The sequence below is a fragment of the Eptesicus fuscus genome, chromosome 5, assembly GCF_027574615.1.
Source record: "Eptesicus fuscus isolate TK198812 chromosome 5, DD_ASM_mEF_20220401, whole genome shotgun sequence".
Classification (NCBI taxonomy): Eukaryota; Metazoa; Chordata; class Mammalia; order Chiroptera; family Vespertilionidae; genus Eptesicus; species Eptesicus fuscus.
In genome coordinates this window covers 979651-1047239 of record NC_072477.1, presented here as the reverse complement: position 1 = coordinate 1047239, position 67589 = coordinate 979651, and the positions used below count along the sequence as shown (strand labels likewise).

The following is a 67589-nucleotide window of genomic DNA, read 5'->3' as shown; positions in this document are numbered from 1 at the left end:
GGAACTATGAACCAGGAGGTCACAGTTTGATTCCCGGTCAGGGCACATGTCTGGGTTGCAGTCTCGATCCCAGTGTGGGGCATGCAGGAGGCAGCGGATCCATGATTCTCTCTCATCACTGATGTTTCTCTCTCTCTCCCTCTCCCTTCCTCTCTGAAATAAAAAAAAAAACTCCACTATGATCTTTTTAATATCTGTAGGCTCTGTGGCCATGATCCATCTCATTCTTTTTTAAAAAATTGATTGGTTTTAGAGAGAGCGCAAGAGAGAGAGAGAGAGAGAGAGAGAGAGAGAGAGAGAGACATCGAAGTAAGAGGGACGCATGGGCGGGTGGCTCCCCGCAGGAGCCCCACACGGGTGTTTTGCAGGGAAGACCGGCCAGAGTCCGTTTCAGTGGGTGAGCGGCGACCTCTGAACCAGGTCGGAGGGAAGTGGCGAGGCCGAGGCCGTGCCTGGGGTAGTGACAAGGCTGCGATGCAGCTGCCTTGGGGGCTTTTCCAGAGCTTTCCGGACCACAGCCTCAGGCAAGGGGCCGGGAACTCCGTGGGACCCCGGCCCCCATGTGTCCCTCCGCCCCGCTCGGTGCCTGTTCTCAAGCTGGAGGCCGAGCCTAGGACTTGGGTGGGGTCTTTGGGCACCTCTCTCCCTCTCAGGGGTGGAAGGCAAGCCCTGCCCCTCTCAGGGCCTCAGTTTCCCCGCCTGCATAAGAGGGAACCGGGACCAGGTGATGGCTTACAGGCTTTCCTTCGACCAGAGACTGTGGCCCAGGTGCGCCACCTGCTGGCTGCGCTTGGAAGTGCCCCCAGTCCCCATGTGGCTGTGCAAGCACAGATGGGACCCAGGGGTCCTGGCTCCCCCTGTCTGACCCCAGGGGGTCGGGAGGAGGGGTCTGCTCCTGCTATCTGCCCGCCTTCCTGCCTGCTTTCCTTAAACGATCACTGACACCGGGAGTCTGGGCGCCCGCAGGTGAGTCTAACCCAGCTGTGGACGGGGGACGCGTCCTGCCTGGGGCTGGGGGCCTCGCTGGAAGAGGTGGCACCCGACTCTGACCTGAAGTTGGAGTTGGCCAGCGGGAGGGAGAAGCCCAGGCCTAGTGGGCAGGTATCTGTAAGGACTTGGGGGTTGGGCATGGAGGGGGTGGGGGCGACGGCCCAGAGAGCTGGAGATGCCACCGGGGCGCCCTGGCGGGCAGGCTGGGGCCAGAGCAGACTGTGCCACCTTCCTAAGTGCTCCCCCGGCTGCAGTGTTGAGACCAGACGCAAGGAGGCGGCAGTGGGCGCAGAGCCCCCGGGCGGGCGGGGGGGGGCTTCTCAGGAAAGAGGTGGGTGGCCGGCTGGGGCCTGAGCAGCGCGGGCTGAGAGGAGGTCCCACTGCGGACACACCCGCAAGGGGCAGGGGGTCCTGCAGATAGAAAGCGGGGCGACGAGAGCAGTGGGAGCCGAGGCGGACTCGGGGGGATCCACGGAGCGAATGAAGGAGCAAATGGAGGAGGGACCACCCCCCACCCCTTCCCGAAGCCCCGCCCACCCCGGGAGGAGGCCCGGCCGGGGCGCTGGCCGAGGTGCTGAAACCGCGGCGCCCGCGGCGCTGAGTCTGGGCCCGGGCCTCCGGATGTGAGGAGCTGGTCCGGGTGGGCAGAGGGCGGGAGGGCAGTGGGCTGGCCGAGTGACCCATCCGCAGAGGCCGGCCTGCCCCTGCGGGCCTCTCTCTCCACCGGACCAGCCCTCACCCTCAGCGGCGGTGTGGCGGACCATGCTCTGCACCCGCTCCTGCCCCGCCCCCTTCGGAGAGCTCCCAGGTCACACCCTTCAGGCGCTGGCGCCCAGGAGGGAGGACGCAGCAGAACACAAGGGTGGCAGCCTCGGGGCAGTGCCTGGGACGAGTCCCGACAAGTTACTTCCCCACTCTGTGCCTCAGTTTCCTCATCTGCAAAATGGGGGTCAGGATAGTACCCCTGACGGATGGGACTCCCCCAGCAGCAGGTGCCCTTGAAGGAGGATTGGTGCAGTGACAGCACCCCTCCCCCCTGACACCTGCCCTCAGAGCTGCGAGGGGGCGCATAGCTGAGCAGGGTGGCTTCCCTCCGAGGCTCGCTGGGCTGTGGTCGAAGGCTGCTCCCCTAGGCATCCTCCCCCCACCCTGGGCGGAGCCCAGCCTCCAGGAGTGGTGTGACCGGGGCCTGGTGAGCTGACCAGCCCTGGGGAAGCACCTTGCGATGAGGGAGAGGTCTCACCCTCCCACCCTCGAGGGGACGAGGATGGGTCCAGCCCAATGTGTCCTGGCACGGGACCTCGGGCCCGGTCTGGCAGCCTGGGCACTCCAAGCCCTCCTGGCTCCGCATCAAACCCCGGGGGCCTCTTCTGGCTAAACACCCACAGCACAATGTGAGCCCGGCCTCTCCGCTCCCGGGGGGAGGACTCGCGCGGGCTCCGCGTGGCTGCCAGGGAGGGTCCCCGTCATGTGCACATTGTGTTTGGGGCGACTTTGCACGAGCCCTCGTGTTTTTTAAAATTCCTCACCCGAGGATATTTTCCCATTGATTTTTAGAGAGAGTGGGAGAGAGAGGGAAAGACAGAGAAATATCGATGTGAGAGAAACACATCAATTGGTCGCCTCCTGCATGCGCCCAACCAGGGCCCGGGCCGGGGAGGAGCCTGCACCGAGGTCCGTGCCCTTGACCCGAAAAGGACCCGGGACCCTTCAGTCCGCCGGCCGAAGACGAGCCCTGGCTTGGGTCCTGTGTCCACTTTGTCCGTTTCCCTCCCGGCCCAGGTTTCCACGTCGCAGTGTGACCGCTGCCAGGTCTCCTCCCCCGGCGCTGTGGGAGCGTGGGGCCTTCCCAGCTCTCCAATGCACGCTGGAAGGCCCGGGCCCTTCTTGGAAGCTGGCTGGGTGGGCCCAGGAGGGACTGTCTGCGTGTGGAGTGCATGTGCATGTGTGTGTGTGTGTGTGGGGGGGGTGGTCCCCATGTCCCCAGCAGGTGGGGGGAGGGGGTGTGAGGACTCGTCTCCCCAGGCCTGTGCAGGAACCTGACCCTCCAGCCCCGTGTCCCCCTGCCTTCCCGAGGTGTCGCCACCGGGCTGGTTGGGAGGCGAGTCCAGCCATTAATGGGTCTGAGCTGCGCTGGGGTGAGGCTGGCCTCAGTGCTCCAGGGCCTAGATTTCCCCGGGGGCAGCTCTGGCCGCTGGGCGCCTGGTAAATTAAATGTTCAAAACAACCCTGTGATGGCTTTAATCTACCCGCTGAGACGGTGGCGGCTCCTCCCAGGGCGCCGGGTCCGGAGGGAGGCCCCTCCCGGGGCTCAGGGGCCTGGAGGAGAGGAGGGGTCAGGACAGGCTCCTGGGTGCCAGCGGCGAGGGGACAGGGCGGGGGGGGGGGGGGGGGAGGAAGGTGGGAGCCCAGGTCGGCCTCCAGGAGCCTAGCTCCTCCCAATCCAGAACAGAGGGGCCGGCAGGGGGCGACGGAAAAGGGACAGGGAGGAGGGGGCATGAGGGGACCCCCCACCCCCCTTGGCTTGTCCTGATCTCTGCCCCAGGCCAGGGGTGGCCCTCGCTCCTGACCCGAGGCCTGGGGGGAACTCTGTGGCCCACGGATGTGTTTATGATGAGCTGGTGTGTGTGAGGGGGCAGGCAGGAGGTGGGGAGTGGGGAGGGGTAAGGGAGTGGAGACACACACTCCAGCTGCCACTTGGGGGAGTCAGGGGAGGAACCCAGTGAGTAGGGGGCGGGGCAGGGAGGTTCCATGGGAAAGGGCGCAGCCACAGCACCCCAGCCAAGCTGTCCTGTCCTGCCCTCCGGGGCCCCTTTCTCAGTCTTCTCCGCGCCTGGCCGTTTACGCACTGGCCCCATCAAGGCCCATCTCCCCGGGAGTGTTCCCGGACCCCTTCGCTCCCCAAACCTTTCCCGCGGGCCTAGCTTATTTAGGCGACCCGGCCTCTACGCTCCGCTCTCCCCGAGCAGGCGGCTGGCGCGCTCTGCCTGCGCCCGCAGGGGGCGCCTGCGAGCACGCGAGACCGGCCGGGCGCAGCGCGCGCAGCAGGAGCGCGGGATCCGGGCCTGAGTTTGCAGCCGGGCAGGCAGCGCCCCGCCCGTCATTCCGACCTGATGTGGCCGCGCCAGGAGCCTAGACCGAACCCTCGAGCCGCAGGGAGTTACTGGAGCGGCCCGGGGGGTCCGGGTCCAGGGCAGAGAAGGCTGCGGGTGGCGGTGGAATCGGGGTTTTGGAGTGGAGCACAGCGGGGCAGAGGTCCCACTGCGCTGCTCTGGGGTCCTGGGGGGTGGGCCTTGGGGTCCATAGACCGAGGCTGCGGCGTGGTGTGGGGGCTCACAGGGGCAGAGTGGGGAGCTCAAGGTCACTGTGCTCCGGACACGTCTCCAGGGACTGGGACCCCAGGCGCGGAGACTCCGGGACTGATTGGAGAGGAGGGGGCGGGGGGAGGGGGAAGGGCCTGCGATACGCCCCCTGTCGGCTGAGGTTTCTCGGAGCCCAGCTCAGCAGCGCGGCCACCTCCCTCCGTGAGCCGCGGGGCCGTGGCACCAGGCAGGGGCGTGCGAGGCAGGGGGATGAGGACGCACAGCGAGTGGGGCCCTCGTCCCCTCCCCACTCTCGTCCTCGGGGGCGCGTGTCGGGGTATCTGGCTCGCCGCCGGGGCGGAGGGGGCGCTGTCGGCGCTGGCGGGCGGGGCCGAAGCGCGGGGGCGCGCGGCGCGAAGCGAGCGCAGGTGCAGCGGGCGCGGGCCGCCGAGGATCGCGGGCCTGGCAGGCGGCTCTGCGCCGTGCGGGGCGCGGCGGCGGCGGCGGCGGCGGCGGCGGGCGCGCGGCCAGTGAGCGCGCGGGCGGGGAGGTGGCGGCGGCGGCGGGAGGAGCTGGGAGCCGCTCCTCGCGCTCCGCTCCTCCATGGCGCTGCCTGGGCCGCCCGAGCAGCCCCGCGGCGCGCCCCGCAAGGCGCCCGGCCTGCTGGAGATGGGGGCGCTCTGCCTGGACTCGGAGATCATCCTGGGCTTCACCAACCACCTCCTGCGGCGGCGAGCCAAGGTGAGGGAGGGCGGCGGGGCCGCCGGCGGCAGAGGCGCTGTCCCGCGACTTTGCGGCGCGGCTCCCGCGGCTCAGGGTGCGGCGCGGGGGAGGAGGCACCGGTCCTGAGCGGCGGGACTCGCGGGCCCACTACCCCCCCCCCCCATCGGTGCCGCCCCATCTCCCTCTCCTCTCCGGGCTGCATCCTGAGCCGGAGGCGGTCGGCCGGGGCGGAGAGCGCAGCGCTGGGACTCGGGGTCCCACCGCGCGCCTGGCTGGGTGGGCGAGGCATGGAGTCGGAGGCTGGTGGCTGGGGACTCCACGTCCCGCGTGCACTTCCGGAATCTGCGGGGCTGTGTCCCGTCTCCTCGGGGGACCCGGGTGTGGGGTGGGAGCGTGTGCTTCCCCAAGCGCCGCCGTGGTGCGTGTGGACACCCGAAGTTGCGGGTGTGGCCGGCCCTGGTCTTAGGACCGGGGCTCCGGGTCGGTGTTCCCGGGAGCGCATGTGGGCAGTGAGTGAGTGTGTGTGAGTGAGTGAGTGTGTGTGTGTGTGTGTATGAGTGTGTGTGTGTATGAGTGTGTGTGTTTGTGTGTGTGTGTGTGCGTGTGCGTGTGCGTGTGTGTGTGTGTATGAGTGTGTGTGTGTATGAGTGTGTGTGTGAGTGTGTGTGTGTGTGTGAGTGTGTGTGGGGGGGCGGGGGGCCCAGAGCAGCTGAGGGGCGGGGGCGGTGCTGTCTGCAGGCAATGGGGGGGGGGGGGGGAGCATTGGTGGTGTCCCAGGCACCCGGATCCGGATGCGGGCTGACGCCTGCTGTCCTCAGCGAGGCTGTGCTGACACCGAGCTTCTGGCCCTCGGGCTGGGTGTTAGGGGACGGGCGGCTGTGGGACCTCACTCGGTGTGAGAGTGGGGAGCCCCTCCCACATTACCCCCCGCCCCACTCCCGCCACGTACAGGTCGGAAACAACTCGGAACGCCAGGGGGAGACGATCGGCCTCTCTTTGGGGAGAGTGCGTGCGCGGGTGGGGAGCACTTTCCAGGGAAAGGGGTGGTGGGTGAGACGCAATGAAGAAGGCAGCTTTGAGGGGCGCAGGAGAGGCGGGGGCGCCGCTAACGTGTGCGTGGGTCTCTCTGTGCGCGCGGGGAGCCGCGGGCCGCGGTCTCAGCCTGGACCACAGCCCCTGGGCCCCGGGGAGCGCCTCCGCGCCCCGGAGCAGCGGCGCCAGGTCCCTCTCCAGGCTCCGGCGGCCAGCAGGGGTCGCTCGCGTCACGGGAAGGCGGGCATCCCCGCCCGCCCAGCCTGACCCTGGTTTCGGGCTGACCCGGAACGGGGACCAGGACCTCCCGCCGCCTCGGATAGCGGCCACTCCGAGGGCTGAGCTGGAGCGCGAGCAACTGGTCGCCGGAGACGGGGGAGGGGGAGGGAGACCTCCCAGCCGGAGACAAACAGGCAATTAATTCCGGAGCTCAGCTCCCATCTGCCGGGCCGGCTGACAACAGGTCCCGCGCACAGCCCGGGGCCAGCCGCGCCGCCGCCTCCCGCTTCCCGGGCGCACAGCTCGCACACCGACCTTCTGGCACACGCGCGGCTGCAAAGACACGCGTGCCGCTCGCAGACCCGCCGAGACACGGGACCTTGCCAGGGGCATTGCACGTGCCGAGGCGCACACCGCGGAGTCACTCACCCGCGCGTGGCCGGCGACACGCGACGTGCACCGGCTTTGCAGGAGGAAGCGACTGGGACTCTGGGGCCCGGATTCGGCCCCTTCCTCGTCCCACCTCCTGGGTGACTCTGGGCACGACCTTCCGGGCCGGGGCCGCAGTTTCGCGCGGGCAAAGTGAGGGGTGCGTTGTGCCTCCGCGGAGACTCGCAGACCCCCGTGTCCCGGCGAAAGAGCAGGAAGGCGCATGTGCGGGCGCGTCCCGCGAGTCTGAGAGCGGCCCCGGCGCCCCTCCCCGGGCCCGGGACTCGCCCAACTAGTTGGGGTCCTTGGAGTGGGAGGGGCGCGCGGCGGGGCAGGGTCCCCTCCGCTCCCCACCGCCCAGCGGAGGGCAGGGGGGGCGGGGCAGCCCTCCCCGCGCCCCGCCCCCGGCCCGGGCCCCGCCCCCGGCCCGCCTCCCGCCTCCCGCCTCCCGCCCGCGCTCCCGCCGCCTGCGCGCGCTCCCCGCCACTCTACCGCCCGCGCCGCCAACTTCGGAGCGGCGGGCGGGACCATGGGGGCGCCCCCGGGCCGGGTCACGTAGCCGCGCGGCCCTTCCTGCGTCGGGGCCATGGGCAGCCGCGGCGCCCCCCTGTGCGCGGCGCACCCCGCGGTACGCGCGGCCGGGCCCGAGCGGGAGACCGGCGACGGGGCCGGAGGGCACCCCGGCACAGAGTTCTAGACGCTGGAGATGGTCGCGGGGTGCGGGGCGCCCGGTAGGGGCTGGGCCTGGAGGGGGCGCAGGGGCCGCGGGGCCTCCTGCCGGGAGCACCCCTCCGGACCTCCTGTGTGGGCGGCTGGTCCGCGCCCAGCGCTCCTAACTCTGTCGAGGGTGTCACTGGCGGGGCTGGTGGGGGCCCGGCTGCTGGGCGGCGGGGTCCTGCCGCAGCGGCCTGGGCTCACGGTCCCCTTCCGCACTCCCTTCCCGCAGGTGGTCGAGGCTGGCCCGGCCCGGGAGCCGCTGCAGCCCGTGGACCTGCCCCCCTGCAAGAGGCGGCCCGCCGGGCCCGAGCAGGACCCGTGCGGCAGCCGCCCTGCGCCCGAGGGCGCCGGGGCAGGCGCCGAGCAGGGCCACTCGGCCGGCGGAGCTGCCTGGTGCCGCCACTGCCACGCGAAGCTCGCCGAGCTCAAGCGACAGGCCTGGAGGCTGGTCGGCGGGCCCGGGACGCCCCTCCGGGTAGGTGACCTTGCCCGTGGTTTTGGCCAGTCCCTTCTCTGGGGCCTCAGTTTCCCCGTCTGCAACCAGGTGTAGGAGTTGGGGGTGGGGTTGGAGGGGGCGGGTGGGCGTTGCTGCAGCTGGAGCCGGGGTCAGTTGGGGAGGGGGAGGGGAGGGAGGGCGAGGGCAGGGACTCCACCCAGGCCGGGCAGCTCCTGCCCTGCCAGCGGCGCGGGGTTACCGGTGTGATGGTGCCCTGGGCGCCCCGGGGCCTCCGTCCGGTGTCTGGAAGTTGTACACCTGGGGCAGGAGGGCTTGGAAGGAGAGGGCCCCCCCCCCCCGCCTGCCCCCTCCTAGCCCCATGGATGAGAATTGTGTGTGGGACGCTCTGCCCCCTAGGCAGCGGCCACCCGTCTGGGAATTGAGTGGCTGGGCCCCTGGCTTCCCCAGGCTTCGGTCCCAGCTGCCAAGGTGTTTGGGTGGGGGGTGGGGGGCACCCTGCAGCCGATGGGCTGGCCCGGGCCTTGGAAGGAGCGGGGACCATTGTTCGAGGAACAATGCCCCTGGAAGTTGGCGGCGGGGAAGGTGGGGGTCTACAGAGGAAGCCCTTCCGGGACCTTCAGCCTGGGAAGGCGGCAGAGGCCCCACTGAACCTAAATATAGTTCCCGGAGGCCCCGGCGGGAGTGGGGCGGGACCCCGGCTCCTGGAGTCCCTCGCGTTCTCTCGTGTGTCCCCTGGGTGTCCCCGTCTAGGGCAGGGGGGGGGGGCGTGAGTCTGGTTCCTGCCCTGGGCGCTCTCTGTGGGGGGGGGTGGGAGGGGACCCGCGGCCCGTCCTGGGGTGGGGCTGGACTCCCCCTCCGCTGTGACGAGGGTGACGCCGTGCCAAGCGCTGCGCCCAGATGGCTGAGCCGGGTTGAAAGGAACTGGCGGACCCCAGGCCCTCGGAGGGCGCGTTCAAGACAGACTCCTGGGGCCTGTCTGCTCCGGAGCTCCGGGAGAGAGGCCGGAGGAGGGGCTTTCTGCCGGAGCCGGCTTTGCCTGGTGGCCCTGGGCATGGGGCCAGCTGGTCCAAGGCGGGTGGGGGTCTGTGGAGAGAGCTGCAGGTCACACCAGTCACTGGTCAATCCCAGGGTCCCTGGGGGGAGGGGGGCTGGTGGTCCCTTTCTGCAGACAGCTCATCAGCGAGGCCCCAGCCCTCCCCCCTCCACCTCCCCGGCCTCTCCTGAGTTAGGCCTCCGACACTGGTTCGCCCCAGCGCCAGGTGGGTTCACCCTGCCCCCTGTCTCCTCTGGCGCCCAGTGGCCCGCTCACCCGCTCACTGGGCAGACCAGGGCCCCAGGCTTTGTTCCTGCTCTGCAGCCCCTCCCCTGTGTCCTGTGTCCGCTGGGCAGCCCCAGGGCTGGGCTGGGAGTGCTGTCCGCCCTGTCGGGCGCTGTGCCGGGGAGGGAAGGCCCCTTGTCCGCCGTTCGTCTAGAGAGGATGGGACAGGGCCATGGGGGGCGGAGGCGCCTGGACCACGGGGCGTGGGGGCTGGGCCTGCAACCCCGGGCCTTGGCGAGTGTCCCTGTCCTGTGGACCCTGACTCCCCTGTCCCGGCTGACCTGCAGCCTGCAGCCCGGCCAGCCTGCCCGGGGCTTCCCTCAGGGAAGGCGGGAGGCGTGTCCGGATGGACCGGCGCACAGGCAGCTGCTGCTGCTGGTTGGGGCGGGCGGGCCGGCGGCGGGCAGGGTGAGCCAGCGCACAGGCCTGCTTCTAGGCGTTTCCCTCGGGGCTTGCGCGCGTCTCCTCAGGAGGTGACTTCATGAGGCCGCGCTCAGCCCACAGGGGCCTGTTAGCTCGCTGGGTCCGGGCTCCCGCCACTGGGCGGCCTGTGAGGCCCAGACTGGTCTGGGGTAGACCCCATGGCCCCCGCCCACCCTCCTGCCAGCTCACAGGTCCCTGCTGTGGGCGCTGGGCAGGTGTGCCGAGACCCTGGGCCTCCGCTTCCCTCTCTGTACCCAGGACACAGGGCGTCCACCGGGCGGGGCCCAGTGCAGGCGGCTGCACACCCAGCCCTGCTGATGCGGCTGGAGGGTCTGTGACGGGTCTTTGGGGGCGGGGTGGGCGGGTGGGCCTGGGGGTGTAAAGCCTTCGTCTCCTGTGCTGGCCTGTGCCCTCCGCCCTGTGCCTGCCTTGTCCCGTGGCAGCTGACCGTGGCAGCTGACCCCTCCGTCCCGTGGCAGCTGACCGCGGCAGGGGACTCAGGCCCTGCTGACCGCCTCTCTTTGACTTCACAGCACAGAGGTCTGGGCCCCCCACATGCATCCAGGCTCCCCGCTCCAGCCCAACCCAGCCTCCTCAGGAGGCCGCCCCCCGCCTCGGCCTTCCTCAGCCCCGCCCCCCTCTTCGGCCACGGCGTGGACTGTGCCCGAGTGCAGGGCAGCGCGGGGCCGGTCACCCGCCACGTTTGCGGGACGGTGAGTGGCCAGGCCCTTCCCCCTGCGCCTGCTGAGTTCACCCCAGGGCAGCGGGGCCAGCCAGCCCTCTCCCCAGCCCACCGAGGCCGCAGCCTGCTCCTGGCAGCCGTGGGGGCGGGGTCCTGGCGGGGATCTGGTCCGGCTGCCACCGAGATGGGCCGTGAGGGAAGCGGCAGAGGTGCCCCTCCGCTGGAGCCCCGTGAAGCGACATCTGACGCGCGAGGTGTCAATACAGGTGCTGCATTGATTAGCGCCCCCCTGGGCAAAGCGATCAATTCTCATTTAGCGCTTGCAGACCTCCCTCCCCCTCCCCCAGCAGGGTCTGGCCCCGAGGTGCTCGCTGACCTGCCCCGGCCCTGGGGCTGGAAGCCAGAGCCCCTCCTCCCGGCTCTGGGCCTGGCCTGGGGACGGCGGTCCAGCAGCTGTCCGTTCCCCGGGAGGCTTCCCGCCCGTGTCCACGCGCCCACTGCAGATTTCACGGGGGTGTGGCGGGTGGGGGTGGGGGGTCCTGGGTCTGTCCTCTGATGGCGGTGGCCCTGGGTGGGCAGGGGCGGCGGAGCCCAGCTGGCGTTGGCCGTGTGCTGCCGGGCAGGGTCAGCGTCCCCGCCCCACCCCCGGCTGTTTGGCCTGAGCTGCACCAGCTCCTGGGACCACCCGGAGCCGGGGCTGCAGGGCCTGCCTTCGGGCTCCAGGGCGGGCACCCGCGGAGCCAGGTGCTGGCGGCTCCGGAGCAGCCGGAGGTGTGAAGGGGCGGCACCCCTGGGGCTGCCGGCAGGCTCCCAGCTGGCAGGGGACGGGGTGACTCAGCCGAGAAGGGAGCCGTCTGCGGGACTCCGGGCTCCCAGGCCACTCGGGGACGGACCTGGCAGGGGAGAGGGCGGCTGGCCAGGCCTGGCTTCCTCGCTGTGTGACCTCAGCCGGCCCCTCTCCAGCTGGGCCTCCATGTCCCTGGGGACCCACCTTGTCCAGGGATGGAGCGACGGGCTCCTGTGCTCCCCTCGTCTTGTGGCTGCTTCCGGGTCTCGGGGTGAGGGCCGTGGGGGTGCCCTCTGGGCCTCAGCCAGGGCGGAGGTGGGGCCTCGGGAGCGCCAGGCGGGCGCTGCCAGGAGCTGCGGTTCTTGGCCGAGGAGCCAGCTGCCGTCGGAGGTGGGGCTGAGCAGGGACCTGGGCTGTGACTGGCCTGGCTGTCCCTCTGCTGAGGGGAGGGGGTTCAGGGAGGGAGGTCACCCCTGAACCTCAGGCTGCTCAGAGCCTGGCCTGGGGGTTTGGGGATTTTATTTCCATTGATTTTTTGGGGAGAGTGCAGGGGAGGGAGGAGGGGACAGAGAGAGGGAGAGAGAAACAGAGAGAGAGAGAGAGACACAGATTGATTGTCTCCCACACGCATCCCATCCCGACGGGCCAGGGATTGAGCCTGCAACCGGGGTACGTGCCCTGGGCCAGGAATGGACCCTGAGACCCGCCGACGCTCTAACCACTGAGCAACCAGCCAGGGCGAGCTGGGTCTTTTCTTAAATAGCAAGGAGAGTCTAGTTTCCATTTTCCTTTGCCTGCCAGGAGGCTCACAGCTCTCCAGCTCCCACCAGCCACCGGCCCTGTCTCACTGTCCGGGAGAGCCGGTCCCTCCTGTTGGTGCTGATGTGGCTGTGGCCGCGGGTCCTGTCTTCGGTCCGTGCTGCGTCTCCTGGGAGCCGCCGCAGGTTCTGTGCGGAGGGTGTGGGCACCGTGAGTGTCGCCTCCATGGGGGGGAGGGGAGTGGGAGCCGGTGCTGGGTCGTCCCTGGTCAGGGTCCCAGTGGCAGCGGCCGGGTGCCCAGGCCGGCCCTCCTTGTCCCCCCCAAGCTCTGCGCTCCGGGCCTCCCTCCCTCCCTCCCTCCCTCCCTCCCTCCCTCCCTGCCGGTGAACTCCCAGCTGCGAGACTCTCCTGGACGGAGTGGGGCTGGGCCATCTCCCCCCGCGCACTACCCCCCCCCCCCCCCCCCCCCCCCCCCCCCCGCCACCGGCACTGCCGCTGCCTCCGGGGTCTCAGCCTCCTCCTGTGAGCAGGTCCGTGGACTGACTGCCCCCGTTAGGGGCACTCTCACTTCTGGGTCACGTGTTGTGGCTGGGGGACCCCGCATTCGAGGTGCCTGGTGCTCTGTGGGAGGCCCCCTGGCAGCACCCCAGGCTGTGTGTGGGGGGGAGCGGCTGAGCCAGGCGCCGGGGCTGGCGGATTCGTGGTGTTGCTCGCCCAGCGCCAGGCCGCCCCACGCCCGCCGTGTCCGGTCTCAGATGATGGCCTTACAGCGCTGCGTGCGTTCACCCCTGACCCGCGTTTCCAGGCGGAGCGTGCCAGGCACTGGCCCTGCCTCGTGCCCAGCTCAGGGGTGTGGGCTGCAGGATGGCCCTCCCCGCCCCCTGGGTGCCGGGCCACAGCCCAGCACTGGCTCCTGGCCCCCCGCCATCCCCATACCCTGGGCCTGTCCAAACCAGGGGGCGTCGGCCAGTCCCCGCCCCCATGGCCGCCCTTGGCTCAGCCCAGCCCCTCCTGGGCTTGTCCCTGGGGCCCCACTCCTTGGCCCCATCCCTTCCTGTGCCTCCCACACTTTGAGCTCCAACTCGGCTGTGTGGCCTGAGCCAAGTGTCTTAGCCTCTCTGAACCCCGATCTGTCAAGGGGGCATGCTCGTGGCAGCCAGCAAGTAGGGCAGTTCCCAGTGGGGTGGGTGTCTGGAGGCGGGCGCCCGGCACTCTGAGGGGCTCGATCCCGCCAACGCAGGGGGGGTGGGAGCCTGGGGGGAGCCTGGCGGTGGGTGATTGCTGAGGACTGCCTGCAGGGTGGTGCCCGGCCCTGGCGGAGGGAGTCTGCTGTTGCCATGTTCAGATGAGGGTCAGGCCCACACCCCGCACCCACGGTGCTGGCTGGAGGGAGTCTGGGTGAGTCCAGGCCCCGAAACGTGCCGAGCCCCTTCCCTGAGCGGCGGGGTCCCGAGGAGGCCACCTCCCTGCCACCCCTCCCCCACCCGCGAAGGCTGGCCTGTGCTCTGGCCTTCAGCTCCGGGCCCTTCAGTGCATGGGGCAGAGGACAGGGGACCCCATTGAGGAGAGGGGCCTCAATGCCCTAGTGTGTGCCCCGAGCGGCCGGCTGGCTGGCACAGGGCCGTGGGGACGGTGCTGGTCAGTGCTGGGTGGGCTGGGCGGTGCCCCCTGCCCCCCTCCCCCTGGCAGAGAGGGAGCCTGGGTCAGCCCCGGGCCTCAGGACTTCAGGCCGAGGGGGCTGGGCTGTGGCACAGGGAGCCTGGCTGTGGGCAGGGGGGCCGCTCTGGGTCTCTGGGTCCCGGGGAACTGGCCTCGGGCGGCAGGGCCTCGGCTGGGAGGTGGGCCCTCGGTGAGATGCCCGGTGGGAGGGAGGAGCCGGGGCCGCCCAGAGGCCGGCCACAGGCTGGCGGTTTCCAGCTGGAAAACTGAGCCCTGACCCCTGACCTGCCCCCGTCCAGCCAGGCTGCACGCGACATCGGAATGTCCTCCGTCCTGGACAGCAGAGTCAGGGGCGGGGCCTGGCCCGGGGCAGGGGTCCCTTCCTGGACCTGTTGTCAACTCCGGAAGCAGCAAGCAGCGGCCGCTGCGGGGTCACTGCTGGCTCTGCTCACTGTGCTGGGGGGGGGGGGGGAGGGGAGGCAGGGGCTGTGTTGGGGGGGAGGGGAGAGGCAGGGTCTGTGCTCGGGGGGAGGAGAGCCAGGGGCTGTGCTGGGGGGGAGAGGAGGCAGGGGCTGTGCTGGGGGGGAGGGGAGGCAGGGTCTGTGCTGTGGGGGGAGGCAGGGGCTGTGCTCGGGGGGAGGGGAGGCAGGGGCTGTGCTGGGGGGAGGGGGTAAGGCAGAGGGGCTCCCGGGGAGGACCCTAGCTTGGACCCAAGCTCACCCACACCTGCAGGCTCACCCCCACCCGGGGAGGGGACCCTGGGCTCGGGCACTCCTCCGGCTGGGCACCTGGTCAGTTTGCCCTCCCAGGGGCCCTCCCTCTGGGTTCTGGGGCCCCCTTTCTAAAGACGGGGTGATGAGGACTTGGAGAGGGCTGTCTCACAGCCCTGAGGTCTCGGGGCTTCTCTGAGTGGGGGAGCAGACCCCTCCCATCCCTCTTGGTGGCCTCAGTGGGGTGTGGTCAGCTCCTGCCCAGCTCCCGGGGGGGGGGGGGGGCTGCGAGGAGCCTCTGGGCCCAGCTGGGAAGATGGAGGGATTAGAGCAACTTAGAGACCCAGAAACGGGCTGGAGTGCAAAGCCATTTTGAAGGGGGAGGCTCCGTAACGCCCGGGGGGGGGGGCGGGAGGGGTAGGGGTGAACGATGCTAAATTGAATCAAATTAAGAAAAACGTTTTCAAATGCAAGTAAAATGCCTGTTTAATCAGGTCACAAGGAGGAGATGAAAAGTCATATTTTGCAGCGGGGTGATGACTGTCTTTCTGGAGGTGCCGGGCTCCCTGGGGGGATGGGGGATGGGGGATGGGGGATGGGCCCACCCTGTGGGGCGCTGCCTGGCGGGAGGCTCAGGGTGGGGCTCACATGGTCGCCCCAGGCAGGTCTCTCCCGGGGCCTCTGTGTGACCTGAGACAAAGGCGGGAGAGCTGGCCCCTGCTCCGGGCCCAGCTCTGCAGCCCAGCTCTGCAACCGGGAGGGGGCCCTGAGACGGGGCTGGGCTGGGCTTTGATCATGGCCCCCCTCCGACCCCCCCGTGCCTGAGGCTGTCAGGGAAGGGCTGGTGGGAGCAGGGCGGGGTGGGGGGGACCCGGGCTGAGCAGGTGACCAGGCTGCCCCGGGTTTGTCTTTCTGTGACGGGTGCTCCCCACTCTCCAGGGCCTTTGATTAGTGCCCAGGCCTGAGTGGGCGGGGCCTCCTGACAGCTGCTGTCTGAATTCCTCACGACACAGCTGGGGGCAGGGCGGGGGGGGGGGCTGGGTGGGGGCAGGGCGGGGGGCAGGGTGGGGGCTGGGGCGGGGTGGGTGTGCTGCTTTGGCTTCCTGTCGCCTCTCCCGCCTGTGCCTGCCTGCCTGCGGTGGGTGCCCGGGTCAGCCGCCCCCGTCCTGCCTCCTCCTGGTAGCCCATGGAGGGGGGCTAGGGCTCCCCTAGGGGTCTGAGGTCCCTAAGACAGGCAGAGGCCCTAGAACAATGGCTGTGGGGCCGGCGGGCAGGGGCTGGGCCGCCTTTCAAGTCGGGTTAATGGCTCTAGCAGGCACTTCCTTCCCCTCACCCGCCACCATGCGTGGCCTCCTGCTGAGTGGAAAAACCAGAGTAATCAGAGCCAGGACCTGGGAAATGGGGGGCGTGCCGGCGTCTGGATTCCATCTGTGGCCCGAGCCGTTTCCATGCCCCCGCCCCCCCCCCCGCCCCCCGCCCCCCGCAGGGCTCCTGTCCCCCTCCTGCCTCTCCCCAGGCCGGCCGGCTGCAGGGAGGGTCACTAGAGGCTCCGGCCCTCCCGCCGCCCGGCCCTCCCGCCGCCCGGCCCAGCCGTCCAGGCCTCCGCGGGACCAGGTCAGGCCACGGGACCAGGCGTGGCCGGGTCACCCTTCCTCCCACCTGCCTGCCGGGTGTGCGGGGACAGCGCCGTGGCTGCCGCTGCCTGGGGTGTGGGTGGTCCTGGGACGTAGGTGCAGAGGGGTGCCTCCTCACAGCAAGGCCAGCTGCTCCCACTGTCACGCGTGTGAGCTTCCCAGGCACCGTGGACACGGGCAGGGCCGCCACAGGTCAGGCTCCGAGGGGGTTGTGTTTAGGGGGCCCTGGTCCCTTCTGTGGCCAGCAGGGCAGCTGGGCTCACAGGCCATCGCTTGGGGGTGTGGCCAGTGGTGAGCAGGGTGCCTGTGGCCAGGGAGGCAGGGCGGCCCTGGTCTGCGGTGGGGGCGCGGGGCAGGGGTCCGGGCCAGGGGCCCGGGGTGCGGGCCACGAGGCGGCCAGCTGGCTGACTGGGAGACGGGCCCGCATTCGGGATCCGCCTGCTGGGTCAGCACTGGGAGGTCTGGGTGCGCGAGGCCGTGTCCGGCTGGGCCGAGGCTCCGTCGAGGGTCTGCCCCGGCCAGGCCCCTGTGGTCGGAGCTCAGCCCTCGGGGAAGGGGCTCAGACCCCGACCCCGACCCCTGCAGGGCTGTCCTGGGAGGTGGTGAGTAGAGTCGGGTGGGGAGTGGAGGCGCAGGGGTGGGCCCTCCAGTGAGGATCGTCCTGTCAGAGGTGGCACTTCCTCCAGGAAGCCTCTCTGACCTCCGGGCTAGGCAGGGGCCTCCGCTCGGCTCGCCCTCTCTGACTCCAGGCTCGGAAGTTAGGGAGACCTGTGTGTCGTGTCCCCGCCCCCACCCCCACCCCCAGAGGGCAGGGGCAGCCACCAGTCAGCACGGCCCCTGGGTGGGCCTGAGCCTTGCCTCCCGCCTCGCTGCCGGCTGGCACTGACGGCCGGGCTGCCCGGCTCACTGCTGAGGATCCGCAGGGACATCGGCGCCGGCCCCATTTCACCTTCCTCCCGACCCCGACGGGCCGGGGCCTTCGCAGAGGCAGGGAGAGGGTGTCCAGGCGCCAGGCCCGCCGCGCCCGGTTGGACCAGGGAAGCCGCTGTGGCTCTGGAATCGACGGGCTTCGCACCGGGGCCCTGGGTGCTGACCCGTGGACGGCCCAGGGCCGGTGGCGTCCGCCCCGCTCTGCAGCCTCCGGGCTGCTCCTCAGCCGCGTGGCCTTGGCTGCTCGTGGCCTGGTGGTCGGGGACACGCAGATGCCTCGTTAGCGTGAGCGCGCCCGGTAGGGGCGGCGGGCGGGTGGGCCGTGCCGGGCACCTGGGCCTGTAATTGCTTTCCTGCAGGGCGGGTGCAGGTGAAACCGTCCGGGGCTGGTTAGTCGGTTGTGGATGAGGCGCGGCGGGGCGGGCGGAGCGGGCGGGGCCTGGCGCTGGGCTCTGACCACTGTCCCTTCTTCCCCAGGACCCTTGCCTCTCTGCTCTGCTGCTCGACAAGCTCCCGGTGCCCGGGGCCCTGCCATCGTGCCACCCAGAGGCCGAGCGCCGCTGCGCCGTCTGCGCCACCCACCTGAACCAGCTCACGCGGGAGGCCCTGCGGCTGCTGCAGGCACCTGCCGGCCGGGAGGACCTCGACGCCCCGCACGGGGGCCCCGGCCCCATGACCGGCCCGAGGGATGGACCGGCGGTGGCGGGCCCGGCCGGGAGGCCGCCGGGCCGAGGGGCGCCCGACAGGAGGAAGGGGCTGGCCTGGCCCGCGGGGCCCAGCGTCCAGGTGTCGGTGGCGCCTGCCGGCCTGGGCGGGGCGCTGAGCACCGTCACCATCCAGGCTCAGCAGTGCCTGGAGGGCGTGTGGAGCGTCTCCAGGGTCAACAGCCTCCTGCCCCCGTCCTGCCTGGTGAGTGCCCTGGCGGGTGGCTGCGGCCCTGGCACCGCCAGGCAGGGGGTTCGAGCCGGGTTCCCTCCGGGGGCCGTGTCCACACCTCACCGGCCGTGCTGGGCTGTGGGCATGGAGGCGGCCCCAGGCCAGTCCTGAGGCCACAAGTCTGCCCGCCAGGTCACGGTGGGCGGCGGCCTCTCGTGCCCCCGGGGCGTTGCGTCCACACAGCGCCAGCCTGGGGGGTTGGGTGGTGGCACTGTGGGCTGGTGGAAGGGCCCCGTGGACTCCTGGGACGAGGTCAGCTCTTTATCCTCGGGGGTTGGGGGCGGGGCGAACATTTCCACATGAGGAGGGTCCCCAGTGGTCCCCCCCTCTCTGAGCTCTCCTGCCAGGCCAGGCTGCCCCCAGGGGCGTGGCCGGGGGGACCCAGACCTGCCCCACGGACAGGGGACGTGAGCTGGGGTGCAGGGAGGTCTGGGCCGCTGCCCACAGGGCCTGTTCTCAGGAGCCTCCTCTTTTCAGTCGGCGGCAGATGCCTGTCCCTCGACCCCCGCGCTGGCCACCAGGCGGTCCCCGCAGCAGGGGCTTGGCCTTGGAACCAGCCCTGTACCCGTGGGGCCGTGGGGCCACGCACCTGGGTCGGGCGTTCCCAGGGAGGGCCCTGACCGGGGTCAGCCCCGCAGTCCGAGATGCAGCCACCTGGGGGGGCGGGAGCAGGCGCCGCGCGTTCCCACGGGCCACGGCGCTTTGCTGGCGGGCTTCTCCCGGCTGTCCTCTGGGTCCCCGGTTTCCCAGGAGAAGGGGTGCCATGTGGGGTCAGGAGAGGTGGGCTGAGGGGAGAACATGCCGTGTCCAGGGTAGGGCTTCTCCACGCAGAGGGAGCGGCCAGGGGAGGCTGGAGTCCCTCCTGGAGGGTGAGGCATGGGCCTTCCCCGGGGACTGGGCTGGGGGAGGGGAGGGTGCGGGGCATGGGCTGCACAGCTGTGAGCAGGGACATGGGGGCGCCCCGCTGTGGGCCGCCCGCCCCACAGCCCCGGGGCAGAGGCGTGGCTGTGGGAACATCGCTCCCTGCTTCTCAGACCTACAGGCCGCCCACAGGCCTGCCCAGCAAGTGTCTCTGAGGCGGAGCGACGGGCAGCCTCTGTGCCCGGCGGGGCTGCGGGGCACACAGGGCAGGCCCAGCGTCCAGTCTCAGTGCCCTGCCCCCCCCCCCGGCTCCGGCCCCTCTGAGGGCAGCGGGATGGGGGTGAATGTTGCACGTCAGCGTGGGTGGGAGGCCTTGGCCCCATGCCGCTGCCGTCCTGGCCCGGCTCCTGGTGGCTTGGGGACGGGGCATGGACAGCTCTGGGGAGAACGGGACCCGAACCAGTCTCCGCTGGGACGATGCGCCCAGGGCCCGGCATGGCAGCTTCCTCTCCTCCCCTTATTCTGCCGGGCGAGGCCGGCAGCGGGAGGCCAGCCCACCGCATCCGGGTGCCTCCTGGCCTGGGAGCTGGGTTGCTCGGGCCGGATGTGCCGGCAGCAGCGCCAAGGTGGGGAAGCAGCTCGGAGAGCTTCCTGGAGGAGGTGGCGTTGATCTGGGCCCAGAGGGAGGTGTCGGAGATGGTGGCCCAGTGCAAGGTGTGGTGGGGACCGTGGAGGCCCCTGGGAATAGTCGGGGGGCTCCTCACCTGGGGAGGGAGCCCCGTGGAAAGGGCTTGGGGGTTGCTCTCGGGGCACCCGGGGCAGAGGGGGGTCGTGAGCTGCAGTGGGGGGGCGGGGTTGGTGTAGCCGGAGTCCGTGCCCGGGTGGGGTCACTGGCCCCCGCCGGGCGGCCCTGCCCGTGACGGTCTGTGCCCCAAGAGACGTGGGCATTTACGGCCCCTGATCGCTTATGGGTGCATCGATCGCCTCCGGTGGGGGGAATGGATTTATAATTAGGAGACAGCCCTGCGGTCGATGGGGAGATTATTAGAGCCGTAAATAGGACTTGAGGACTCAGACGAGGTAATTTCCCCTGAACCGGGGCAGCGGTCATTAGCGGTGGCCCTGGGACTGGGCAGTAGCACAAACACTTCGGGGGACGTGCTGTGAGTCCCCGACAGGGCCCGGCACACGGGGCACACGGGGGTCTGGGCCGGTGGGGGCCCATCTGTGGCCCACCTGGTCCAGGGTAGGGAGAGCAGGGGCAGGAGGGGCAGGGGGGCTGGAGGAGGCGCCGGCCCTGGCCGGAGGGGTGGTCTTTGGGGGTGGGACCCAGAGCTCCGAGGGCCCAGGGCATTCTGGGTTCTGTGGCCAGGAGCCTGCCCTGTGGCCGCTGGGGGTCCTGCTGTGGGCGTGGCCATCTGGGGAGCCACGTCCAGGTGAGGCAGCCCTCAGCCTTAGTCAGACCGCAGCCGCGTCCGTGTCGGCGGCGCAGAGTTCGGCCCTTTCCGGGCGTTCCGCGAGTGTCTGGCGAGGCTCCTGGCTGTCTCCCAGGCGTCCGGTGCCTGTCGCCCGCACAGCTGCCCTGAGAGTGCGGCCAGTGGCCATGGGCCACCCCTGGCGCCCTGCCCAGCCCGCTGCCCCGGGACACGCTGTGGACTGCGGTGCGTGTCCCCGTGCCAACAGCGTGCCGGGCAGATGCTGCCAGGACCTGCGCTCACTGACAGCCAGGTGCCGGGATAAGCTTTGGCCTCCGGCCCCCAGAGGCTAGAGGTCGCCCCGCAGGGTGGGGCGAGGGACACGTGGGTGGCTGCTGCCGGGGCCAGGCCAGCGGGACCTTCCGAGTCCCATGGGCGCAGGTCAGGCCCTGCCCGGGGTCCCAGGGCTCACCGTCCCGGGAGGACCAGGAGCGGAGGGTTTCTGGCCGGCCATGGGCCTGGGCCGGTGGAGGCCGGGCCCGGATGGGGACGGTGGAGGGCTCCCTGGAGGAGGTGCTGCATGCGGCTTTGACTGCGGGTGGGAGGGGAGGTCATTTTGGTGGAGGCCCAGGAGGAGGCAGGGTTTTCCTTTACCCTCCGAGGTTGGGGGGCACAGGCTTGGGGCGTCCCTCCTGCTGCACCCCATGCCAGCCTGCTTGCGTCCCTGCCTCGCGGTGAGCCCTGGCGGGGTCCCTGGCGGGTGCCCACCATCCTCAGGGCCGTGGCTGGGATGGTGGGGTGTGGATGGAGCTTTGTGTGGGTTCTGGCCTGCCTCTCTAATGTGACCCATTGCTGGTGCCCCAGTCCGGGCCTCAGTTTACCCACCGTGGAGTGAGGGTGGACAGGAGGTCCCCTCCCCTGTGAGGCTGCAGCAGGGCTGCTCTGTGACGGGCGGGAGGAGGCCGCCTGCGGGGCCGTCCCAGCTGGGGGCCCTCTGGGTGACCAGGCGGAGCTTTGAGGGAGCAGCCGGGGCTGCCCCTCTGGGGCCCCGGTGCCTGGCAGACGCCCCCTGAGCGATGCCACCCCTGCCCTGTGCAGGGCTGATTCTGTGGCTGCGAGGTCCCCCTGGCTGCCCCTTAGGCCCCGCCCCTCCGCTCCCCGCTCCCGGCCCGAAGTACCCCCGGAGGTGTGGACGGGTGCCCGCTGCCCTTCTCAGGCCAGAATCAGACCCACGTGGACTTCAGGCCTAGAGGGTCCCTAGGAAATGGCTTAGCATGGTGTTTCTCAAACCGTGTTCCGTGGAACCTCAGCATCCCCTGTGGGCACCCCCGGAGACCTGGCGTGGCCGCGGCAGGACCCTCTGCTGGGCAGGCCCCTCCGGACACGGCCTCACGCTCTCCGCTCTCCTCTCGCTTTTCTTTCGTTGCTGCCCTGGTGCCTCCATCACGTTTTCTGTTCGGCCCCCTGCCCACCGCTCCCCTCCGTCTCCTCCCTGTGTTGTGGTCTTCCCTCCATCCCCCCCCCCCCCCGGCTTCTTTTGGCACGCCCGGGTCTGCTTCTGGCAGGAGGCGGCAGCGGCTGTCCCAGTGGCCGGAGCCGTGTCCCGGCAGCTCGCGGGACAGCGGAGCCGAGGCATGCGGGACGCCCGAGACAGGTCAGTGTGGGGGCTCAGCCGCGGCAGGCACGCCGGGTGGCCTGCACTTCGCCGGCGGGAGGCGGAGGTGCCCGCATGAGCCGGTGGCATGGCTGGGCCCGCCCGGTGGGGGCTTGGGGACTGGAGGGCGGGGTGCGGCCCTCCCTCCACCCTGCCCTCGGGGCACCCCATTGAACATGACCCGCCGGGCCTGGGCTGCGGGTGTGGGCCCCTCTCCTGGGGCCGGTGGGAGCCAGTGTGGGTACCAGGGCCCCGGCCGCGATGGGTCTCAGTTCAGCCAGCTCTGCCCTGAGCAGCGCAGGCCCCGGTGGTGACACCAGCGTGACGTAGCCCTCAGACTGTCTGCACCCCCCCCGCCCCCCAGGCGGGGGCCGAGAGCACATGCTGAGTGATGAAGGAACTCGGCTCCCGGTTCTCGTGCCCAGGCCGGGGCCTGGCTCTCCCTCCTTCCGGAACGTTCCCGTTAGCTGTGCCCGCTCTGCCCCCGCAGCCCCATTTCCCTCTGGCGTGGGCTGGGTGTGTCTTGTTCTCTCTGGGAGGACAGGTTCATGGGACCCTACTCTGTGCCAGGCAGGGTGCCGGCACCTCTCGGGCCTCCTGCCCAGCGTGCTCTAGGTGCCCGTGAAAGTGGGGAGAACGGGAGAGGGAGGGCTGACGAGCTGGGTAGACAGACGGTGGGGAGCTGAGGAGAGGTCCCAGGCTCGGGGAGGCGGGCAGGGCACTGGGCGGGCGCGGGGAATGGCCTGGAGGGGGGAGGGCCGGGCTCTGGGGGAGGCAGGGAGCCCCTGCCCGCTAGGCGGAGGCGAGGTCGGTGGCAGGGCCCGGCATGCAGGCGCAGTGCCCGCCCGGTGAGGGCCTGGGCTGCCCGGTGAGCCCGTCTCTGCTGCCGACCTTCAGAGGCCCTGGAGGAGCGGCGGTGCCGGGCCAGATGGGGTGCCTGGCTTCCGTCCGCCTGGGGCGGGGGCTCCTGGGAGCTTCCTGGGTGGTGTTTTCTCTGCGTCCCGAGAGCGGTTTGGAAGCCATGCCGACCCCGGGCTGGGTGGGGTGAGGCCCTCCCCCACGGCGAGGAGCGGTGCCGCCCTGAGGGGGCAGGATCTCCTTCCAGAACATTCCTCCTGGCCTGTGTGTCTTATTCTGCTGAAGTGCACCCCCCCCCCCCCGGCCTCTGGCTGTGTCACTGGGCAGACCCTCCAGAGCCTGGTGCCACCTGAGTTCTCACCCAGGCGTCCCTGCCAGGTCCCCACAGGGCAGCCCGGGCTGTGGCACGGGCAGCGGGCTGGCTGGGCGTGGCCGCGCGGGGCCTGGGGGCCGGGACCGCCATGTGCCCGAGACGCAGCGCGGCGGGGCCTCCAGGTGGCTGGCGCCGTCCCCCGAGCACGTAATCACATTTGTGCCTCATTACGAGGCTGTCCGCCTCCCTGGGATTTATTTTAGCTAATTAGCGGGAAATGCCAGGGTAGTATTTCAGGCACGGAACCTCATACATTACCATCCGCGGGGCAATTAGCGCTCGTGACAAATATTTATCGCAGCGTCTCCCCTAATGACGCGTCTGGGTGCCCCCAGATGGACAGCCCGGGGTGCGGGGCGCGGGGCCTGTCCCTCTGTCCTGGCCGCCGCGGCCACGCGCTCCTGGGACTCGATGGAGGAGGGGCGGCGGAGCCGGGCCCCAGGCGGGCACCTTCCCCTCCCTGGGGCGGAGCGCCCGGCGCCCTGAGCCGGCAGGGCCTGTGCGGGGCCGGGGCTGCCGGGCTGGGGTGGCAGGTGCCCGCGCCGCGGCGTCCTCCCTCACGGGCCTCTCTCTCCTGCAGGCGGAAGCGGCGGTGGCCGCGGTGGCGGTGGCGGACACGGTCCGAGATGGCCCTCCCTCCGGGGGCCCTGATGGCGTGTCAAGGATGTGGGGCCGCGGGGCCGCCTGCACCACAGCCCTGGTCTCCCCGGCCCCGGGCACCCCGGCCGCGGGCTCCGCAGGCGCGTCGGCCGCTGCCTCCTTCTTCGTCAGGTACGGGGCGCGGGGCCGCTTGGATGGGAACGGGGTGGGGAGTGGGGGTGGAACAGGGCCCGAGGGTGACAGGCAGGAGGTTGGGGTGAGCAGGGAGGGTCCCGGAGGTCCAGCCCCACAGCCAGGAGCCGGGGGTCCCTGTCTGTCCGAGGCGCGGGCCCCGGTGTGTGGGGGCCACGGGAGCCCAGGGCTGGCTGTGTCCTGGGAGGCCAGCGGGGGAGGCCTGCCTGGCGGGGGCGCTGCGTGAGCCCGGGGGGGGGGGGCGCTGGGAGGCGGGGGGCCAGCTTTTGCCCTGCGGCTTGCGGGGCGGGTGGCGGTGAGGAGCCCAGCGAGGGCCGTCCCAGGAGCAGCCCCGCGCGCTGATGAACTGGGCCATGAGTCACGCATGGCGGCGGGGCTGGTGCCTTATTGGGGGCCAGGGGGCTGCATGGCCTCATTGGGGTGGGTGGGCGGGTGGGTGATGAGGGTGTTTTGGGGGCGCAGGGCCTGCCGCCCTGAGATGGGGGCTGGGACCCTGCGGGTGCGGGGACAGGCCCGCAGCTGCGCGTGTCGCTCCCCGCTAGTCTGCCCTGGCCGTGGGCGGCCGCGGTCGGTGAGGCCGAGGTGGCCGGGAGCCGCGCCGAGACCCTCTGGAGAGGGAGTGGACCGGCCGGAGGTCCCGGGTTCGGGGGCTGCACTGGCTCATTACAGACCTCTGGCCCCCGGAGCCACACGCCGCCTTTTGTCTGGAGCCCAGCGAGGCTGCCGCTGACCTTGGGGAGTTGCCATAGAAACCGGCGCCTCGGCAGGGATGGGAGGCCGGTGTTCCGGGGTCCGGGGAGGGCGCTGCCCGCCGCCGTTATTTCCAGCCTGTTGCTCGTCCCGTGTCCCAGCAGCGTCTGGAAGGGTTAGGGCCCAGGGTGGGGGTGGGGTCCCCAGCTCCTGCCTGACGCTTTGGGGCTGCAGCGGCCTTTGCTGTGGGGTGAAATGGGGTGCCCCGCCTTCGTTTTGTGGGGGCTGCGCTCAGAGAGGGAAGGGGCTTGTGTAGAGTCCCCGGAGGTGTGGAGCTGCGGACCCCGCCCGGGCCCTGAGGGTCCCTCTGAGCCGTGCTCTGTGCTCCCGGGACTGGGGGGCAGAGCTGACCCGGCCCCTATGTTTCTGGCCAGCGTGGGTGTCTGTGGAGCGGCCTTCCGGCAGCATGGACCTGAAGCGCGTGCCGTCCACAGGGCTGGGCACCGCGAGGGGGCTTTGAGGGTTGAGTAGGAGCCTGGTGTCTGCCAAGGGGAGGCAGGTGGTGTGCGGGTCAGGAGCTGGGGTTCTCCGCTGGCCCCCGAGCACTCCCTGGGCCCTCTCAGGAACCTCCGGGCTGCTGGGGGTTTTGTGGGTGCCTGGGAGCCTGGGGTGAGGCCTGGCTCCGTGCACCCCTGAGCTGGGTCCGGGTTTGCCACGGGGGCTCAGCGGCCACAGCCGGACCGGAGCTCAGCGCGCCAGCCCCCTCCGCGGGGCAGGCAGCACAATGCCGTCTCCTCGGAGCGCTGGTGACCTTGACTCCGCGTCCTCATCCCCCACGCTGCCTGTGACGTCCCTGTTCTTCCTGCCTCCCCTGCTCCCAGCCGCCTCCATTAGCGGTCTCTGCACCTGTCCGCCCTCCTGGCCTGAATCTGGAGGCTCAGCAGGGGTGGGGGAGGGGGCCCCGGGCAGCCTCGTGCAGCACTTCCCGTGTCTGCCTGCTGGCTGGGCACGCAGAGCGGGAGGGCGGGCTGAGGGCGCCTCGCCGCCTCTGAGGATGGGGAACCCCAGCCAGGCAAGGGCCAGGGCTCAGGATGCCGGACCCGGTCCCCCCGGCTGCAGGGCTCTAGGCCCCCTCAGCAGCCCTGCCCCCCGAGTCCCCGAGGGCAGATCCCGGGCCCCCAGGGCCTGCGGGTGGCAGCTCCCCGGGTGGACGCCGATGGGTGCCTGGTGACCGCCCCTGAGGAAGCCCGGACTGGCCGGGAGCTGACCCACACCCGTCTGAGCTGGCCCGGTGTGGGTCAGGGCTGGTGAGCGGGGAAAGGTGTCCCGGCTGGCAGCGAGGGGCGGGCAGCGAGGGGCGGGCGGACGGTCCAGCAGCCCTCACTCACTCACAGCCGCGTCCCACGCTGCCCCTGCGCCCCAGGCCTGGCTTCCTCAGAGCCGCTGCCTGGGGGTGGGGGGCGCAGCCATGTAACCGGAGTTCAGGGCAGAAGGTTCCAGCAGTCGCCTGGGCTTCAGGGTGGGCTTCCTGGAGGCGGCGTCCTAGGGACCAGCGGGCTCTGTCTGTAGGTGAAGGTCCTGCTTTTCCATCTTCCCTATGAGCCAGACCCCGCAGACTGCCGCCCTCCCCCCACATGCCTCTCCTCCCAGCGTTCCTCACGCCTGCGGGTCCCGCTTTGGGCCTCCCCCCCCCCAACTGTGCAGTGGGCGTTCATGCTCCCATCTCCACCCCCCCCTCCACCCCCACTGCTCAGACACCAGGTCTGTGTCCCCAGAAGGCTGGGGCGCTCGAGGGCAGGGCAGGCCTGGCCCCACAGAGGGTCCCTCAGAGCCCCAGCAGGCTGGGCCAGCGGGGTGCCCTCGCCACCAGGCCCAGGTCACAGGGGCCTGGCTGTCCTCAAAGGAGAGGGTGCCTCCGGGCCTTGTCAGCTCAGTGGTGCACCTCCCACTCGTGTGGTGACGGAGCCGGTGGGAGCCGGGCCGGGGGCCGGGCAGGCCGGGGTGCACCTCCGCCCTCAGCCCTGCAGGCCTGGCGGACAGCCGGGGGGAGGGGCACCCTGAGTTAGGTCACCCCGTGGGCGGAGACGCCCGGCCTGTAACATTCCAGACTCCGGCGCTGGCAGGACCTCAGAGGATCGGCCCTGCGTCTGTGCAGGTGGGGCCTGGGCGTGCGTGTGTGTGTGTGTGTGTGTGCGTGTGTGTGTGTGTGTGTGGGGGGGACGGGGGGACACCTCCCTGCGCTGCACGGCTGGGCCGAGGGCCGGGGCCGAGGCTGTGCTCAGCTCCTGCCTCCCAGAGGGCCGCAGAGGGTGCCCGCCCTGCCCTGGTCCTGGCCTCTGTGGACTGGAGGCTCCTGTGTCCCCTGGCCTCCCAGGCGCCTCGCCCGTCGGCCAGGGGTCCTCCCTGCCTCCTGTCCCCAGAGGCCTGGGGTGTGGGTTCAGGACGCTCTGACCCCCGCAGCCTCGGCGTCCCTGGCTGACCCTGTAGAAGCTGGGGGTGCAGGGAGCCAGCTGTGGGGTTGGGGGCATACCTCCCCCTGGCTGCTGGCCGGCCTGTCACGCCCACCTGGGAGCCGGGCTGACGCCTTTCGGCTCAGGCTGGTGCCGCGGGCCCCGGCGCTGCCTCCCCCAGGTCTCAGGGCGGGCACCGCTGCCCGGGCACGGATGGGCGATGAGGCCACGGGCTCCGTGAGCTTTAAAGTCAGGCCAGGCCCCGCCTCCTCCCACAGCTGCCCATCCTCCCTGGTGCCCCGGGCAGTGCCAGGCAGGGGGCGGGCTGCCTGCTGGGCCATGTCCTTCCTCCCTGTCCGGCCTCAGTTCCTCCCCCTCTGTACCCCCCTGAGGGGGGGGGTGGCGGGAAGCTGCAGCGAAACCCGTGGTGGCCGGGGTCCCGGACAGGAAGCTGGGCTGGGCACTGGGTGGGGCAGGGGGAGCCCCTGAGCTGAGGTTCTGGGGCGATGGCCGGACTTCCCCGCCCGCCCAGGTCTCCTTGGTCCCACCCTGCCCTGCTGGCTCCCCCCGCCCCCCACGTCACCTGCCCAGCGTTCTCAGAGCGCCCGCCCTCTGCCCGACTCCCCCTGTGCTCAGGTCAGGCTCGTGGCCTCCCTTCTGCCCTTGACCTATGTGTGGCCGTCCAGCAGGGGGGCGGGGAGGCTCGAGGGGGGCGGGGGGCAGGGGGGGAGATGAGGGGGACAGGGAGGCTCAGGAGGCTCTTGTGTGCAGGAGGCTTGGGCCGGAATCGGTTGATATCTGCTGTGGCCAAGGGCACCCCGCGTGGTCTGGGCCCCAGCTGAGCCCCGTGGGGTGCACTCGGACCGCCCCCCCCCCCCGCCCCGGCCCCCGTGGCACTGCCCCTGCGATTAAGGCCCGCCAACGTCGTCGCTCACTTTTATTTTCCATGATGACACCTCGCTGGGAGGAAAACACCCCCGGGGCCTCTTCAAAGACAAGCCCTTTACAGGCGAGCGCCCGCCTGCCCCGCTGTCCGTCTCGCCGAGTGGGAGGCGGCGGGCGGCAGAGGGAGTGGGCTGGGAGGCCGGGGCGGTGGGCACCGCAGGGAGCGGGGAGGGGACGCCTGGTGGGTGGGTCTCCACCTGAGACCAGCTCTCCTCCCTCCAGCCCTTCGTGGGGGCTCCCCCGGGTGAGGGTGCACTGGCTCGTCCGGGCCACACACCCTGGAGATGGGGACACTGAGGCACGGAGAGACTCAGCCAGCATGCTGGGTCCTGGGGCCCGTGAGTGGCTGGCGGGTCCTGCTCCCCCAGCACCTGTGGGGCTGGGGACAGGGGGCAGGTCTGAGGCAGCCGGGCAGGTGGGGGAGGCCCCTGCTTCCCTGGGAGAAAGGAAGTCGGCCCGGTGATGGGACGGCTCTGAGCGCCCGCCCGCCCCCTGTCCCCTCCCAGGGCCGCCCAGAAGCTCAGCCTGGCCAAGCGCAAGAAGCCCCACCCGCCGCCGGCCCCCGCCGCCCGCGGCGCCGCCCCCTACCCCACGGACTTCAGCGGGGTCCTGCAGCTGTGGCCGCCCCCCGTGCCCCCCTGCCTGCTCAGGGCCGCCGCCAAGGCCAAGGACCACCCCAGCAGCGCCGGAAAGGTAGGCCTGGCCTTGACCTGGGGTGACCCCGGCAGGGCGCTGCCTCCTTCCCCAGGTTGGGGTCCACATGGGAAGACTGAGGCCCAGGCCAACCTTGTTGGCTCCAGGTGGCGGCACGGAGCCTGGGGGACGGGGTGGGGACGGGAAATGGGCGCGGGGCCCCAGAGCCTCGTGCTGGTCTCAGTGCGGGGCGGGACAGCCAGGGCGTCCTGGGACCAGGGGTTGGGGCCGGGCCCCAGGAAACCCTTTGCCTCGCCTCCGTTGGGGCTGGGGGCTCTCCCGCCTGGGTGAAGGTTCAGATGGGGAGACTGAGGCCACAGGGGAGCGGGCGGCCACCTGGCTCTGAGCCCCGGCCCGTCGGGGTTGCGGGTCACGGCACGGCCCCGGTCAGGACCTGTGTCACTCGGGTTCAGGGCCCGTGTATTGACCTGGGCCCCTTGTGCCCGTGGAGGCGTGGCATCGGTGCCGCCGGAGCTGGGGGGGGGGCCCTGAGCCCCCCCGGCCAGCGGGAGGCTGCCGGCTGGACAGAGCTAGCTGGCTTTGGGGAGGGGCTCTCAACACCCTGGGCCAGGCTCTGACCTGGGCCTGGTCGCTTGGCCTCTGTAGCGTCGGGGCTCTGTCTGCGGACGGTGGGTGGGGACGGGCTGGGTCTCACTCAGGTGGGCGGCTGGAGGGTTCTCACCGGGCATCAGCAGGCACCCCTCCTCCTGGGCAGGATCCTCCCTTCTCTGTGGGTGACTCTCCCTCTGCGCCCCCCCACCCCCCGCCCCGCAGTCAGTCCTGTCACCGCCCACCCAGGGCCCCGCCCTGCCTCCCTGCCTCCCTGCCTCCCTGCCTCCCTCCCTCCCTCCCCCCCTGCTCCCCTGTCATCTGCACCAGCGTCACCGTCACCGTGGGAAGTGCCTCCTGGAGGAAGTTAGGTTAGGCTCCATCCTGACGCTAACGTGCCACTGACGGTGATTCATCACCTGCCGTCACGTGGGCGCCCCCCTCCCCCTCACGCGGGGGGGGGCCCCCCTTAGGAGAGGAAGCCCCTTTTTCATGCAAAATACGAGCTTCCTAACCTCAGTGATCTGGGCTTGGTCCCATCCCAACCCGCATGCTCCTCGCAGACTGCGGGCTCCCGCGGACCATGGCCCGCCTTTCGCGGGACCGCGGGCGGTCCCCCAGGGGCTCCTCGGTGCCGGAGCCCACGCTGAACTAAACGGCCCCGAACGCCCGGGCAGAGCCCACGGCGGCCGCTGGGCGTGGCGTCTGGAAATGAACTAGTTGTGTTCGGCGGCGGCCGGGGAACAAAAGAATCGATCTGGGCTAATGGAGCCGGTGGAGGAGCCGCAGGAAAGCGCCCGCGTGTCCCCGCGGACGGGCACGCTCCTTCCTGGGCGGCTGTGCCCGTCACGCCCCACGCCCGGGGGTGCCGCCCGCCGCGCACCGCCCGCGGGAAACCCACGCTGCGGCGTGCGGCACCTGTCACGTACCGCCAAGTCCCTGACACCGGCTCTGGGATGCGCCGTGGTTTGGTTCCCGCTGAGGAGGGGACCGCGGGGCGGGGAGGGGGCCCCCCAGAAAGCAGCCGGTGCCTCTGCCCTGCGGGGGGGGCCTGCTTCAGAGTGGCTCCCCCTCGGAACCTGGGGGGCGCAGGCTGCACACAGGGGCGCCCTGTGGGGGCTGCCTCGGCAGGTGTGGGCACCTTGGTTCCCAGGCCCCCGCCCCAGCCTCCCGTTCCCTCCAGGGCTGGGCCAGCCTCCAGGACGCTGTCTCGTGCCGGGGACACGTTTCCGCACCCGTTTCTTGTGTTTTGGGGAAACTGGCCGAGGCCGCCTGGCCGCCTGCTCTGCCCGCCCTCCCTGCCTGGCCCGTCCTGGCCCCAGGCTCTGCACTCCCCACCGAGGCCGCAGGGTTCTCTCCCTCCCGGCACGTCCGAGGGCTCACGGCAGCCAGGACCCCGCCTGCGCCCGGGCATCTTGCCACAACTCCACCGCCTCCTCCGCCTCCTCCGGCTGCGTGGCCTCTGCGCTCGGTCTGGAGGGAGGAGGGGCCCACGGAGGAAGGCTGCACTGAGACATGGCGGGGGGGTGGGGGGGGGGCTGGGGCGGGGGCTGCTCCCTTCTTCGCCGGGAGTGAGCTGTGCTTCGGGCCGAGCGCCCCTGTCTTGGGTCCCGGCCCCAGTCCAGGGGGTCCCTCCTCGCACTGTGTTCAGTTCCTGGGCCGGCTCCCACATCGGGAGTTGGAGGGGCCCAGGTGTGCCCGGCTGCCGCCTCCTCCCCACGGGGCGGGGGGCAGGGCACAGAGATGGGCCCTGCTGGGAGGCGCGTGGGCCAACCTCTTCCTTGGGGGGGGCGTGTTGCCGCCCCTCTGCTGGCCTCTTGCCCCCTCCCTCTGCCCTCAGACACGGGGTGGGGCGTTAGGAGACCCCTCTCAGGCTGTGACCCCAGCCGACCTCTCTGAGCTCTAGCGTAGGGGTCTGGGTCGGGGGGTCGCCACGTGGCCGCCCCATCCAGGACGCTGGCCGCGCTGTGGGTGGGTGTGGGGTTGACTTGCTCTCAAACGTTCTGAGCCTCTGGGGTCCCCTGTTCTGCACCGGAGTCCGCGAGAGGGTGTGGACGAACCCCCATCGAGGGCAGGCAGGGTCCCTGGGTCAGTCCTTGCACTCTGACCCTCTGCCCACGGGGTGTCCAGAGCCTGCCCCCTGTCCTGGCCTCGCCACCCCTGCGCCCCCCCCCCCCCCCCCTGTCTTCCCTCTGTCCCGCGGCCCCGTCCTGTCCGGTGCCCACGTGCCCGGCCTCGCGCTCTGCCCGCCCCGCTGACCTCCCGGGTTCTGGCCTGGAGCAGGGGTGCGGGCCTGCCTTCCGGCAGCGGGTGCCCCGCCGAGGCCCGGCCTGCGTCCCGACTCCCCTGGCTCTGCCCGCCCCCTCCCCGCCCTGTCATTAACGGCGGCACCGGGAGGGAGGGAGGTGCTCAGAGGCCCACCTGCCCCCCCAGGTGAAGGTCATGCTGCGGGTCTGGCCCGCCCAGGGGGCCCCGCGCTCCGCCGAGGCCACGGGCTTCCTGAAGGTGGACCCACGGAAGAAGCAGGTGACCCTCTACGACCCGGCCGCCGGGCCTCCGGGCAGCGCGGGCCCCCGACGCGCGGCCACCACCGCGGTCCCGAAGATGTTCGCCTTCGACGCTGTCTTCCCCCAGGACTCGGAGCAGGTGAGCCTGGGGCTGGCCCGGGTGTTTCCCTGCCTCCTGCCGCCCCGGCTCTCGGGTCTCCACCGGCCGCCGGCCTGGCTCTGGGCTGTATCCCAGGGAGGTACCCACCTCCCGGGGGGCTCTTGGGCCCGCGTGTCTGGCCCTGGATGTGCGTGCTGGGACCACACGTGTGCTGTGGTCGGTCCCGGCTGGGTTCCCCATGGCACTGTGACCATGTGTGCCTGGCAGCCGTGTGTCCGGCCGGTTCATGCTGCGTGTGCATCGGTGTCCCGTCTGTGTGTTCTCTGTGCACAGAGCTCTGCCCTGGGTCTGTGTGTGCCGGCCCGGCCACTGGGACACGCGGACGTGGAGGGAGGCGGGTGGCGGATCCGTGATGCGGGCCCCTGACCGTCCCTCCCCCAGGCCGAGGTCTGCGCGGGCAGCGTGGCCGACGTGCTCCAGTCGGTGGTCAGCGGGGCTGACGGCTGCATTTTCTCCTTCGGCCACACGAGCCTCGGTGAGGGCCCCGTCACCCCCTCCGTCCCTGTGCCCTGTTCCTGGACGGGGGAGGGCACGGGGTATCCCGCATGGGCAGGGGGTGGGCACACGGGACGGCGGGCTCGTGGGGAGGAAGCCGAAACCCTGCCGGCGTGGAAGACGGGGCCTGGGAGCGGGTCCGAGGAGGCCCGGGCGGGGCCAGGGGCAGCGCCGGGTCCGCTGGGCTCCGGGGCCCTGACCCGTCTGCGTGCCCTCAGGCAAGTCCTACACCATGATCGGGAGGGACAGCTCACCCCAGAGCCTGGGCATCGTGCCCTGCGCCATCTCCTGGCTCTTCCGGCTCATCGACGAGCGCAAGGAGCGGACGGGCACCCGCTTCTCCGTCCGCGTCTCGGCCGTGGAGGTGTGCGGCCGCGACCAGGGCCTGCGGGACCTGCTGGCCGAGGTGGCCGCCTGCAGCCTCCAGGACGCGCAGTCCCCGGGCATGTACCTGCGGGAGGACCCCGTCTGTGGGGCGCAGGTAGGCCGCCCCCTCCGCCGACGTGCGGGCTGCAGGGGCGGGCGGCCCGGGAGGCGGGCGGCGGCTGCGTCCTGGCCCTGAGCCTCTGAGGCACCGTGTCCGCCCCCGGTTCCAGCTGCAGAACCAGAGCGAGCTGCGGGCGCCCACGGCCGAGAAGGCGGCCTTCTACCTGGACGCGGCCCTGGCGGCCCGCAGCGCCCGCGGCCCCCAGGACGCCCGGGGCTCCCACATGCTCTTCACGCTGCACGTCTACCAGTACCGCGTGGAGAAGTGCGGCAAGGGCGGAAGTAGGTGCCCACCGCGCCCACCGCGGGCTGGGGTCGGCCGCGGGGTCGCCGTCTTGGCCGCGCCTCACCCGCCTGCCCTGTGGTTTCAGTGTCCGGGGGCCGCAGCCGCCTGCACCTCATCGACCTGGGCAGTTGCGAGGGGGCGCCCGGCCGGAGCGGGGAGGCCCCCGGTGGCCCCCCGGGCCTGTCCCTGTCGGCCTTGGGCAGTGTCATCCTGGCCCTGGTCAGCGGAGCCAAGCACGTGCCCTGCAGGTGAGCGGAGGCCCCGGGCCCGGTGCTGGGGGGCAGGTGGGGGCAGGTTCCCGTGTCCGGCCCCAGCGCTTCGGTCCTGTTGCTCCGCCACCTGAGGGGCCCAGGCCTGGAGGGGTCCCCACACCGCGGGGACAGAGGCGGGTGGCAGACCCGCCCCTGGCGATGCAGGCAGGGCCCTGGTCTGGCAAGGGGCTTGCCTCGCGCCCCCCACCCCCCGCAGCCCCGTCCCCCGCGCCTGGCCGGCCTCTCACCCTGACCCTCGGCCCAGGGAGCACCGGCTCACCATGCTGCTGCGGGAGGCCCTGGCCCCCGGCTGCCACGCCACCATGATCGCCCACGTCTCCGCCGCCCCAGCCCGCCACGCCGAGACGCTCAGCACCGCGCAGCTGGCCGCCCGCATTCACCGCCTGCGCAGGAAGAAGGTCAAGGTCGGTGCCCTCTCTGCCTGCCCCTCCCACCCGAGGGCCGGGTCCCTGTCCTGCCAGGGCCTCTGTCCCACACCCGGGGGCCCTGAGACTCCCCGTGTGTCCTGGGGTCATGGGGCCAGAGGAGCAGGCCTCTCGGTGGCCTGGCCGGGGTGGGTGGGCGGCTGGGCGCTCCCTGGGGGAAGGGGCGGAGGCGGGCCGGCGGGCCCTGGGTCTGGGCCCTGCTCCGCAGTGTTGGGCAGCGGCTGTGTGCCCGGCCTCGCCTCCTGGTTCGGTTCCCGCCGTTTCCGTGGACGGTGCTGAGGGCTGGGCTGGGCGGGACCCGGCGGGTGGCTGCTGACGCACTTCGTGAGAGCGCTGTGTGCAGCCGGGCTGCGTGGGGGCGGGAGGAGCCGTGTGGGAACTGGCTCACACCGGCCTGCTCTGCCCCCAGTATGCGTCCAGCTCCTCCGGGGGGGACAGCTCCTGTGAGGAAGGCCGCGCCCGCCGCCCCCCGACCCTGCCTCCCTTCCACGCCCGCTCCGGGGCCCAGGACCCCGGCCGCCCGGCCCCCGGCTCGCCCGGCGACCCCGACTACTCGTCCAGCAGCGAGCAGTCCTGCGACACGGTCATCTACGTGGGACCGGGTGGGGCGGCGTTGTCAGACCGCGAGCTCACGGACAACGAGGGCCCGCCCGACTTCGTGCCCATCATTCCGGCGCTGAGCCGCTGCTGGCCGTCCGGGGGCCCGCGGGACGCCGACCACTTCCGCTGCAGCACCTTCGCGGAGCTGCAGGAGCGGCTGGAGTGCATCGACGGCAGCGAGGCGCCCCCCGGCCCAGCCCATGGGGGCAGGAAGCCTTCGCTGCCCGAGGCCGCGGCCCCCAGGACGGCCGTGGGCACCCCACTGGCCGCCAGCACGCCTCACAGCAGCCCTGGCCCAGACCCCCACCGGGGCGCCCCGGAGCCCCCCCAGGCCACCGGGGACCTGCAGGAGGACGCCAGCCCCAGGCCTGAGCAGCGGGGGCCGGACAAGGTCACGGGCGGCGGAGGCAGGAGGCCGCTGCCCAGCCCGGCCCCTCCGCCACCCGGGAAACTGGACGCCGGCCGAGCCCCCGACCAGCCCGCGGACGGCGCGGCCCGGACACCCCCGGTGGGCACGAGTGGACCGGGGTGCCGCCCCCGCCCGTGCACGCGGGGCCTGCTGACCACCACGGTGACCCTGCAGCAGCCCCTGGAGCTGAACGGCGAGGACGAGCTGGTGTTCACGGTGGTGGAGGAGCTGGCCCTGGGCGGGCGCCCCGCCAGCCTCACCAGCCTCAGCAGCGACTGCTCCCTGCAGGCCCTGGCCTCGGGTTCGAGGCCCGTGAGCATCATCAGCAGCATCAACGACGAGTTCGACGCCTACACTGCGCAGGCCCCCGGCTCCTCCAGCAGCTCCCGGCTCAGCGAGCTCAGCGCCTGCACCCCCAGCCGCGGCCCCTCTCCGCAGCCGCCCTCGCGGGCCAGCCCGGACCCTTTCAGCCCTGACTCGGCGGGGCCCGGCCCTCTGGACCCCCCGATCCCGGACAGCCCCCCGGAGGACAGCAACTTGGGGTCCTCAGAGTGCGGCAGCCCGGACGGGCCTGGCCCCGTGGCCGCAGCAGCCTCGGTCCGGCCGGGCAGGGAACCCTGGGCCGGGTCCCCACACGGGGTAGCCCCCACACAGACCATCCACTCCAGCCTTCCCCGGACTCCCAGAGCTACCTCCGCCGCCAGCCGTGCCGGCTGCCCGCGCCTGGCGCTGAGCCCGCCGGGGGGCTCCGGAGGCCTGTTCGAGGACCCCTGGCTGCTCCGGGGGCACGAGTGTGGCCTGCTCCCGGGGGCCGCCGGCAGGATGCCCAGCCCGGCCCCGGTGCTGGCTTGCGCCCGGAGGGTGGTGGATGGCTGTGAGGTGGCAGCCGGGGGGGCCCACGGGCCGGAGGCCGCGGCTCAGATCCCGCCGCTGCGGAGGGGGGCCACCACCCTGGGCGTGAGCACGCCCGCCACGCCCTGTGGCGAGGTCCCGGCCGAGGCAGCGGCTTGTCTGGGCGGCGTGAGGACCGCCCCCGGCGGCAAGAAGGGTGTGGCTCCCAAGGGGACCCCGTTCCCCAGGCCCGGCGGCCCCGCCCCCCCGGCCCCGCCCGTGCGCAAGTCCAGCCTGGAGCACAAGGCCGGCCCGGCGCCCGCCCTCTCCCCGGCCGGGGCCCCGAGCAGGCCCGGGGCTGCCGCCCTCTTCCGGGGGGAGGAGGAGGCCCGGCCCAGCGGACGGGCCGACCACTCCGTCTCCAGGGCCACGTCCAGCCTGAAGGTCCGGGCGGGCAGGGCGGAGGCCGCGTGCCGCCCCGCCACCCCCGGGTCCCCGGAGCGGAGCGAGGGGCTGGCGCACGGCGGCGGCAGGGCCCGGGAGCCCGCCGGGAGGCCCGCCCGGGCGGTGCCCAGGTTGGGTGTGCCACCCACCAGTGCCCCGCCCGGGCCCGCTCCTGCCTGTCGGGGCGGCCCGGTCAAGGGCGTGGGGCCCCCCAAGACCCCCGCTGGTGGGACCAAGGGCCGCAGCCTGGCCGCCGGCGGGGCGAGGGCCCTGGGAGCGTCCGCGAAGCTGCTGGCCCCCGCGGTGGGCAGGGGCCCGGGCGGCCCGGCGGCAGGACCGAGGGCGGCTCCCCGGGCCGCGCCGGGCGCCGGGGCCAAGGCCAGCCGGGGCACCATCATGGGCACCAAGCAGGCGCTCCGGGCCGCCCACAGCCGCGTGAACGAGCTGGCGGCCAGCGGCGGCCCCGGCCGCGGCGGCCCCTCCTGGGGCTCGGCCGACTCGGACAGCGGCAACGACAGCGGCGTGAACGTGGGCGAGGAGCGGCCGCCCGCGGGCCCCGCGCTGCCCTCGCCCTACAGCAAGGTGACGGCCCCGCGGCGGCCCCAGCGCTACAGCAGCGGCCACGGCAGCGACAACAGCAGCGTGCTGAGCGGGGAGCTGCCGCCCGCCATGGGCCGCACGGCCCTCTTCTACCACAGCGGGGGCAGCAGCGGCTACGAGAGCATGAGGCGCGACAGCGAGGCCACGGGCAGCGCCTCCTCCGCGCCCGACTCCATGAGCGACAGCGGGGCCGCCTCCCCGGGCTCCCGCGCCCGCAGCCTCAAGTCCCCCAAGAAGAGGGCCACAGGTGGGTGTGCCGCCCGCCCGCCCGGCGCAGCCCTGACAGACACGCCCGCGTGCCCGTCTGCCCCAGAGGGTGGCCGCACGGGTCACCCTGATGGGAGAGGACCTGGGTTTGGGGCCGGGCCCGGCTGCCTGGAAGCCCTGCCTCCGTTCCCTTTGCCCTCTGTCTCGGGGGACCTGTGGGGTGGGCCCGTTCCTCACACTGTGGTTGGGGGGACCCCGCCCTTGGCTGATGTGCGGGAGGGTCCGCACGCTCTGGGGCTGAGCTGGGTGGGACAGCGGAGGGGAGATGGGGGCCTGGCCTGGGGCAGCCGGGGCCGCAGGAGCCTGTAGGGCCGTGAGCTCGGACGCGGTGTGGCCGATCGGGCTGCTCCTTAGCAGCTGGAGACTGAGGCCGCCTCTGCCCCGCGGGCAGGGGTGGCGGGCAGTTCTGGTTTGGGCCTGTAGGGGCTCACCCGCGCCCGCCCTGTTCCAGGCCTGCAGCGCCGACGGCTGATCCCCGCCCCGCTGCCCGACGCCGTGGCCCTGGGCCGCAAGCCCAGCCTCCCCGGGCAGTGGGTGGACCTGCCGCCGCCCCTGGGCACCTCGCTGAAGGAGCCCTTCGAGATCAAGGTGTACGAGATCGACGACGTGGAGCGCCTGCAGCGGCACCGGCCGCCCCCCCGGGAGGCCCCGGAGGTCAGGGGCGGGGGCGTGGCGGGGGGCCCTGGCGTGGCAGGGGGCCGGGGGCGCGGCCGGCAGACCTCTGACCTCGCCTTCCCCTCTCGTCCACAGCCCTCCCAGGACACGGGGAAGGTAGGAAGTCGCCCTGAGCCCGTGGTGGCCCCGATGCCCACCGTGGGCAGGGGGTGCTGGAGGGGTCCCCACCCATCCCGGGCCGCGTCCAGATGGGCCCTGGCAGGCTGCCTGGGAGCACCGCCTGGTGCCAGCCCCACCCGAGGGCCCAGGCCCACCCAGGCCTGGAGGGGGAGGGAGGCTCACGGGCCGGGCTGGGGTGCCGGGGCCCCGGGCGTCCTTCCTGCCTGAGACCCCACCCCCCGCCCAGGGCCTGGTGTGTGCCGGCGCGCAGCTGCGGCTGGCCGAGCGCAGGCAGCAGAGGCTGCGGGACGTGCAGGCCAAACACCAGCTCCTGTGCACGGAGCTGGCGGAGACACAGGGCCGGCTGATGGTGGAGCCCGGCCGCTGGCTGGCGCAGTGTGAGTCCTGTCCCCCGCGCCCCCCCTGCACCCCCGCACCCCCCGCTGGCTGGCGCAGTGTGAGTTCTGTCCCCCCCCGCACCCCCCGCTGGACCTGCACCCCCCCGCTGGCTGGCGCAGTGTGAGTCCTGTCCCCCGCGCCCCCCTGCACCCCCGCACCCCTCCTGCACCCCCCCGCTGGCTGGCGCAGTGTGAGTCCTGTCACCCCCTGCACCCCCGCACCCCCCGCTGGCTGGCTCAGTGAGACCTTACCCCCCGAGGCATAGGTTGCAGGCCTCTGACTCCCCCTCCCGGTTCCCTTTGCCCACCATGCGCCCCGGGCCCCCCTCTGGGAGCGCCAGGCGCCCCGGCCTGACCCGCTGCCCGCTGTCGCTCCCAGTTGAGGTGGACCCTGCGCTGGAGCCCGAGTCGGCCGAGTACCTGGCGGCCCTGGAGCGCGCCACGGCCGCGCTGGAGCAGCGCGTGGACCTGTGCAAGGCCCACGTCATGATGGTCACCTGCTTCGACATCGGCGCCGCCACGCCGGCCGCCACCCCGGGGCCGCGGGAGGTGGACGTCTGAGGCTGGAGCCCGTGACGGGGCGGGGACGCGCCGGCGAGAGGCGGGATGTGGGGTGGAGGAGGATGTGGGGGGGCTGGGGGACGTGGATGCGGGGGCCCCGTGCAGGACGGGGGCTGGGAGTGATGGGACACGAGGGCGAGGCGTGGATGGAGGGCGGAGTGCACGCGACGAGGGGACTGCTGCGCCGGACAGCAACGCAAGTGCCTTTACCTGGAGCCGGACTTCGCGTCCTTGACGTTGGTGCTAAGGACTCAGACACCAGCAGCCGCGTGGCCCTGGGCGTGGCGGCGGGCGTGGCCCTGGGCGTGGCGTCGGGCCGGCTGTGTTTGGGGCATTGGTCTCTGCAGCAGGTTCACGTGGCCGTGTCTGCGGGGGTCCCTCTGCTGACACCCGCAGGGTCCGCCCGCCCCAGGACCTGCTCTGTCCCAGGACCCGGCAGGCAGGGCCCGGGGCCGAGCCCACGTCACGTGGCACCTTCTTCCACGGCAGGAATTCTTACCAAAACCACAGCAAAAAACAAAACCCCCGCACACAGACGGTGGGGACGGTCTGTCACGGTTCTGTCGGTCCGTATTTTTGTATCGTTTTGCCTATGAACGCGGCGTTGGCGCGGCGTCCGAAGACACAGGACCTCTGTTCTTACGTTTTCTACGGAAGGTGCCCTCGGGGGGCTCTCCGGGGGCCCCTGGGCAGCTCGGGGGGGCAGGGCGAGCCTGCGGTGTGCGGCGTCCCGCCACGCCGGGCTGGCTTCTGACCGTGGTGCGTTTTTCTGGGGCGCCCACCCTTTGTACAGATGTGCAGATCACACCCCCCGTGGCTTCTATTTGTGAATAAAAGACGCTCGGTTGTTCCCGCGGCTCCTGAGTCCCTGGGCGCTCCGCCCTCCGAGGGGCCGAGGGGTGGGGGAGGGAGGGAGGCGTCCGGGGAACAGCGGGGGACGCCTCGGCCTGCAGCCCTGCAGCGGCCGAGCTGGACCAGCCTTGCAGGTGACCCCACTCCCTGGTCTCCTTCCCCAGCCGCTCTCGGTGCCGCGAGGCTGAGGCAGGGACGGGCTGGGCTGTGGGGAAGCTGTGTTTCCTGCTGGCTCCCGGCTCCCGGGGTTCTGTTAGCTGGGGAAACCGAGGCAGGGGTGGGGGGTGCCCTTGGAGGCCCCTGGTCTCCCCCCTTCGCCCCTGGCCTCTCCAGGAGAGAGGCAGCAGGCACCCTGAGGACACGCCAAGGCCCAGGGCCCAGGAGCCGGCAGGAACCCAGCCCCGCTCAGCGGTCCCCGCCGGGGCCTGGGGTTGGGGCTCATCCCTGGAGGACGGGGCCCCTGGACCCTTTGGGGTCACTGTCCCCGGCGCCCCTCCCCTGGTATTGGGGCCTCCTGGGGTCTGGGGGCCTGGAGCTCCGCTGTCCCAGCCGCACGGTGAGCTGCCCTCTGCACCCCACCCCTCCCGGCCTCGGAAGGTGCACGCGGCGCCGCCCCACCCGCACCTCAGCCTCAGGCGGCTCTAACAGGCCCGGCCCGGCCACCTCGGTGCTGCCCACCCGCTGGGTCCGGGCCGGGCTCCGGGCACCTCACCCCCAGCCCTGCGCTCCGTGCAGCCCCTGTGTCTGGCCTCCCCCTCCAGGCCGTGAGTGGGGGCTCCTTGGTGGCCCTGCTGCCCTGGCCCCTCCAGGTCTAGCCTGTCTCCCACCCAGGGGCACCCGGGGGGCGGGGCCTGAGTCACTGCTGCTCCCCACGTGGGTGCAGGGCGGGGCCTGGGTGGCTGGGGTGGCTGCTGAGGGGAGGAGGGAGGGGGGAGGGGAGAGGGAGGGAGGGGGGAGGGGAGAGGGAGGGAGGAGGGAGGAAGGGGGGAGGGAGGAGGGAGGGAGGCCTCGCCTCACGGAGGGTCCAGCTGACCGGAAGCGGCCCAAGACCCACAGCACTTCAGTTTGCCGAGTGCCTCCTGGACCCCCCTTTTGGCCTAAAGCGGGCCTGGTCCTCACGTGGCCCCTGAGGGTGCCCAGCCCCCCCCCCCCCCAGGCCGCCTCCTCTCGGGGCCCAGCCTGTGGGGCTGGGTCACATCAGCCTGGAGGCACCAGGCGGGACTCCCCCCTCCCCCTCATCCCTCTCCTCCCCCCCCCCCCAGGCTCTCCCTCCCTCTCTGTCTGAGGCCAGATGAGGTTCCCAGCCACATGCCACCCACCCGGCTTCTCTGTCCCTGGATTTCGGGGTGGGGGCTGGTGGGTGTGATGGGAGATGGGTCCTATAGGGACCTGAGCCCACCTGGTCCAGCGTCCACCGTGACCGGGGCTGTAAGGGTGGGGGCGGTGCGTGGGGCTTGCTGGACAGGTCCCTTCCTTCTGCAGAGAACAGTCCCTCCCCTCCCCTTCCCTCCGTCAATCACTGGACGGAGCCCTCTGGTGGGTCCCCCTCGCCCAGCCCTGCCCTGGTGTCCTGGCTGGGCCCCGCTGGCTGGAGCGGACCTGGCTGAGCTTTGGGGCCGGCTGGGGGAGCCCACGTCCCACAGCCTGGGGGAGCCGGGAGGGCGGCGCCTGCTTCTGGAGGGAACCCCTGTCCTGGCCCCGAGCGAGACGGCTTTCATCTGGGACATCAAAGCCCTCGGCCCTGTCATTACGGCTGGGAACCAGGACGCCCGTTTTATGGATGGGAGCGGCGAGGACCGGCGGCTGCCAAGGCCAGGCCGCCCCGCGCCGCTGCCGTCCGCAGGCCCCCGGCTGGGGAACATTTGGGGAAACAGCCCCACGCGGGCCCTGGAGCCCCTTCTCCCGGGCGGGACAGAGTCCAGCTCACAGCTCCGGTGGACGGTGGTGGCCAGGACCATCCGGAGCGGGGGTGGGGGAGGGGGCAGCGGCCTGGGAGCCGGCGGAGGAGGCTGGGCCCCGCCTGGGCCGTGCGGGGACAAGGGCATGAACCGGCTCCCCGGCACCGTGCCTGCCTGACGCACTCGGCAAGTCCAGGCCTGCTCTGCGCCCTGCCCGGCCGGGCTGGGCCCCGGAGGCCACGCGGGGAGGCAGGCCAGGTGGGGTCAGGCTGGGCGGGGGACGGCCCAGCGGGAGGCTGGGGGCCCGTGGAGGCAGGACCTGAGCCCCTGTCCTGCAGGCTGAGCTGACCCACGGCCGGGGCCCCGGGGCCCCCCTGCCCCTGTCCGGGCGCCTCCTCCCTGGGCCTCATCCAGGCGCGGGCCCCGGGGTGGGGCGGGGCGGGGAGCAGCAGGCAGCCTCGGAGGGTGGGCGTGGCCCGAGCCTCCTCCGTGGTGGCTGCCATGCGGGCGGCGAAAGTGACCACAGCAGTGGGGGTGGAGGGTGCCGTCCGTGCGGTGTGGTGACGGTGGGGGGGGCAGGGATAGTGGGGACGGGGACGCAGAGACGGTGAGTCTGGACGACAGCCTGCTGCCCTGGAGCCCGGGACACCTGCCCGCGGCCTCAGCCCCGCTCTTCCCGGCACCTGGCCCCTCCCGCCCGGCGCTGGCCCAGGGAAGCCAGATGTGGGCCTCGCCCTCTCCTGACCGGTGCCCCCTGGGAAACGGGGTGAGGTCACAGCAGCACCTCCGTGGGGCTCCCACTGGGCCTGAGCCCTGCGGCGGGGGAGGGGCCTGGGAGCCGGAGGTGAGGGGTCACACCAGCGCCCACCTGCCTGCCCTCCCCTCGGACCCCTGGCACCTCCCTGAGGTCGGAGGCAGGGCGGAGGGCAGTGCCTCATTCATTCCTCCTCTGTCCGGCTGTGGGGTCCAGGGCTGCCCCCCTCTCCCCCCTCCCGCTCCCCCGCCACCTGGGCGTGCACGTGCTCACTGCCGTCTCAGGGCCCGGCTCCACCTCCCGGGGGAGTCTGAGGCCCTGGCACCGCCTGCCGCTGGGGCGGAGGCCGCTCCTGGGACAGCAGCCCCCTGCCCTGCCCCCCTGGGTGCCTGAGCCCTGGGGGCGGGGCTTGGCCGGTGTCGGCTCCCAGCAAACAGGAAACTGGACGGCGACCTCCCTCCCGACATTGTGTTCGCAGAGGCGGGTCCAGGCCGTTTCCACACAGGAAGCCGGGAGGCGGGAGGCGGGAGGCGGGAGGGGTCCCTGGGCTGCCGAGGAGCCGCTTCCTGTGGGTCAGGCCTGCGAGGGCGGCGGGGGGGGGGGGCGGGGGGGGGGCAGCCCGGAGCCCGGAGGGCCCCTGCCCACCCAGAGCCCAGGACGGGCGGCCCGGCAAGTCCTCGTACCCCTTCCCCTGGACACCGAGGCCCAGGCCGGGCGTCTTCCCACCAACAGGACAGGCCATGGGGTGGCCCGCTGCGTCCGGGGCCATCTGAGGTCATCTGAGGTCGCAGCGAAGGTGCTCTGGGCTGGGGAGGAGCAGAGGGGAGGCAGGTGGGCACCAGCGGGGCAGCCAGAGGGCCCCCCAACACCCCTTCCAGGTGGGAACCACACATGCCCTCCTCAGCCTCCAAACAGGCGGCTCTTAGCCCGGCCCTGGGAGCCTCGGCAGGCCTAGAAGCCCCCTCCCCGCCCCCCCTCCCCGCCCCCACACCCCTGAGCCGCCCACGGTGGGTGTGGGGTGGACGGACTCCCCGCTGCGCTGTGGGCCTGTGCCTGACCTCCTCCTGCAGAGGGGCGCGGGGTGTCTGTGCCACCCCAGACGCGGGCCACGGGCCCCGTGGCGGGAATAAAATCCTCCTCCAGCGCGCAGATGGCGGCCGTATATCTCGGGCCTCCGGTCCGGGGCCGGTCTGGCTGAGGGGACGCTCGATCCAGAGCCGCCCTGATTTGTGGCCGCCCGTGCGGCGGGCGCTGGCATCTTTACGAGGCAGGACGCGCTCGGCGAGGACCTGGGACAGGACGGGTGATCTACAGCCCGCTGCCCGCCTCTCACGTGTCCCCCCGCCACCCTATGCATGCACCCCCACACATATATGTACACATGTACCCACACATATACACACATGCCCATGCACATACCACAAGGCATTCGCATGCACTCACACATGCACACATTTACCACATGCACACACATGCACTCACACACACATGATTCCTGGGCCCTTTGTCCCCAGAGCCGCTCAGCGTCTGAAGCTGGGCCACCCAGAGGACGTGGGTCCTGAGGTCAGGGAGGGGCTGGGGGAGGGGCTTGGGGAGGGGCTTGAGATGGGGAGGGGGTGGGCCAGGGGCAGGGGAGGGCGGGGCTGGGACATGTGCTGCCCCGGGACCTGCGTGGGGTGGGCCCACTGTGAACTGTGGAAGTGGAGGTGGGAGAGCTTTGCCCCCGCCCCCTCCCCTCCAGGAAACCCCCGGCCCAGTCCGGCCTAGGCCTGCACCCCCCTTCCTGCCTGACCCCAGGGTCTCCCCAGAGCCAGGCTGGGACAGCCTCCTGCGCTGTGGGGGTGCGGAGGGGCCCCATGCTTCTGAGCGGAGGGGTGGCGGCTCCCCGGGCGGGCGCAGGCAGGGCTGTGAGCGCTGGTGTGCGGGGTGAGGCCGGAGCGGGCAGGCCGTTGGACACACAGATGGCCTCCCTCCCCACACAAGGAGGCGGGGGGGCGGCTGGTCCCTAGGGTGCAGGTGAGAGCCACACGCCGCCCCTGGAATCAGGCCCCCCCTCCCCTCCCCCTCTCTCTGGGAGTCCTCAGCCGGGGGCCCTTGCTCTGGCCTCGGTGGCCCTCCTCCCTGCACACGCTCCCCGGGGCCACCTCACGCCCACGAGTGACGTCATGTCTCCTCGACGCGGGGGGCCCCCAGATCCCACATCTGTGACTCCATCGGCCCCCCATCTCGCCGTGGACTCCCCAGATCTGCAGGGTGGAAACCAGAGCCCCCTGTGCCCCGGAACCTTCTCTCACTGTAAGGCCCCCCCAGATCTCCCCCCCTTCCCAGAGCCTGGGCTCCCTCTCCGCCCCCCAGGCCCACAGCCACACTGGGTCCCCACGCCAGGCTCCCAGCCTCTGTCCTGGGGAGGGAGCAGGAAAGGGGGCTCATGGTTCGGGGTGCCTCTCTCTGGCGCGTTCTGTGTCATGGCTGTCTGTTTGCCGAGCTGCCGCCCGAGGGACCCGCGTGGTCCCGGAGTGAACCTCGCGGCTCGTCTCCCCGTGGTCCCCCACCGTGGACGGCCGTGTGCAGGAGGCGTGGGCGGACTGCGGGCTGGGCACCTGCTCGGCCTGAGGTGCGTCGCTGTCCCCGGACTCCGACCGCGGGGGGTGCCGGGGCTCTGGGCTGGGACCGGGGTGCAGAGGGGGTAAGCCTCCTGGCCCGAGAGCCAGTGCCGGGCCTGCAGGTGTGTGTGAGCGGTGGGCAGTGTTCACGTACAACACAAACCTGCCGAGAATGGAGGTGAGTTTATTGGAGCCAAACGGTGGACACGTGCCGGGAAGCAGAACCTCAGCGGACTGAGAGGACGCTCCGGAGAACGGCGGCTACATCTGTGTTCACACATTGCCGTCGGGAGGGACGGAGGTGGGTTACAGGAAACCCATTGGTGACAGACTGGAGAGGCGGGAGGAAGCAAAGCGGGGAACCCCTGGGATTGGATAAAAGGCAAAATGATGGACACACACGTAGGTGGGTGCAGGGACAACTCACATGATAACAATGAAGGAACTGGTGGCCTCTGCCCTGGCGCCCAGCACATCAGGCTGTGCCCCAGGGGGTCACAGTTACCCAGACACTTGCTTTTATAGAAGCAGAAAGACAGACGGGCTCCGTGAAGGTGAAGGCTGACCGTGTCGGGAGGACACCGGCCTGGGAGGTGACTGCCCGCCGTCACTGCCTTTGGTTAGAGTTTCATGTCAGACGCTCCTTGTGGTGACTGTAGGTCTGAGTCTGCGGGACGGCCACGCAGGCCGCCCCTGAGCTGTCAGGTCAGCACGCGGCCCTTCGTCCACTGCAGCGTGTTTGTCCCGAAATCCCGAGGGGTGTGACCCGTCCCGTCCCCTCCCCTCGGGGCTGCAGCGAGCGGGGAGAAGGCCTGCCCGGCACGGGAGGAGTTTCTGTTGAGTGAATAAACTCGCCCTCACGATTATTTTTTAAAAATATTTTTTATTAATTTCAGAGAAAGGAAGGGAGAGCGAGATAGAAACAGCAATGATGAGAAAAACATCGTCACTGGGCTGCCCCCTGCACGCCCCACCCTGGGGACCCAGCCCGCGTCCCAGGCACCTGCCCTGGCCGGGATTCGAACTGTGACCTTTGGTCCCGGGCTGCCGCCAGCACTGAGCCACGCTGGCCGGCCGCCTCCTGTCAGCCGGAGGGCGGGGTCCCTGCAGCAGTGAGCCCGGACTTCGGGCAGCGAGCTTCCTGGGAAGGGACTGCGTGGTGGCGGGGGGCGGGGGGCGGCTCCTTCCTCCTGAATGGCAGCCGTGGCGTCGGCTACAGGGACGAGTGGGAGAGCCGTGGGGCGCCTGCGTGGGACCGGGCTGGGCAGAACCGCAGGGCGAGTCGCCATCGGTTCTGGTGTCAACGGCATTTGCATCCTTGTCGCAGCGCGGGCGATGGTGTGTGTGTGTGTGTGTGTGTGTGTGTGTCTGTGTGTGTGTGTGTGTCTCTCTGTGTGTGTGTGTGTCTCTGTGTGTGTGTGTGTGTCTGTGTGTGTGTGTGTGTGTGTGTGTGTGTGTGTGTGTGTGTGTGTGAGACTTACCAGCAGCCCGTGGGACAGGCTGGAGGAAGAAAGAAGATGGTGGGGGGTGAATGAGGGACAGAGGAGAGGGGCCGGGATGCAGGGGGAGGAGAGGTGTGGCTGGGGCTGGGGGGAGGCAGGCCCGGAGCCGGGCAGCGGCGGCCTCTGGCCCAGCGGCCGGCGTTTCCTGTCCGGTCCCCTCCAGGCCATGTCTGCCCACCCCTTGTCCTTCGGTGTGACAGGCGGCAGCCGCCAGGGCCCCTTGTTAGCGCCGCCCAGACAGGCTGCCCGCCCGCCCAGCCCGCTTCTGCCTGTCGCTGGGGTGACAGGAGCCCCGAGCACCCCGTCAGGAGGGGACGTCTGGCGTGAGTGCGGGGACCTGGCAGTGCTCCCCGTGGGGCCGCCGGCCGGTCCCGCTCCGGGGCCCCCACGTGTTGGAGCCAGGTCCTGGGGAGTGAGGGGGGTGGGCGAGGGGCCGCTGCCCGCCGGCCTGAGCTTGTGGCACCGAGGGACCCTGAGCTGCAGCAGGAGCAGAGACCGGCAGGGCCGAGCCAGGGCCGCTGTGAGGCCTGGCAGCCCCCCCCCCGTACCGGGCCTCCTGTCCCGCTGGGACCCGGCTGGGGGCTGGCCCTGCGCTGGTTCAGCTTTGCCTCCGGGACGCTGGGACACAGCGGTCAGAGCCTCCCGTCCTGCCAACACAGCGCGAGGGTGGGCGCCTGTTCCAGGGAGCCCTGCCTCCCTCCCTCCTTCCCTCCCTCCCTCCCTCCTTCCCTCCTCCCTCCCTCCTTCTCTCCCTCCCTCCCTCTCTCCCTCCCTCCCCCACTCTCTCACCCACTCACTCACTCATCCATCCATTCCACTCATCCATTCACTCATTCACTCATCCATTCACTCATTCACTCATTCATTGATTGGAACTAGCTCAGGTGTGGTCCTTGGGCCATCCCTCCCACGTGCCCACCTGCCCGTCTGTGCAGCCGTCCTCCCTGCCCCTCGTTCTGTCCACCATTCCCCGACCCCCAGTCTGTCTCTCCGTTGCTTCCTTGCCCCTTGACACCCAGCTGTGTGCCCAGCTCTCTACTGTCAATTCTCCTCGTCCCCACCTGTCTCTTCAGCCATGGGTTACTCATCCTTCAATCCATCCACCCATCCATCATCCATCTACCATCCACCTATCCACCCACTTTCCACCCACCCACCCCATCCATCAGCCACCTGCTGACTCACTCATCCATTCATCCACGCATTTATCCATCTTTCACCCACCCACCCACTCATCATCCATCCATTTATCCATCCATCTATCCATTCACCTATCCATCCACTCACCCATCCATCCACCCATCCATCCACCCATCCATCTACCCACCCATTCATCCATCTGTAATACCCAACCATCCACCTACCATCTATCCACCCATCCATCCATTTATCCACCCACCCATTCATCTTTCACCCACCCATCCATCCATCCATCCATCCATCCATCCATCCACCCATCCATCCACCCATCCATCTACCCATCTATCCACCCACCCATTCATCTTTCACCCATCCATCCATCCATCCATCCATCCACCCATCCATCTACCCACCCATTTATCTATCTGTAATACCCAACCATCCACTCATCCATCCATTTATCCACCCACCCATTCATCTTTCACCCACCCATCCATCTACCCACCCATTTATCCATCTGTAATACCCAACCATCCACCCACCCATCCACCTACCCACTCACCTTCCTAACCCATCACACTTAGAGCTACTTGGTGCTGGGCTCAGGGCTGGGTGGGGGAGGGGGAGGCACAGACACGAGGGAGACACGGCCCCTGTCCTTGGAGACCCGCGGTCTGCGGCAGGAGAAGCACCTGTGAAATTCGGGAAAGTGTTCGGCCATTTGTGTCTTCACGGAGCCGGGCTGGCTCTGACCCCTTCCCCCCCCCCGCCCCGTGCAGGGGAGACGCTGCGGTGGGCATGGCTCCCCTCGGCCCCCCGTCATCTGGGGCTTCTGTGCTGTCAGCTGAGGCTGAATGAGAGGCGGGACCCCTGCCCCCAGCTCAGGGGACACGGGGCTTGGAGAGGCACTTAGAATCCGGGAGGAAGGCCGGGGGGAGGCCACACCCACGGCCGCTCGGTGAGCCAGGCCCTGGCACCAGCCTCTCCCACAAGGCCCGTCGCTGGCGGCCACTCTGTTCAGAACAGATGCCCGGTCCCCAAAGAGGCCTGACGTGGTGGCTCTGCCTGGGCTGCCTGCCAGGCCCTCGGGCCCCGGCTCCGTGTCTGCCTCCCTCCGCACGGCTGCCGGGCTCTCCCAGGGGCTGGGTGGTCCGAAGCTGGGGGGTCAGGTGGGCAGCCCTGGACCTGGTTCTGACACCCGGGATGTGACCCCGGCCGGTCCCTCAAGCCCCTGAGCCCGTTTCCTCATCTACCCAATGGGGGAGGCGGTCCTGAGTGCGGGTGCACCCGCCCGGGCCCCCTGAGCTGACTCGGTGTGTGCCGGGGGCGCCGAGCGGCCGTGGGGGTGGGGAGGCTCCGGGGTCGGGGGGCAGGGAGCTTGGGGCCTGAGGCTGGAGAGCTGCCCGGCGCCGGGGGGCCGTCTGCTGCCCCCAGACCTGCAGGACGCCAGCCGTTTTCTCTGCGGACGTGGCCCTGGGCGCCTGGCCAGGAGCCTGTGGACCCGGACGGGCCGGTCGGGCTCGGTGCCAGCTCCGGACCCTCTCGGCAGGAGCAGCCCTTCCTGCGGACCGACGGACGGACGGACGGACGGACGCGGGGACCGCTCGCCTCCCGTGTGGCACAGGCTCCCGGGCGGAGGCGCTTGGCCGGGTCCCACGCTGGCAGGTGGCTGCGCCCTGCTGTCCCCTAGGTGCCCTCCGCGGGAGGGGCGGCCGGGCCTGGCGTCGGCGCAGGGTCAGGCGGAGGTGGCGGCTGCGGGCTGAGCGGACCGAGGAGGCGGGCGGGCCTCGAGCCGTCTGTCTGCCGGTGGTTTGTGGGGCAGCCGCTGGGTAACTGGTCCTGAATCACGTCCGGGTGTCGCACACGTTCTCGAGAAGACGTGTTCCTAAATTATCTTTTATGATCGCCCGCGACGCTGCGGGGGGAGGGGGGCATCTGTACCCGAACGCGCCGCAGACAAGGATGCGGCATTCGTTACCGACGGGCGCCCACCCCCTCGCCACCTCCAGCGAGAATTCATGGCCCGGCCACTCGGCAAATATTGATTCTGACCCAAGTGGATGCTTCCCCCTTAACGTTATTATAATGAGGGATAAAAATCAAATTGCCTTCGCCGAAACTCAATCATTCTTCCGCTCCCGGCCTCATCGATCTTCCTTTCCCCAGGTTTTACCATAAATTATTCTATTCAATTAAGTAAACTCACACATAATGGCATTTTGCAAACTGAATAATTTATTGACTGTGTTTGGCAAAAGGCTGATTGGGGTGGGCGGGGGAGGGGGGCTTGTCCTCGGCTCCCGGAGGCCGGTCGGTCGGGCTGGGGACCCAGGGGGCTGCCTCCCCTCGGCCTCCCCGCGGGGGTCCCAGTTGGGGGGGGTGCTGGGGCAGGACACGGGAGGGAGCAGGCGTGGAGAGGGAGGGAGGCTGCACCTGGTGGGTTTCGGGGTGAGGGAGAGGGAGGGGGCCTGGGGCGGGTCCAGCCCCAGGCAAGGAGTTCAGAGGTGCCCCCATCTCGTCCTGCGCCCCACTTCCTGGGACAGGTGTGGGCACTGGCTGCCCTCCCTGTGCCGATCGGCCACCGGAACAGCAGGCGCTCTCACGCTCGGGCGGCGGGAAGCCCGGGTGGAGTGGGGCCTCTCTCCGCGGTGCAGATGCTGCCGCCCACCTTGTCCTCACGTGGCCCTCCCTCTGCCGGGGGGCCCTGGGGTCTGTGTCCCAGCTCCTCTTCTCCAGCTCGGCCCCCCAGCTGTCTCAGCCCACTTCTCTCCCTGAGATGGGAATAGGGGCCCCCCCTCAGGAGGCCAAGGCCAGAGGAGGGTGTGGGAGGACCCCGAGATGCACAGAGGGCTGGTGGGCCTGGCGGGGGGAGGGCAGCGACCCCCTGTGGTTGTGGGGGATGGGGGTGGGGGTGTGGGCAGGGGGTGGAGCCTCAGCCCTTCTGGGGAACACCTTCCCTGCCCCCCTTTCCTACCTGGAGAGTCCAACCCCACAGCCAGGGGATCTGAGGCCAGAGGGCGGCACCTGCAGGGCCCCAGGTCTCAGACCACAGACCGGCCCGCCTCTCTCCTCGCGCCTGGGGGCGGGGTTTGGGGTCATGAGGGAAGTTGCTCCTGGCACCTGCCCTGCCAGGCCCTCCCCTGGGAAAAGCTGCTGGTGTGATCTCGGAGGGAGTGAGTGGCAGGCTCTGCGCTGGGCGGCGGCCTTCCCAGGAGGGGGCGCTCTGCTCTCCGCCTCCCCACAGACTGAGGCCCCACAGGGTGATGGCTGAGGGTGGGTGGGCAGGTCCTCAGGGGACCCTGGCGCTGCCCCAGGGACGAGCGGATGAACGGAGTGAGCGAATGAGTGACTCGGGCCTGCCCGTCGGGGAGTCCCACGGGGTCCGGGGCACCGAGCACCCGAGCGGAACCCGCTGTGCAGCCAGGGCATCGGGTGCTCCGCCTGCGAGCGGCTGGTGGTGAGGAGGGCGCCCTCTGCAGCGGGGTGGGAGGGGCAGGCGGGGCCCGTCTGCAGGGGCTCTGCATGGGGCAGCCGCCAGCCCCGGATCTGGGGGTGCGGGCTCAGGCAGCGGGGGGAGGGGGGGGAGTTGGCGGCTGCCCGTGTGCACGCGTGTGCGGTGCCTCACACGACATAAGCCGCTCTGGCTGACGAATGTTTGTGAACGCTAATGATGTAAACACGGCACGCGGGCAGCAGATGGGGGCGGGGGGGGGGGACGGGAGGGGGTGGGGACTAGGGGAGCGGGGAGGATGGGGGGCGGGGGGACGGGGGTGGGGAGTGGGGGACAGGGGGACAGAGCAAAGCTGCAGGCGCTGCTGCCCTTCCCTCTGACCTGCCGTCCCCGCGGCCTGGGCTGAGCCGAGGGACGCGTGGCCGTCGGGCACGTGCAGGTGAGACGGGGTGCGTGTGGCCTGCCTCCCCCTCAGCTCCCGGCGGCCCCAGCCTGGTGGCCGGGAGCCGGGGGACACAGAGGGGCCCCACACTGTCCTGGGCTGTCCGCCGACGGCTGGGGCGGAGGCCCCGCTCGGTGGCCGCGGCTCCGGCCGGCCGTGGACCCGCTGTGGCGGCAGCTCCGGGGCCCGCCTCTGCCGCTGGACCGTGGGGACGAGCCGGGACCCCGTCCGCTGTGCCCGGCGCCTGGCCCTGCGGGAGCTGCTCACGTGCAGGACACCGGCCCCGATGCCTCACTGTGGGGGGCACAGGGCGGGAGCCCCCACCCCACCCCACCCCGGGTCCTGGGGGCCGGGGGCACGGGCAGTCCCCCGCCTTCCCTGTTTGGCTGGATTTTCCTCAAGGACCTTGAGCTGCTTTGAAACATGAAAAAAAAACTTAAGTGTAAGGAATCCCACCTAAATATCTGATTGTAAAATAGGTTTCGTTTCTAATGCCCAATAACCCTGCCACGCCTCCAGGGCCCCGGCGGCTCTCAGGCCCGGGCAGACCGCGGCTCCCGCCCCACGGGGGCTCCTGACCCGCAGCAGCAGGCGGGCGGACGCACGGAGGAGGGCGCAGGGCAGGTGGTGACGCGGCCGGACGGGACAGCTGTCAGAAGCTGAGATGGCCGGCACCTCTGTGTCTCAGCCCCCCAACACTGGAGGTCAACTTGGGGGCACCACACAGAGGGCGTGTCCGTGGCTATGTGGAAGCGGAACGTGGGGCCCACGTAGGAGTTCCTTTTAAAAAATATATTTCTTTATTGATTTCAGAGAGGAAGGGAAGGGAGAGGGAGAGGGAGAGAAACATCAGTGATGAGAGAGAATCACGGATCGGCTGCTTCTTGCACGCCCCACACTGGGGATCGAGCCCACAACCCGGGCCTGTGCCCTGATGGGGAATCGAACCATGACCTCCTGGTTCCTAAGTGGACGTTCAACCACGGAGCCACGTGGCAGGCCGTGAATTCTTATTTCTCTCCAGGACACTGCCCCCCGCCCCCCACAGCAGCCCCTCGAGGGCAGGCCTGGGTGGAAGGCGGGGCCTCCCCAGCATGGAGTTCTGGAGAGACGGGGGCCAGACAGGGGCTGGGCTGGGGGTGCTGGGCTGGGGGTTGTGGACACCTGTGGAGACGGGGCCTGGGGGCCGAGGGCTTGTGGATGGGGTTCTAGGAATCGGGTCTGAGGCTGGCGGGGGGGAGGGGGGCAGGGGTGTGTGGAGAGCCGGGCTGAGGGCAGAGCAATTCTGAGGGGTCCCCCGCAGCCACAGATCCTGGAATCGCCGTCTCCGGCCGCTGCAGCGAGTGGAAGGGGCTGAGAGCCGGGGCCTGCAGCCACCTGTCGGGAGTGGCCGGGTATCGGCTGGGGTACCGGGGTGATGGGGAGAGGGCAGACAGGGCCCGGGTATCGGCTGGGGTACCGGGGTGATGGGCAGAGGGCAGACAGGGCCGGGTATCGGCTGGGGTACCGGGGTGATGGGCAGAGGGCAGACAGGGCCGGGTATCGGCTGGGGTACCGGGGTGATGGGCAGAGGGCAGACAGGGCCGGGTATCGGCTGGGGTACCGGGGTGATGGGCAGAGGGCAGACAGGGCCGGGTATCGGCTGGGGTACCGGGGTGATGGGCAGAGGGCAGACAGGCTGGCCCCATGTCTCAGACCCCCGCTGGGGTGTGGCCAGCCTGCAGGGCGGCGTGCCAGCCTCCACACGTGGCCGGGCAGCTCCGGTGTGCCCACAGCCGGGCCCTTGTGGGCCGAGGGGTAGAGGGCGGGCCCCCGAGGACCCCGGAGGGACTTCCGGGCCGAAGATTAAGTCGTCCCTGCAATCGAGCCAGCAGAGCCGTTAAGTGAATTTTCCTGGCCGTCAATTGCGCGGTGGCTTCCGGGCGGGCTGGTGGCCGGGCCTTCTCCCCGGGCCCCTCCAGGGTCCCCAGCTCTGTCTGGTTCCACTTTGGGGGAGGTGTGCCGGGGGAGGTGATTTAGGGGACCTCCTGGCCAGAAATACCATGAAAGAAAAATGGGTCTCGGGCCCTCTTTGGTTTTCCATTAAATCCCGTGCGTTTCCATTTCACGAAATGGTTTTCTAATCCTGTTCGACATGCCTGTGAGCCGCAGATAAAGGCGGGACATTTGCATGATGGGGGGTGCATGGATCGAGCAGGCTCTCCCCGAAGATAACACGGGCTCCCCCGCCCCGCGCTCCCCGCCGGGTTACACGGAGGCTTAAGTGTGGAGGCAGGCAGCCCCCCCCCCCCCCCCCCACTGCCCGCGGCCACAGGGGCGTGCGGTTCGCGGCGCCCGACTTGTCAGCGTGTCCCGCGCTAATGGAGGTGAATTACGCGTGTGAACGGAGCGGGGCCTTGTCTCGCTGCGCGGGGCTGTCGGGTCGCAATGGGCACAATTAATGGTCGATGTTTCACGCTCTGCCCGCCGGCCCCCGCCTGCCCCGGGTCACCGGTTACCTCAGGGGCACCTTCTTTGGGGAGCACCTGTGGACCCCGTGGGGGGTTCAGTCATCAGCCCCCCACCCCCAGGTGGGGACTTGAGCTGGTAACACAGAGGGTCGGGGTGGACTGGCCTTGGGCATCCGTCCAGCAAGTGGGGCGCATGATGGGGAATGCCCGCCGTGTGTGCGTGTGCAAATGCATGTGTGTGTGTACAAGTGTGTGCATGTGTGTCGGTGGACGCACACGTGCAATGCAGTGTGCACACGAGTGTGTGCACATGTACGCCTAGTTGCATGCATGCCCATGCCCATGTGTATAGGTGTGCACATATACATACATGTGAGTGTGTGATGTGTGTACCCATGTGCACGTGTGTGTGTACGTGTGCATGTGCATGTATGCATGTGCCTGGGAAGGGCTCTGCTCTCAGTTGGCCTGGGGGGCGGGCCCTCGGGGGTGTGCAGCTCGGCCCGGCGCGGTCACTGTGACCAGGAGTGTGTCCTCTCCAGCACCGTGGAGGCCGGTGTCCCCGGCGACTCCCCTGGGGGGCCGCAGCGACCCTCAGAGGGAGAATCGGTGGGTGACAGCGGGAAGGTGAGGACCTGGGCCTCCGGGAGGAGGGCCTTGGGGACGGGGAGTGTGACAGGTTGGGGACCCTGGGAGGCGGCTTGCTCTGCTGGAATAGGGGCGCCCTGCGATTCTGACGGGGAACCGGGGGGGTGTCCTTGGGGGCAGGAGCTCCTGGGTCCCCACCCGTGGAGTCTGGGACAGAGTCTGCCCTGCCTGTGGGCAGCTCCCCTCGGCGGGCACCAGGCAGACACGTGGCCGGTCTCCCCACAGACAGAGATGTGGGGGCTCGTGCCCGGGACACAGACTGGGAGACGGGGGGCTCGTGCCCGGGACACAGACTGGGAGACGGGGGGCTCAGACACAGACTGGGAGACGGGGGGCTGGTGCCCGGGACACAGACTGGGAGACGGGGGATTTGTGCCCGGGACACAGACTGGGAGACGGGGGGCTGGTGCCCGGGACACAGACTGGGAGACGGGGGCTCGTGCCCGGGACACAGACTGGGAGACGGGGGATTTGTGCCCGGGACACAGACTGGGAGACGGGGGGCTCGTGCCTGGGACACAGACTGGGAGACGGGGGGCTCGTGCCTGGGACACAAACTGGGAGACGGGAGGCTCGTGCCTGGGACACAGACTGGGAGATGGGGGGCTCGTGCCCGGGACACAGACTGGGAGACAGGGGATTTGTGCCCGGGACACAGACTGGGAGATGGGGGGCTCGTGCCCGGGACACAGACTGGGAGACGGGGGATTTGTGCCCGGGACACAGACTGGGAGGCGGGGGATTCGTGCCCGGGACACAGACTGGGAGACGGGGGATTTGTGCCCGGGACACAGACTGGGAGACGGGGGTTTGTGCCCGGGACACAGACTGGGAGGCGGGGGATTCGTGCCCGGGACACAGACTGGGAGAAGGGGGATTTGTGCCCGGGACACAGACTGGGAGATGGGGGGCTCGTGCCCGGGACACAGACTGGGAGACGGGAGACTCGTGCCTGGGACACGGACTGGGAGACGGGGGCTCGTGCCCGGGACACAGACTGGGAGACGGGGGGCTCGTGCCCGGGACACAGACTGGGAGACGGGGGCTCGTACCCGGGACACAGACTGGGAGACGGGGGGCTGGTGCCCGGGACACAGACTGGGAGACGGGGGCTCGTGCCCGGGACACAGACTGGGAGACGGGGGTTTGTGCCCGGGACACAGACTGGGAGACGGGGGGTTTGTGCCCGGGACACAGACTGGGAGACGGGGGATTTGTGCCCGGGACACAGACTGGGAGACGGGGGCTCGTACCCGGGACACAGACTGGGAGACGGGGGGCTCGTGCCTGGGACACAGACTGGGAGACGGGGGATTTGTGCCCGGGACACAGACTGGGAGACGGGGGGCTCGTGCCTGGGACACAGACTGGGAGGCGGGGGATTTGTGCCCGGGACACAGACTGGGAGACGGGGGGCTCGTGCCCGGGACACAGACTGGGAGACGGGGGGCTCGTGCCTGGGACACAGACTGGGAGATGGGGGGCTCGTGCCCGGGACACAGACTGGGAGACAGGGGATTTGTGCCCGGGACACAGACTGGGAGATGGGGGGCTCGTGCCCGGGACACAGACTGGGAGACAGGGGATTTGTGCCCGGGACACAGACTGGGAGACGGGAGGCTCGTGCCTGGGACACAGACTGGGAGACGGGGGCTCGTGCCCGGGACACAGACTGGGAGACGGGGGTTTGTGCCCGGGACACAGACTGGGAGACGGGGGTTTGTGCCCGGGACACAGACTGGGAGACGGGGGGCTGGTGCCCGGGACACAGACTGGGAGACGGGGGATTTGTGCCCGGGACACAGACTGGGAGACGGGGGGCTGGTGCCCGGGACACAGACTGGGAGACGGGGGGTTTGTGCCCGGGACACAGACTGGGAGACGGGGGGCTGGTGCCCGGGACACAGACTGGGAGACGGGGGGTTTGTGCCCGGGACACAGACTGGGAGACGGGGGGTTTGTGCCTGGGACACAGACTGGGAGACGGGGGGCTGGTGCCCGGGACACAGACTGGGAGACGGGGGGCTTGTGCCCGGGACACAGACTGGGAGACGGGGGTTTGTGCCCGGGACACAGACTGGGAGACGGGGGGCTGGTGCCCGGGACACAGACTGGGAGACGGGGGATTTGTGCCCGGGACACAGACTGGGAGACGGGGGGTTTGTGCCCGGGACACAGACTGGGAGACGGGGGATTCGTGCCCGGGACAGGGAAAGAGCTGCTGAGGGGCTCGGAGGGAAGGCGGGAGGGGGGTGGGGTGGGCGGTGATCGACCAAGGACCTGTGTGCTCAGAGGCATGGCCATGGGCACTCACAGCAGGTGGAGGCCTGGGGCGTGGGCGGGCAGGAGGGGTGCGTGCGGGGTGAAGGGGGCTCTGTGAGACGCTAACAATACGGAGTTATTTAAGAAAAAGAAAAGAAGACGGGAGAGGGCTCTGAAAGCCCCTCCTGCCCGGAGAACGCACAGCGTGACCCCCGACCCCCTTGTCGGGCCCTGGGCGCCGCCCGCCCCCTCAGGAACGGCAGCCGAGGCCGGGGGGGGGGGGTCCGCATGCACAGGTACACCCCGAAGGTCCTGAGCGGCCCTGGTCCTGGGCCCACGCAGACCCTCCCCCTCCAGACAGAGGGGCCCCCAGCCCTGGCTCGACCCGCTCCACCTGCGCCCCCGAGCAGCCCTGGGGACCCGCCCCATGCTGGGCCTGCCGATTAGAGTCTCTTAGTGCGGGTCTGGCCGCCTGCACCTGGGCCGCCTCCAGGGAGGGGTGAGGATTAGGGCCCAGGCCCGGCCTGATCTTCAGGGGGGACCGGTGGGGGGTTTGTGTCCTGGCAGTGAGGTGTGCTGGTCCCTGGGGCCTCCAATGACAGCCCCCTTGGGAAGGGGCGGTGGGGAGTATGGGGGTCCTGAGTCTGCCTGGGAAGAGCCCCCCCAGGGTCCCCGGCCGCACCCCTGGCTGGAGTCTGAGCCTGGGCTTTGCCCCGACACCCGCAAGGCCGCCACGGCGCGGAGGAGGGACGGTGGGTGCAGGGCCAACGTGGGGCTCTGTCCTGGGTGTGGGGCGGGGGAGGGGCCCCGAGCTGCAGGGGGGCCTGGGGGGGAGCTGCCCGCCCAGCTGGTGGGTTTAGGGGGCTCCGCCCTCGCCCTGCTGTGCTGACGCCTCGGGGAGTGGGCTGCTCAGTCCCACGGCCCTAGGTGAGCGCCCAGCAGCCATAGGCCTGGCTTGCACCCACCTGCCCAGGCCAGCGTGGCCCTGTCCAACGGCTGTCCCGGGGGTGCTGGTCCACCCCCCCCCCCATGGTCCCGGCGGCGGCTCCTGCGCCCGTCACCCCAGCCTGTTGGGGCTTGATGGGCATGGGCATGTAGTGGCCTCACAGGGCGGGGCTGGCCCGATGGCCCGGGCCTTGGCACAGATGATGCTGCAGGAGGAAGGGAAGGAGGGAGTCGGGCATGGCAGGGCGGGTCAGAGAAAGTTCTGGAAAGAGGGAGGGGAGTCAGGGAAGGCACGGGGAGGAGGGGGGTGAGCCTCGGTCCCCCACTCTGGGTTCCCTCGCTAGGCTGAGTGTCTGTCTGCTCCGTGGCTGTGTGCCCTGCCCACCCCACCTCGTCTTCTTTTCTTTTTCTTAAATAACTCCGTATTGTTAGCGTCTCACAGAGCCCCCTTCACCCCGCACGCACCCCTCCAGCCCGCCCACTGCCCCAGGCCTCCACCTGCTGTGAGTGCCCATGGCCATGCCTCTGAGCACACAGGTCCTTGGTCGATCACCGCCCACCCGCCCACCCTCCCGGAGGGGTGCTGGGCAGCGCACCTGCAGGGCACAGCTGGCTGGGGTCCTCCGATCCACACCACCCACAGCCCGTCGGGGCGCTGGCCCAGGTCACGGCCCCCTCTGGAGGGGGCAGGTCCCCAGGACAGCTGACCCCCGGGCGCCGTGGGGTCTCTGCCTGGCGGTTTGCTAGCTGACCCCTTGCCCGAGGACCTTGCCTGCTCCCCCGCCCCGTCCTCCTGCCGCCGCCACCCACAGCCGGCAGCGAGGGTGGGACCTGGGGCCTCCCGCTCCGCTTCAGCGATCTCCATAGAAACCCAGCGAGCTCTAATTAGACACGAGTAAGTGCCTCCCGGTGCCTCTACCGCGCGCTGCCCACGTCAGACGGGGGGGGGGGCTAACAGGGCCTCTCCCCGCGGCCCTCACCCCTGCCTGCTTTCTGCCTGGGCCTGCGCCTGGGGTCCCCGAAGCTTGTAAGGGAGGGTCCCCATCCCCCAGAGGGGCAGTGGCCCTGGGCTCCGGGGGGCACAGTGACGGGGCCTGGGGCCTGCAGAGTGGAGTCGATGCCAGGAAGCCGGGCTCTGGAGGGGGCTGGGCAGGGCTAAGGAGCCTGGGGTCCCTGGGAGGTGCGTCTGGGCCGCCGGGTCAAAGCCGGGCGCTGGGCAAGGCGCTGACCTGGCGCGGCCTGGAGCCCGAGGGTCCTGCCCTCCTGCAGCTGGGTCCTTCCTACCTGGGCCTCCAGGGCATCCCTGGAGAACCGACTGCACCCCACACCCGCTCAGACCCAGGGTCCCTGCCCTGCAGGCAGGGTATGCCCCAGCCCGGGGCTCCGCGGCAGGCTGGGCCGGGAGAAGCCAGCGCGGCAGCAGGAAGCACCGGCCAGGGCGAGTTTATGGCGGAGAAATCGCTCAGAACGGACACCCACTTAGGAACAGGCCTTCCGTCCTACATCCGCGCTCGGCGCACCGGGCCCCGTGGGGAGGGAGTCCCCGGCGACAGCGCGTGGCGGTGGCTGCGTGGACTGCGTGGGCCCCCGGGGTGTGTGGGGGGGCAGTGACCTGCCTCCTGGGTCCCGGGAGGCCGAGCAGCCACCCGGCTTCCGAGGGAACAGCGTTGGTGGGTCCCTGACTGTCAGGGGGGTGCAGGGCCCTGGGGCGAGGACGTGGCCGGGGTTGGGGGCGGGAGAGCCGGCCGCGGGGATACAGAAGGCGGCCCTGGAGCCGGGCCCCAGCGTGGCTCCCCCTCTTGCCAAGGACCAGTCCTGGGTTGTGGGTGGGTGGTTTTGCTTCTCTGCCTCAGTTTCTCCATGTGTGAAGGCGGCCACACCCTCTGAACTCCGACTCTCAGCGTTTGGCTGGGGCCCCCAGGAATGTGCCCGGGGACTCGGGGAGCTGGTGCCTTAGGGGGCCACCCCGGGCCCGGCCAGGAAAGGGGGCGAGAGGGGGAGCCAGCAGCCGCGTCCCCGGCTCTCCGAGGTTCCTGTGCGAAGGGGTTTTCAAGAGAAAGACACCATCACGTGATCTCACGCACACGTGGGGTCTCCTGAACAAGACGAACGGACGAACAGAGAGACCAGAGCGTGGGGGCGCGGAGCAGACGGAGGGCTCGGCGGGAGGCGGGCGGGGGGGAGACGCCCGGGACACGGCGAGGGCCGGGGAGGGGCTCGAAGGGGACGCCTGTCAGGCCTCCCACGGCGGAGATGCGTTCGGTGCGTTTTAAGAAAAGAACACGCGTGTGGCCGCAGGTCTGAGAATTGACACGTCGTATTCGGTGAAAAGAAGTCAAACGCTCCATCACGGACAGAATGAAAACACGCCCGCAGCGGAGCGGAGGGGCCCGGGGTCTGCGGGGGCGGGGCCGGCGGGGGAGCAGAGGCTGGAGGGTCCCCCTCCCCCCCCCCCCCGTCGCCCGCCGCAGGAGGGGTCCCCCCATCCCCTCAGCCCTGTCTGGGAGGGGTGTCCCCCCTCCATCCTCTCAGCCCTGCCTGGGAGGGGTCCCCCCCATCCTCTCAGCCCTGCCTGGGAGGGGTCCCCCCCATCCTCTCAGCCCTGCCTGGGAGGGGTCCCCCCCATCCCCTCAGCCCTGCCTGGGAGGGGTCCCCCACCCCCATCCTCTCAGCCTGCCTGGGAGGGCGATGCCCAGTCCGCACAGTGCGGTCCGGAGCCGCTCATTGACGTGTGACGACCGGGTGATGCTGTGGGGACGTCCTCCTGCGGCCCCTCCTGATGTGACAGCGACAGAGGCCCCGCAGCCTCACAGGCCGCCCCTCAGCGCTGGGCCAGGCAGCGGGGAGCGTGCGATGAATGTTAACGCGCTCGGCCAGCTTCGAGCAATTAGCGGCCTGTGGCGGCGTCTGGGTGGGCTGCGCTGGGGGGCTGAGCAGGGCTGGGGGACCAGGCGGGGCTGGGGGGGCCGGGCGGGGCTGGGGGGCCGGGCGGGACCGGGGAGCTGGTGGGGTTGGCGGGTCTGGCAGGGCTGGGGGGCCGGGTGGGGCTGGGGTGCCGAGCAGGGCTGGGGGACCAGGCAGGGCTGGGGGGCTGGGCGGGGCTGGGGGGCTGGGGGGGCTGGGGGGCCGGGTGGGGCTGGGGGGCCGAGCAGGGCTGGGGGGCCGGGCGGGGGGGGGGCGGGCGGGGCTGGGGGGCGGCGGGGCCCAGGAGGAAGTGCCCGGGCGGACGACACGCAGCCCTATCAGGTAATGGGCTCAGGCCGCTGCCTGAGGAGGGCTTGTCCGTGGGCTCCAGCCCGTTCCCAGGGGGACAGGGCAGCTGTGGCCAGTGGTGCGAGCAGAGCCCACAGGTCCCCGGCCAGGCAGCCTCCAGGGCAGGGCCTGGGGTCAGGCAGGGCTGGGAGGGACAGTGGTCGGGACCCCGCGCCAGGTGGTGCTGCCAGACACGGCCTGGGGTCCCCTCCGGGGGCGGGGCTCCTGGGGGCGCGTGAGGGACCCGCCCCTAAAGCTGGGTAGGAACGCCCGGGCCTCCTGTCTCTGCTCCCGTCGGCCCCGCCAGAGCGGCCTGTGAGCCGTTGGGGCGGCTCGGTGCTGAGGGCTCCGGCCCAGCCGCGTCGACATTAACTTATTTGTTATTTATTTTGGTTGATCCTCACCCGGGGTGTTTTCCCATTGGTTTTTAGAGAGAGTGGAAGAGAGAGGGAGAGACAGAGAGGAGCACTGAGTGATGTGAGAGACACATGGATGGGTCGCCTCCTGCACGCACCCCAGCCAGGGCCCGGGCCGGGAGGAGCCTGCAACGGAGCATGTGCCCTTGGCCGGAATCGGACCCGGGACCCTTCGGCCCACAGGCCGACGCTCTATCCACTGAGCTAACCCGGCCAGGGCCTGTGCCTACATTGAGATTGAAATGGGCGGGAGGCCGGCCCTTCTGTCCAGAGGAGAGCAGTGGGCACACGGCTCCGTGGCTGCCGTCCTGTCCCGGCCGCGTCCTCCCCGTCACCTGCTGCTCCGTGGCCTCCCTGGGTGGATCGGACCGAGTTCGGGGGGCGGGCGGCGGGAGGCCCTGGCCTGAGCTCCTCGGGTGTCATTCGCTTATCGGGCAGGGACGCAGTCACGGTTTCGGCTGCGCCGTGTTTATGGCGTTTGCTCGACTTCCAGCTTGCTGCGTGGCCCGCGTGGCCCGGAGCGTTTGCTGAGAGGTTCCGTGGAGCCCCGGGGCCTCCAACAAGGGGGGGGGGCACTGCCCTGCCCGGAGCCCCTCGGACCCCGCACCTCTGCGGGGGGAGGCCTGCCCGCCGGGGCCCGAGGGGCTTGCATCCGTGTGACCTCCACAACAGACACGTGTCGGAGGCAGGGTCTCCCTGTGGACCTGGGGGGGGCGGCCCACAAGCTGCTGTCCCGTGAGCAGGTCAGTCACAGAGCCGTGGCCCGCGTCTCTCCTCGGGCTCCCAGCTCCGTGAGGCGGTGCCCGAGGGGAGGCCGGGGTGCGGGGTGGCAGGCGCCCTGCCCAGGGGAACCGCCTGGGACTCCGGCGCCCCCTCCTCTGTCTCTGACGGCGAAAGGAGGCGGCACCCCTCCCTCCTGCCCTTTGTGTGTCTGACGAGGGAGCCGCCTGCGGGAGCCTAATGCGTCCTTTGTTCCGGCCCAGAGCGGCCTGATCACGCAATCCCACGTGCGTCTCTATTTAGCCCCCACGCCGGCCGCCAACGGGAGGCGGCTGGTCAGCGCCAGGCTGGACACAGGGACGGGCGGGGAGGAAGGACGCTGTGGCTAATGCGCAGACAAAGCCGGCGGCGGGTGGGCAGCATATGTCGCGGGCGACCCCTCGCTGTGAGCTGCCGGCCCAGAGCAATCAGGGCCTTTGACGAGGCCCCACCTACGTGGACGGCGGGGCCCCCTGTGCCTGCTGCCTGGGGGAGGGGGAATGTCAGTGGGATGGAGGGGAGGGGAGGTGATCAATGGGGTCCATCGATTTGGTCCCGAGCAAGATGGAGATGTGGGGGGGGGGGGGGGCGGGCAGGAGCAGGGGCTTAGGGGGCCGTTCACGTTGGGAGGCGGGGTGGGGTGGGGGGACATGTGCTGGGCGCTGTCAGGTGCCTGGTAGGTATCGATTGGTATTAGAAATGATAATGAGCCCATTGGGGGGATGGGCGGAAGACCTTAACCATTTCACGGCTTGCTGGCTGTCCAGGTGGGTGTTGAGCTGTCCCAGGAGGTGCTGGGCTGTCCAGGTGGGTGCTGGGCTGTCCAGGTGGGTGCTGGGCTGTCCAGGTGGGTGCTGGGCTGTCCAGGTGGGTGCTGGCTGTCCAGGTGGGTGCTGGGCTGTCCAGGTGGGTGCTGGGCTGTCCAGGTGGGTGCTGGCTGTCCAGGTGGGTGCTGGGCTGTCCAGGTGGGTGCTGGCTGTCCAGGTGGGTGCTGGGCTGTCCAGGTGGGTGCTGGGCTGTCCAGGTGGGTGCTGGGCTGTCCAGGTGGGTGCTGGGCTGTCCCAGGAGGTGCTGGGGAGGCCCGGCCTCAGGTACCCCTCACCCTGCTGATGCCTGGCCTGGGCTGGGTGTGGCCCGAGCGCATTGATGGGCCCGGATTCTGGCAGAAAGGGCGGGGCACTGGGCCGGGAGCCCGGGGCTGACAGGCCTCCGGCTGCCGGAAGGCGGTGAGCAGGGCTGAGGCTGTTCTTCCGAGGTGCCGGCTGCGCCTGGTTGGCCTCCTCCTGCCTCTTCCCCACCCGGATGCTGCTGCTCACACGTGCCGGTCACGGACAGATGTGACCCCGGCCCACTGTCCTCGTGTGTGAAGTGAGACCCATGACAGATTGGCTGGAAGAATTCTCACAATGCGAGGAGGTGACATACCCCAGGTCCTCGCCGTGCTCACCGTAGACCTGGCCTGAGCCGCAGCTCGGCTCCAGCCCTGGGTCTGTCCACGCGGGTGGACGTGTATTGCTGCGGAGTCTGTGCCTCGGGGGGAAGGAAGCACCATTCACCCTTCTGAATGGTTGTGAGGATCACATGGGGAAGGCATGGCAGTGCCCGTGTGCAGCTGGTGCCTAAGAAAGGATGACTGTCATCAATCTCATCATTAGAACGGCCATCCTCCATCACCATCACCACCTTTATCACCACCTTCACCACCACCACCACCATCACTCCATCACCATCACCACCATCACCACCATCACTACCATCACCATCATCACCATCCTCACCATCACCATCACTACCATCACCATCCTCACCATCACCACCTTTATCACCACCGTCTCCATCATCACCACCATCACCATCACCATCCATCACCACCATCACCACCCTCACCACCATCACTACCACCACCATCCTCACCATCACCATCACCACCTTTATCACCACCGTCACCATCCTCCACCACCATCACCACCTTTATCACCACCGTCACCACCATCACCATCCTCACCATCCTCACCATCACCATCCTCACCACCATCACTATCACCACCATCACCATCACCACCATCACCACCCTCACCACCACCACCACCATCACCATCACCACCATCACCATCACCACCTTTATCACCACCGTCACCATCATCATCACCATCCTCACCATCACCACCTTTATCACCACCATCACCATCCTCACCACCATCACCACCATCACCATCACCACCTTTATCACCACCGTCACCATCACCACCATCACCATCACCACCTTTATCACCACCGTCACCATCATCACCACCATCACCACCCTCACCACCATCACTATCACCACCATCACCACCATCACCATCATCACCACCATCACCATTATCACTACCATCACCACCATCACCATCACCACCCTCACCACCATCCTCACCACCATCCTCACCACCATCCTCACCACCATCACCACCCTCACCACCATCACCACCATCCTCACCATCATCCTCACCACCATCATCACCACCATCACCATCCTCACCACCATCACCACCATCCTCACCACCATCCTCACCACCATCACCACCATCACCACCCTCACCCTCACCACCATCACCATCACCACCATCACCATCCTCACCACCATCCTCACCACCATCCTCACCACCATCCTCACCACCATCCTCACCACCATCACCACCATCATCACCACCATCACCACCATCCTCACCACCATCATCACCACCATCCTCACCACCATCCTCACCACCATCCTCACCACCATCCTCACCACCATCCTCACCGTGGCTCCTGCTGGAGGGGGAGGGGGAAGCCCCGGGTGGGTCTACTTGGAGGTGGCTGGGTTTGGGCACCGCAATGACGCTGTCTTCATTGCTCTCCTGAGCTGGGGCCTCCTGTGCCCGTTATTTCGGATGGGCCTGCGGGTCCCAGCGCCTGCTCTTTGCTCCCCCACCTCCACCTGTGCCCCCAGCAGCTCGCGGCTTGAGTGGAGGGGCCGGAAGGGGAGCCCCATTCAGAGTGCTGCTCCCTGCCCCCCCCCCCAGGTCTCCCCTTGCTCGGGGCTGCGGGTGGAGGTCTCAGTTGCCTCCGTGGGGCACACTCAGGTCGCCTCTTGGTATTTAACAAGGGGTTGTCGCAGGCCCACCCAGTGGGAAAAGGACGCCCACACAGGCCCTCCGGACCCCGAGGTCGGACAGGGCCAGCCGCCGTGAGGACCAGGCTGGGGGTCGGGGGCTGAGGGGGGCCATGGGGGCATAGGAGGCCGGGGGCACTGCGTGGAGGCCAAGAGGGGACATGCACAGGGGGGTGGCCTCTGAGCAGGTCCATGAAGTCCGGGGGGACAGGGTGATATGTGCTGGGCACTGGGGGGCAGAGCTGTGAGGACGGAGGTTTGGGGGGGTGAGGAGGATAGAGTGAGGGCTGGCAGTGACCCCGATGCTGGTGGCCCCACCGCAGCAAGGACCCCCCTGCCCCGGCGGGCCGATGCCCCCCTCCAGCCGAGAGGATGAGGGAGACAAATGGATCGGGGGCTCCGGGGCAACTTCAGCAATCAGCTCCTTGTCAGGCAAAGAAAATGCTTTTTAATGTTCAGATTAATTATTGATCAGCTCAGCGCGTGCCGATTGCTGCTTCCTGTCGGCCCACACGGGGCTCCCGCCGCCGCCGGCGCTGGCGGAGCAGTGGGGCGTCTGTGGCAACAGCGACACCCCATCCGTCACCCTCTCTCTGCGCGTGTGGGTGGGGAGCTCAGACTCAGGGGAAGGCGCCCACACGGCGGGGTCCCTCGGGGATGGCAGGTCCCGGGGCCCCTGGGGCGCGGCCCACAGAGCCTCACTCCCGCCAGCTGGGACCCCGAGCCGCCACAGTGCCGTGACTTGTGCCTCGAGTCAAGCAGAACAAACCGAATCACAGACAAAGCACATTTCATTTCACACGCACTTCACCGTCCACATAACGGGCAGAGCCGTCACGCCGCGAGGTGCCAGAGGAGGAGGGACTGCGCAGCGCGTCTGCGCCACCGCCACCCGAGCCACGTGGCTGCCCGCCCCCTCTCCCTCGCCGCCCCCTCCGGACGGCCCCCCTCCCCTCACTGCCCCCTCCGGACGGCCCCTCTCCCGGTCCCGCCGTGTCCGCTGCTCGGCGGGCGGCTCCCGACCGTGGTGGGTCGTCCAGAAGTGGACTCAGACACGTCACCGCTTTGTTTTTGGTTCTTTCGCTGGCGACTCGTGGTGACATCGGCACGTCCTTCTGACACTGCGTCTCCCGGCCCAGGACGGTCCTCTGCGCTGGCCGCTGGTCTGGGACTTCCGGCTGGAGTCCTCGGCGTGGTGGCCCCGAGGATACGCCCCGTCTGTCCTGTCCCCGCGATGGACCGCTGTGCTGGCTGACGGGCCTGCTTCTCCGGGGACTGGGTGCTGGGTTCCAGGCCGGCCTATCGTCAGCCCTTCTGGCGAGGGACGGTCTGTTTCTTCAGTTAGCAAACTTCCTTTCTTTTTTTTATTTCTCTTTTATTTTTTTATTTTATTGCTTTTTTACGGAGAGGAAGGGTGAGGGATGGAGAGTTAGACACATCGATGAGAGAGAAACATCGATCAGCTGCCTCCTGCACACCCCCCACTGAGGATGTGCCCGCAACCAAGGTACATGCCCTTGACCGGAATCGAACCCGGGACCCTTCAGTCCGCAGGCCGACGCTCTATCCACTGAGCCAAACCAACTAGGGCGAAAATTTATTTCTTAAAATACCTTTTTATTGATGTCAGAGAGGAAGCGAGAGGGAGAGAGAGAGAGAAATGTCAATGATGAGAGAGAATCATGGATCGGCTGCCTCCTGCACGCCCCCCACTGGGGATCGAGCCTGCAACCCAGGCCTGTGCCCCGACCGGAACTTAAACCACGACCTCCCGGTTCATAGGTCGACGCTCAGCCACGGAGCCACGCCGGCCGGGCAAGAACTGGCATCTTTAACAGTGACGTGTCTTCCCGCACACGGACGTGGGTTCTCTCTCCTTCTTGGCGTTCCTCGATTTCTTGCAAAACAACCTTCAGTCCCCATGGCGTCTTGTATAACGTTGTTGGCTGTGTCCCTGGCTCTCCGATGTCCTCTGATGCCTTTAAGTTACACGTCTGCTTGCTCGTTGGTGTGGAAATGCAGTGTGGATGTGTACCCCCCCCACCCCCCAGTCGCTGTGCTGCATTCTAACCGGAACCTTCCGGACCGTCTCCAGCTTCCCCGCTGTCGAACCTGCCCAGCGGGTCCTGATTTTCGGTGGTTTTTCAGATGGAGACGTTTCCTTTGCTCCCGTGTCAGATCTGCTGGGACAGATTCACCGGCCGGCCCTCCTCAACACGGGTCCCGAGGGACAGCGCCTGCCCATTGCCCTGGTGTAAACACTCCCTCCGCGGAAGCCACGGCTTCACACGGACTGCGGCCGCGCACAACCGGCTCTCGGGAGCCACAGGGGCCGCGGCAGGCACCCCTGGCCACCCCTCGCCCGCTGCCTCCCGGGCCAATCCGCCTGGCCGGCTTCAGCCAGGCTGCCGGGTCCTGTGCAGCCAAAGCCCATGTGACTTGGGGGCTCACCTGCTGGCCTCCGGCCGCCTCTGTGGCTCGGCCTGGGGCTCCATCCCTCACTCCCCGATCAGCTCGTTTACGCCTTAAAGACGATTGAAGCTGCCCCCCAGGTGCCCCCCGGAGGGCCGGTCCTCCCCACCC

The 67589-nt window shown here is 70.2% G+C and overlaps 1 protein-coding gene across 1 annotated transcript; it reads left to right on the top strand.

The window, feature by feature from the left end:
• The first annotated feature begins 7281 nt into the window (after nt 1–7281).
• On the top strand, nt 7282–38548 carry KIF26A (kinesin family member 26A). Its single transcript, XM_054715424.1, has 15 exons — nt 7282–7323; nt 7642–7887; nt 17249–17680; nt 23449–23639; nt 28252–28438; nt 31421–31633; nt 32036–32129; nt 32368–32630; nt 32746–32917; nt 33007–33169; nt 33438–33597; nt 34028–36749; nt 37221–37423; nt 37791–37941; nt 38321–38548. Exons 1-15 carry the CDS (start codon nt 7282–7284, stop codon nt 38500–38502), a joined length of 5421 nt encoding a protein of 1806 aa, XP_054571399.1. The 3' UTR covers nt 38503–38548.
• The last annotated feature ends 29041 nt before the right edge of the window (nt 38549–67589 follow it).

What these genes read in the sequence shown, in the direction of transcription:
- KIF26A (XM_054715424.1), top strand. Translation starts at nt 7,282, where the DNA reads ATGGGCAGCCGCGGCGCCCCCCTGTGCGCGGCGCACCCCGCG. An exon ending in TGTGCGCGGCGCACCCCGCG is followed by an intron (nt 7,324 to 7,641) that starts GTACGCGCGGCC and finishes CCCTTCCCGCAG; the next exon opens with GTGGTCGAGGCTGGCCCGGC. An exon ending in GAAGTGCGGCAAGGGCGGAA is followed by an intron (nt 32,918 to 33,006) that starts GTAGGTGCCCAC and finishes CTGTGGTTTCAG; the next exon opens with TGTCCGGGGGCCGCAGCCGC.